The 72,089-nt window shown below is 38.5% G+C and overlaps 1 protein-coding gene and 1 non-coding gene across 2 annotated transcripts; one reads left to right on the forward strand and one right to left on the reverse strand.

Moving 5' to 3' along the window:
• Positions 1-31,995: 31,995 nt before the first annotated feature.
• On the reverse strand, positions 31,996-32,124 carry LOC118840592. Its single transcript, XR_005009767.1, has one exon. It is a non-coding gene; the product is annotated as a U6atac minor spliceosomal RNA (small nuclear RNA).
• Positions 32,125-43,499: 11,375 nt separating this feature from the next.
• MMP7 (matrix metallopeptidase 7) lies at positions 43,500-60,114 on the forward strand. Its single transcript, XM_036743959.1, has 6 exons — positions 43,500-43,694; positions 46,631-46,854; positions 46,940-47,088; positions 53,738-53,866; positions 54,973-55,139; positions 59,995-60,114. The coding sequence occupies exons 1-6, from the start codon at positions 43,500-43,502 to the stop codon at positions 60,112-60,114; spliced, it is 984 nt and encodes a 327-aa protein (XP_036599854.1).
• Positions 60,115-72,089: the final 11,975 nt, after the last annotated feature.

A 72,089-nucleotide genomic window follows, 5' to 3' on the forward strand; every position in this document is an offset into this window, starting at 1 on the left:
GTTAGGGGAATTTTATGGTTCCACACCCAGCATGACATGGAATCACAGATTCCATTTTTTGGATTGGCAATGGATCTACTTCCCAACCTTGCAATTTTTATAATAGTTCTAACTTGGTTGTTTAGTTCATCAGGGAGCATATGATATCTATGATGGGCACTGAAATACTCCACAAATAACTATATTTAGCGGGTTAGATTGATGAATGTGTGTAGACCTCTGTTCTGCTCCTGGCATTTCTCCTGGGGTTGCCAGGCAGCAAACACCATATTAACCATTTCTCAGGCCTTTCTGAATCCACACTGACTCTCAGGAATATGACCGTCTTCCTGGTGAAGGATCAGAGGAGTTTGGCAAGATAGCACAGGTTCTCTATCAGCCAGCAGCACCACCAACCATGGAACCATCAGTTACAGCAAATGGAGGTCTTGAATACTGTGGATAAGTTCCTTTACCATGGCAGTATACTTTGTAGGTATGTATACATTGATAATGAGGTTGACACATGCATTGCCAGAGCTAGCTCAGTGTTTGGGAGGCCCTGAAGGAAGATGTGGGAGAGAAGAGGTACTAGACTGCCTACCAAACTGAAGGTCTACAAAGTCGTTGTGCTGACCTCATTGTCATATGCCTATGAAACCTGAACAGTATACCAGTGCCATGCCAGGAAACTGAATTGCTTCCATTTGAATTGCCTTAGGAAGATTCTGATAGAATAAGGAGAAGGTACCAGACACTGAGGTCCTTTCTTAAACTAAACTGCCAAGCATCCAAATTCTACTGCAGAGCACAACTCCAATGGACTGGCCAGGTTATTTGAATACCAAGTGTACACTTGCCTAAAAGACTTTTTAATGGACAATTCACAAAAAGCAGACCCTCACATGGTGGTCAGAAGAAGCAATACAAACTCTCAAGATCTCTCTGAAGAACTTTGGAATTGATTGCATGACGTGGGAGATGCTAGCAAAGGACCGCCAAGCATGGAGTGCCCACATCGAAGGTGGCACTGTGCTCTATGAGCAGAGCAGAATTGCAATAGCTCAAAAGAAACATGAGCAAATTTAGAGACATCTCCACCCCAAATGTTCACATTGACTATTAGTGCCAGGCCTGTGGTAGAGCATTCCAAGCTCACATTGGTCTGATCAGACACAGTTGGACACACTGTAACTTGACTCCAACATGGGGACGTCATTTTAGTCCTCTTCCAGAATGAAGGACCAGCAAACATATTCAGTGGGAGGCACCAACAAAATTCCTCCATTGGCCCTGATTCCAAAGGGGTAAAGCCTCCAACTGTTTGCTCTGGTTTTGTTGTTGTTGTTCAGTCATCCAGTTGTGTCTGACTCTTCATGACCCCACATGGGGTTTTCTTGGCAAAGATACTGGAATGGCTTGCCATTTCCTTCTCCAGGGGATCAGACAGAGATTAAGTGACTTGTCCCAGGTCACATAGCTATAAGTTTCGGAGGTCAGATGTGAACTCAGTTCTTTCTGACTCCAGGCCAACCACTCAATTCACCGAGCCACCTGGCCTCCTGCTATTTTCATGCTCAGTGATAATAGAAACACCACATTTAGACCCTATGCCTCAATTTCTGATGTGCTATATAAGAAAGTAAAAATTTAAGAAGATATTAGGAAAAATGGATCTAATTCTATCCATCTTCCATTTCTTTTCTCCATGGCCAAGTAACAAATATCTCTTCGGAATTGTCATAGCATTACGTACTTTTTTTTTTATTTCACCTTCACATTCTACCTTATTTTAGTGAGAGTAAACATGAAATCAGGGACCATGTCTCATTCTTCTTTGTACTCCTTGACATGCCCACCACATAATAAGCATGAAACAAATAACTGTTAAATTGAACTTAATGTACTCTAAAGGTTAGAATTGAGTTAGATAATATCTGACTTATGCAGAGTACATGACGTTTTTATGGTATAGCATTCTCTCTTACCTTATGCAAAGGGAGATAGAACTCAGACTATGATATGATTCTCCAAGAAAAGGCTTCCATTTGAACTGTCATCCACATTTATTCACTTTGGAATTCTAGGAAAAAGACCTGGATAGAAGTGGCATATCAACTGAGCTGTTTATGCAGGTCACTTAACTGAAGAACTTAATTAAAATGACTGTGGTTTGACAGAAATGACTGACCACTCCAGTCAAAATCACTGAGCCAGCTGTAGGTGTAGACACAGCTACTAGAATAGAGGACAGGGAAGAATAAAGGTTCCCCTAAGTGAGAGGAGAAAACAAGTCAGAAGGGGTGCATAAAAGAGGAAAATTATTCTGAAGAAGTTAAAAATAGAAATTTTTATCCTTTTGAAACACAAGAATAATTTTATTTCATCTGAATTCAAACTTAAATGAAAGATTCTAATTACTGTAGGTCTCATTTTAGTAGGATAACCAGTCCAAACAGAATAAATAATTGATCTTTGAGAGGACAACTTTCATTACAAAAGGTAGATGTGACATAATTGCCAAAAATGTTAGAAAACAAGCAATCAATAATATTTTTGATTGATTATTGAGGGCTTACAGATAAAATACTTTATTTAAAGGACCTTAGAAATTCTATGAAAAATTAATCAAAATAATAGCTTAATTAAAGTATCAGCGATCATTTATTAAGAGTTTAGTAGATGACAAGCACTGTGATAAACATAGAGTTGTCAACATTATTGACAACATGGAGTTGTCAATAAAAAGCAACAGCAGTCCCTGGCCTCAAGGAAATAACATTTCAATGGAGGAGACAACATATACATAAATAAGTCCATAAAAGACACATATGAAGTAAATGGAAGGTAATCTGAAAGAAGGGATTTACAACTGGGAGGACCACAAACAGCTTCTTACAGAAGGTGGTGCATAAGTCAAATCTTGAAAGAAGCTAAGGATTCTAATAAGTGGAGGGGGGGAGGGAGAACATTCCAAGCATGAGGGACAGCTGTGCAAAGATAGGATATGAAGCTCATTGTGAGGAACAGCAAGGAAACCAGTGTCTTTGTTGATCCCTACTCTTGCTTACCACATATATCTAGTAAATTGCCAAAGCTTGTTTCCATTTTCACAGCATCTCTCCCATACGTTCCCTTTTCTCTACTCAAACAGCCATACCCTAGGGCAGGCCCATGTGACTTCTCACCTGGGCTGTTGCACTAACCCTTAATTAGCCTTCCTGCTTCAAGTCTTTCCCTTCTCCAACCAATCCTCCATTCATCTGCCAAAGTAATTTTTCTAAGGCATAGGTCTGCTCATGTGACACCCCATTCAACAAACTCCAATGGCTCCTGACTCTCTTAAGGATCAGCCAGTCAGTCAATCAATAACCATTTAAGAAGTGCTTACTACACCTTAAGCATTGTGCTAATTATTGGGGATACAAAGAAAAGCAAAAGGAGAGATGTTGCTGTGAAGGAGCACCCATTCTGATCGAGGATACAACATGCAAAAAAATGTATATTCAAGATATATACCATGTAATTGGAGACTAATCTCAGTGGGAAGGCAGAAGGATTCGGTGGAAAGAGGAAAGAAGAAAAAAGGACCTGGCAAGGTCTCCTATAAAAGGCAGAATTTGAGCTGAGTCTTGACGGAAGCCAGGAAAGTCAGGAGGTGAAGGGGATATGTGAAAGAATTCCAGGTATGGGGAACACCCAATGAAAAGACATGGAGTCCCCAAGATAGAGGGTCATGTGTGAGGAACAGCAAGAGGGTCAGTGTTGAGGGATCATAGGGGATTGAGGGATCATAGAGGGGAATAAAGTATAAGGAGACTAGAAATGAAGGAAAGGGCCAGATTGTGAAGGGCTTTAAATGCCCAACAGAGGGTTTAATATTTGATCCCAGAAGTAATAGGGAGTCGTTGAGTTTATTGATAAGTGAAGGAGAGGGGAGGACACATGGTCAGATCTTACTTTACAAAAATCACTGGCAGCTAATTGGAGGATGGATTGGAGCTGGGGAAAGATTAAAGGGAGGGAGGCCAACCAGAAGACTATGGCAATATGTAGGCCTCAGATTATGAGGGCCCAAATGGACATAGCAACGGTATGAGTGGAGAGAAGGGGACTTACAGGGGATATGAAGTCTAGTTTGGCATTCAAAGCTCTTCATACCTGGGCCCCACCCTACCTTTCCAGTATTTTTAATACTTTATTCACCACCTTACACTCTACCTACACCAGCCTACTTGCAGGCCCTCACATAAGACACTTCTGTCTCCTTGTTTCCATTCCGACTGCACCCCCCATACCTTGAAAACTCTCCTTTCTCACTTTCACCTCTTAACTTCCATGGCTTCCTTCAAGATTCAGTTCAAATCTCGCTTTCTGTGGAAGGTCTTTCTTGGGGACCCAGATACTAGGGCCTTCTCTTTTCAGATTACTTTCCATCTATTCAGTATATATTTTGTATTTATCTAGTTACTTACACATCTCCCCATATCCCCCCCTTTAGGGCAGGGTCTGTTTTGACCTTTCTTCGTTTCCCCAGCACTTAGCACGATGTCTGGTACCTCTTCAGTCCTTCAAGCTTTTAGACCTACTGAGAGAGAAAAATTCTAAAAATAAATAAATAAATAAGCAAGCTTTATCGATTTTTGCCTCAAATAAACTCCTGAGAACTTTGTCAGTTAAGGCCATTCATAGTTAGTTAGCTATACTCTTTGGCCTTAGTTACATAGCACAAATAAAATGGCAGGTAGTTGTTAGTGTTGATTTATAGAAGGTCAGTTTTTATTGATCTGCACCTATCTCCAGAGTAAGGTAAATGGTAAATAATATCTTTGCATTATAATATCTTCCAGCTATGATGCTGTATAGTAGCAAGTGGCCGTGCTTTCTTTTGGTTGTATTCTCAGTACATTAAATGGTGAAAACTTTGCCTTTAGTATTCAGAGCTGTTTTGAGAGAACTATATCAAGTAATTAAATCTTTTGCTATCTTCCTAAAAATACACAACATTTTGCATGAAGGGAGTTAAAGCGTTCTTAGACTGGATATAGTCACTCCTGTGATGTTGTGGAAGTGACACGGAGCAAAAGTACACCCTAAGTAATAATGGAAGAATGTTAGTCAATGTTTCAGATAGAAATAACACATTATAAGCCTGCCTTACTAATATAAAATATTTTGTATGTATTATATATAAATATATAATTATATACAATATAATAAGGTAAAATAAAAAATAAATTGGACTGAATACAGAGGAAAGAGAAGGCATACCAGGAAAAAAATCTATATGAAAAACAATCACAGACACAGAAAAAAATAGTCTGTGCAAAACCCAAACTAGGATGGTTATTTCGATCAATTTCTTTTATAAGCCCTACATATACTCTCATTTTAATTAGCAACATTCCCAAATGCATCCGTATGGTAGCTTATGTAGCACTTAGGAGCACATGCTAAAACCATACCCCATGAGCCCCACCAATGCAAACACATCTATTTGTCAACCAGAAGAGACAATCAGTTCACAGGAAAGACAGTTGAAGAGACACCATATCTCTTTGGCATTCAATTGTCAGATGCCATGCCAAGTAGTACAAGCTTTACTAGGTTGGCAAGAAAGGGCTCTTATAGGATTCTGAACAGCAAATTATGAAGACCAAAGATTTTAAAAATGAAAGTGAAGTAGGGCAGTCACACCCACAGAAAAAACTTGGGAAAAAACTTGAGGAGACTATAATAACTACAAGGTCCAACATTTGTTATCTTTTTGTTCTGGACAGTGGAGAATTATTTCCACAGCTGTATCTCAATCCATTATATCCCATCAGTGCCTGGTCACTGGGGGCCTATTTCCAGGCACGTATCTGTGTTTCCTTCTGTGATAGATTCTGTCCTAAGTTCTGGGGATATGGGTCGTCTTTTTGCATCCTTAGGAGATCTCCTTTACACATCTGTTCTTGCCTCTGTAACATCTATGTGGGGCTGGAAGGATTTAGAGAGAGAACCCAAGCTGGTCAAGTTACCAGAAATTAACAGTTACTGATGAAGGATTGCTTCAGCCTAGTATATATCTAGCAGTAGAGGAAATAACCGGAGAAAAAATAGTATTGATTCACAGACAAGCAGCTTTTGAACTGAACAATAAAAATCTTTAAACTTTTTAAATATAAGGTTCAAGTTTGTTTACCACTGAGTTCCATCCCCAGATTCTCCTTGCATCGGGCAATATTTACAGGTTAACCAGCCTGCTCAAACCATTTGAGTGCATTAACCAAATTCCTGTTTATTTGGAAGAATACTGAAAAGGTGTCATTGTTATGTTATTTGGACTTCAGCTCTTAAATAGTCTCTTCATCCTCTGGGTAAAGATCCTCTAAGGAATAGCATGCATATAACATACCAGGAATAGGAGCCATACAAGTGAATGAACCGGTCAGACTTCAGAGATAATCAGAGTAGTAGCTAAAATGCTGAATCAGATATCCATTGATAAAACATGGAGATGATCCAATCTTAGGAAATTACTGTTTCAGTTGTTTAAATAAAAAATTCACAAGATATCTGCTTTATAAATTTAATCGTATGAATGACATACAAATGTAGTTTTCATATGCAAAGACTTCTATTCCGAGTATTTATTAGCCTAGTTGTTATAATGACTAAACAAACGGGCTGCAGTAATTGGCTTGCCTTATTAATGCTCACATTTCATTATAGTTTATTGTTAGAGTGCCATATGAGTTTATAGAGGAAATTTGTTATATTACAAAGAACAATGCCTTGAAAATAGACCTTACATCTACAGATGTCTGTAATCTGTTTCATATCTGTAATCTATTTCCTATACAGCTCCACATATAAATAATCCCTAAAAACCCAGAAATGATCCTGTTACTTGCCTACTCAAAAATTTTCATTGGCTTTCTATTGACTATATTACAAAATATAAAATCTTCAGCCTTGTATTTAAAATATGACTTTTACCCACCTTTTTTAGTCTTTTCTCACATTACTTTTCTTCTCATACTCCATTCTGGTTAAATTGGCTAGCTAGCTTTTCCTCATACAAGATATTCTATCTTCCATCTTTGAACAGATGATCAATCATGCCTGAAATATACTCCATCATCTCCATTTCTTAGAATCTTTATCTTCCTTCTTTAGTTATGAGCCTAGTTGGGAACAGGCTTGAGGTAGGAGATAAAGCCAAAAGGGGAGCTCCCACTTTTGGAATTGAAAGTTGCTGCCCAGGTCCAGCCATTCCTTTTCTCCTCCCCAACCCCTATTCACAAACTAGGGGACTTCAATATACATATTGACTTTCCCTCTCCCTCAAGCACCCTAACCACTGTAACTTTCTCACTTCCCATCACTTCCCATGACCATTCCACCTCAGTCACACACAAAGATAGTCATACCCTCGATCTTGTCATTACCCGCAAATGTATCATCTCCATGTTCAAGAATCCCAAAATTTCTTTATCCAACTGTGATTCATTGGTTTTCTTCTCTCCCTCCATCTTCCCTTACAGAAGCCTATTTATTCTTCATCCATACCATGACTTCTAATGTCTTGACTCCTCCATTCTCTCTTAGACTATCTTCCTGCCCTAGTCTCTCTCTCCTCTTTTCCCCATCTTTATACCTTGGTCAACCAATTCAACTCTATACTATCCACTTCTCTGGAGTCCCTAGTTTTTTTATCATATCAACTATTGCACTCTGCCAAACCTCTGCCTTGGATCACTCCCACCATCAGCCATCTTCCCTCCTACAAAGGTGCTTCTAAGTGAAGATGAATGAAATCATGTAGCCATTCTAATCAGATCTACTATAAATTTGTGTTATACAATCTCAACTGGGCCCTCACTGCCATTAGTCAATTCTGCTTTTCTTCACTTATCAGCTCACTATCCCACTCACCACAGTAGTTCTTCCAAATCTTTTCCTCCCCCTTCAAATCCCTCAGGGTTCCCATTCCTTCTACACTCTCAGCTGACAATCTTGTCTCCCATTTTACAGGAAAAAAAATTATATTTACCATGAGCTTCTTCTTTACCTTAAAAAAGATAATTTCTCTCTTTTTACTCTCTTCTTTTAACCCCTTACTACCAGGCTTCCAACTTCATCATTCCACTAAACTGTTCTCTGAAAGGTTACCAACGATCTCCTAACTGCCAAATACAATGGCCTTTTTTTCTCAACCCTGATTCTCTTCAACCTCTTGGCAGTTACAGCTCCCAATCAGAAGCCTGCCAGGGAATAAACAGGGCATGAATCCCAGACCAAAGGGAGGGGACCCTGCAGTTCTGTCACTCTTAACCATTAGAGCTTTCCAGCTTTTCCAGATAGTGGCTGAATCCAAGAAGCAGTCTTCTAGAACTACAGCTAGGGTATGCCCACAAGTATGCTGCTCAGGCCCAAATTCAAGTCAAAAACTTGCAAAGCTCAAAACAGAAGAACAGTGATCAGACTTAGACCTTGATTAGACCACTGTGAGATTTCTAAAGTCTTGCAAATCTCCAACCTGAGCTGTCCATGAGTCCTAGAATAACACAAATCTCAAAACCTAAAAAAGCAGGACCATCCTAGACATTTCCTCCAAAAGCACATAGGACCTATCACTAACAAAGTCTAAAGCCAGAAAGCAGGCTGGAAGAATAAACCACCAATAAAAGCATCCCACCATTAAAAAGCTATTATGCTGATACTGACACTAAAAACAAACCCAGAAGAAATGAATGACTGCAAAATAATCTGTAAGCAAAGCCTCAAAGAAAAAAATACAGATTGGGCATAAATTCAACTAGAATTCCTGGAAGATATGAAGCAAGTGTTTTAAAAAGAATTTAAAATATTTTTATAAAAAAAACAAAAGTACTAGAAGAAAAATGGGGGGGAAGTGAGAGCTATACAAGAAAAATCAGAAATTGAATTATTATCTTGGCTCAAGAGGTACAAAAACCTTATCCAAGCAACACACTCACTGAAAATTATAGTAAACCAAATAGAAGTAAACAACTCCATGAGACAACAAGAAATATTAAAACAAAGTCAAAAGACTGAAAAAAATAATGTAAAGTCTCTCATAGCAAAAAAAATTATTAGAAAAAAATAAATCAAGGAGATATAATTTAAGAATCATTGAACTACCTGAAAATCAACATCAAAAAGAGCCTAGGAATCATATCCCAAGAAATCATAAAAGAAAACTTCCAGATCTCTTAGAACCAGAGAGCAAAGTAGAAATAGAGAGAATACACCAATCACCTGCTATAAAGAAACCCCAAAATGAAAACTCCCAGGAATATTAAAGCCTAAATCCAGAGACTCTATCTTAAAGAAAAAATATTGCAAACAGCCAGAAAGAAAAAAAAACTAAATAATGAGGTGCTGTAGTCAGGGTCACACATGATTTAGCAGCCACCATTATAAAGAAATGCAGAGTCTGAAATATGATATTTCAGAAGGAAGAATATTCAGGCTTATAACCAAGTATAACTTATAAAACTAAGTATAATCCCACACAGGGAAAAAATTAATCTTTAAAGAAGTAGAAGTCTTCCAAGCATCCCTGATGAAAAAAGCAGACCCGCATACAAATGTTGAAACACAAACATTGTAGTCAAGAAAAACATAAAAATTTTAACACAAGTTAGCAATAACAAGTGACTAAACACTGATAAGCTATTTATATTTTTATGGGGAGATGATACATCTGTCACCTCACAATACTATCATCATCATGAGACATAGCAGGAATCTAATGATACAGAGGGCTTGTAATGACAAGAAGGGTGGGACTTTTTGTTCTCTTGTTTTGGAGTGCTTCTCAGCACTTAAGGCAATCAAGTGCTTTTGAGTCTTGCCTTTGTTTGAATCAAGCAAGTAAAGTGGGACTTTTTGTTGTCTTTTGCTTTGGAGTGCTTCTCAGCACTACAGCAATTAAGTGCCGTTGATGAGTCTTGCCTTTGTTTGAATCAAGAGTCATTGACTGGAAACAATATATATGATGTGGTGCTAGTGATTAAAGATCTTTCCCACACCCTTTTGCTAAGTAAGCACTAAGCCCCAAGGCCCTAAACAGGGTATATATGCTGAGGTTGGCATTTTGTTTTGGGGGGCACACTCATTGGAAGAGTATTGGTGTGGAGACTCTGGGAGCTGTTAAGGACCCACACACACACTTTGAAAACCCAGATGTTGGTGCTTCTCTCTCTGGTAGCTATGCATGTATTTCTATGGTCAGACAAAAACCTGTCTGTTGATCTGTTTATATTGTCTCTGTTTGTAATTTCTGTTTTTATTTGCTCTGAAGTTCAGAGTGCTGACTTTTTCCCCTGAACTAAGTGAATTATATATGTATGTTTAGTTAAAGTGAGATTGTAAACCCCTTAAAGTTGCTTTCCTTAGAAAAGCAGATCAAAGAACCTGTGCTAACAGCCCTTCTATGTGCTGGTGTTATCGGCCTTATACAGCCACAGTAGCAGCAAGTAGCATTGTTGTTACAGGGTCTCAGGTGGTTTTATGTTTTGATGCTCTTGAAAAGAAGAATGGGAAGAGAAGGGAAGAAGAATAATTGGTGAAAGGATGAAAGAGTAAAGGTGAAGAAATTTATCTCACATAATTGTGGAGGCAAGGAGAAGTCTATTCAAAAAAAGAAAAATCAACAGGGGGAGCAGATGATATTTGAACCTCACTGTCATCTGAACTGGCCAAAAGAGGCAGGAATACATACACAAACACGCACATGTACATATGATGGGTATAGAAATACACTTCACAAAACAGAGAAACAAGAGTGAAAGGAGAGATGAGAAAAGGAGGAGTAATAGAAAGAGTAGGTTAATGGAGGGCTTATTCCTAAGCAAAACAAACTCTAACTGGCAAAGTTGATGCCCCCAAAAGAGGAAAATGGCAAATGCTGGAGGGGCAATGGGAAAACATTAATATACAGTTGGCAGACCTCTGAACTCCTCCAGCCATTTTGGAAAGCAATTTGGAACCATGCCCAAAAAGCTATTAAACTGTGTGTACCCTTTGAGCCAGCGATACTGCTACTAAGTTTATATATTGGGGAGATTTAGGATAGAATAAAATGACTTATTTATAGTGGTGCTTTTTTACAATGGCAAAGGATTGGAAATTGAGAGAGTTCTAGTCAATTGGGTAATAGCTGAACAAGTTATGGCATATGAATGACATGAAATACCATATTGAAGAGAATCATTTCAGAAAAACCTAGAAAGGTTTCGATGTAATACAGAGTGAATTGAACAGAGTCAGAAAAAAACAATTTAGACAAGGTTGATGATATTACAAAGACAAACAATGTTGAAAGATTTAAGAATGCTGTTCAGTTCAATGACCAACCATCATTCCAGACGACTGCTGATGAAACATGCTACCTATCACCCAACAGAGTAGAGAACAGATTAAGATATATTCATCTGGACATGGTTAGCATGATAGTTTGTTTTGTTTTACTACATATGTCTGTAGCAGGGGTGGGCAGAGGGATTCTTTCCTTCTCGATTGCAGTGCTGGGAGGAGGTGGGAAGGAGGGAAGGCTCATTTTTGTTAAATGAAAAAAATATATAATTGAATTTTTTAAATTATGGTGTCAAAGGCTTTGAGTTTAATTAATGTATTGTTAATGTATTTTTACTTAATGGGAAGATCTTTCCCATCCATTAATAGGCCCATGTGACCTGCCTGAGTCACATGGAAGCCTGAGTCACATGACTCTGTGGTAGGAGGAACTTGCTGAATGGGTGGAAAAGGAAGGGTGGAGCAGGAAGAGTGGAGGAAGTTGGTCAGAGCAGTTACAGCTGAGGGAGGAAGAGAAAGCAGCTAGGTGTTAGTATTTTTTGTGGGAAGGTGCTAGAAGGAAGAATGCTTGGGAATGGCAGTGCTCCCTGCCTTGTTATTGTGTATGGATTTCTTTGTTGCCATGATGGATTTGGTTTTCTGGTGTTGAGATTCAACTTTCTGGTGTTTGAATAAATGGTTTGGTTCTGTCTTCCATATAGAGAGTCTCTTATATTTTTCAGTTCAGAACTATGCCGGTATATTCATAGTTGCCATTGGCCCTGTGAATATTGTGTTGGCAATACAATTAATTTTGAAAGTCAAAAGCAGAATGAATAGAGCAGAAGCAGAAGAAAAATTTATACTCTAACAACAATATTGTAAAAAAAAACTATTCTGAATGATTAAAAACCTCTGAACAACTAAATGATCAGCCATGATTCTAGAGAACTGATGAAAAAGAATTCTGCTCACAACATGACAGACTATGTCAGAATAATATTCAGAATAAGAAATGCATTTTGGGATTTGGTCAGTGTGAGAATTTGTGTTATTTGACTATGTTTAAAATAGTAATAGATAGCATTTATATGATGCTTTAAAATACATCAAAACACTTTTAAAATATTATGTCACTTTATCCTCACAGTAACCCTAGGAGCTAGTTGCTATTATTATTGCCAATTTACAACTGAGGCAGACAGAGGTTAAATAACTTGCCCAGGGTCACACAACTAGCTAAGTGTCTGAGACCAGTGGGATTATTCATATCACCTATTATTAAAGTCCTCTGATTCCAGAACCTGTGTTCTTTCTTTTCCACTACGTATGCTGTCTCCAAGGCTACTGTTGGGGAGCTTTTTATTAGTGCAGGCAGGTAGTAATAAGAGCCTGTACATTTGCTGGAGGAATAGTGACAAAAAGTCATATGTGATGGAATCAACAGGATTTGGTAACTGAGTCAATAGAAAATACAAAGGTACAACATAGCAAGTAAAACAGGGCAATCATGGCATCGAGCCAGGGTGCTTAAGTTCAGAGGATACTGATAGCACTTGACAGTTCCTAAACAACTTAGAAACAATCGAGCTTAATGCCTGTTTAATAGGAACAATTCATTAAAATAAGAAGCTGCCAGATATCTTGTTGGTGGCCACAACCCAAATAAGCTCTTTCCTGGCCCACAACTATCCTGACCTCCCCCAAAAAGCTTGAGGGCTTATCTCATGGTACTTCCTCTCTCAGCTGAAGACCTCACCTCTTGTTTTACGAAGAAAACAGAGGCCATTTGACATGAGCTTGCTCTTTCCCCCTTCTCTTCATCTCAAAATCCCTTGGCATTATCTCCCACTCTCATTTCCTTCAGTCTTTGACAACGAAGTGGTACTTCACCCTGCTAAGACCAATCCCTTTACATCTGCCCTTGATCCTATTCCCTCCCATCTGCTCCACCAGATTACAACCTCAATCATCATCCCACCTCTAATCTTCAACATCTCCCCCATCTCCTGATTCCTTCTCTACTGTTTTAATACACCCATCTCTCCCATCCTTGAAATCCCTACTGCTGTGTGAATCAATATTCTTCTACAATTGGGTTCGCCACTGTGATAGATGAGAAGACAAAGGAGAATCTCTTCTATGTGAATCAATATTATATCCCTATTTATCCTTATAATTGACTCCACTTTATTAAATACTTTATTACCCATTTGTGTCTAATTGCACTTTGACCCTGACTCTGAACCACTGGACTGGCCCAAGTTAAACCTGACCAAGAACAAGTTATCTAAAATACTGGGAGAGAGTTCTAGAAGTTGATAGATGACTTGAGCATGGATGCGGTGAGGGAGAATATGAGTATTGCATGGACCTCAAAAGACAAAAAGTCGCTGAGGAATAATGGTAGAAAAATGGTCCAGTAACAGCAATGCGGAACAGGGAATATTCATATCTCTCAGTTCTGCATACTATCTTACCTTGTGAAGTAGAAAAATACATACAGGGAGTTGCCTCAAGTGGAGAGTATTGCAAGGGACATAGTATCTTCAAGGAATCCCTAAGTTTTGGTTAAGGTGAGGAGGTAGAAGGAACAGTGACTAAAAAGTTTTAGTACAGGGATTTGCTGAAATATATGTTGAATGAATAGATGGATGGACATGCATCTATTCAATCAATAAGCATTTACAGAGGACCTACTATTTGCAAGGCACTACAGGAAGATGAAGCATTGTAATGAGGCATAGTCCCTACTTTCAGGGCCCTCAAGATGGTGTAAGGAAGAGAAGGCACATGTATTAAATAAAGACCTGAATGTAAAGAAATTTTGGCATAACTGAGGTAACTAAAGGCAGGTGGAGTTACTTGAGGGAGATTTCACGAAGTGAGTTCAGGGTTTTGAAAAGGGGAAGTATATGGCATAGCCATGAACAGAGAGGAAATTCCACGTAAAGTCAAGGACTTTTACATATTCGAACCCAAACTGTTGTCTACCTTTGCAGCCCTAGGCATAGTTTCCATACTTAATTGTGCCAAGTTCTTCCCTTTAGAGAGGGCTTTCTTCCCGGTATAGTGGAGAATAATGAACTCTAAATGAAAGGATGTTTTTAACTAAAAAAAAAAAAGTTCACCTTTCCCAGAGAAGAAAATTACTTATTAACCTTTTCCTGGTACTAGTCCTTTGTTCTTTTGTTCTGTTTGTTTGTCTGATTTTTTTTCTTCTGTTCTTACTCAATCTTTCTGGCCCTGCCTGTCTCTTTATCACAATGAGGATGGGAGTCCCTTTAGAAGAAACCAAAAAGATTCATTGCCATTCAATTTTCTGATCTGCAAGATAAATTGGGCTCTATTTGGTCACAGCCTTTAGTCCATGACCCCACAGAGCAGTTTTGCCTACATTTACCTCTACAATCTCACATGTTTCTGATCCTTAAATTCATCTGGAAAACGAGGAGAGAGCCAAGCAATGTGTCATTCCAGTACACAGTGGCAGTGCACCTGATAGCTCGGGCCCCTGCTTCTCTAGCTGCTTTAAGAGCATCCTTTTTAAAAGTGCTGGAATCAGTTATTATTTCCTTCTCGTTTTCCCTCACAACTTTGTCAGGAGAGGTTTCAGAAAATGAATGTCGATCATTGGAAGGAGGAGGAATAGTAGGAATCAAGGCTATAATGAGCATAAGTGTGATGTTCGGCACTTTTACTAGTGATGAAGATGGTAGGTGGAATCATCTTTGCAGATGTTTTTATACATTTCTTGTGTGTTTCAACCACAGAGTGGGATTCCCCACCTGCCCTGGTAATCAGGCCAGGGTTGGGTAAGCAGAAAATTTTTAGGGTACCTTTTCTGGCCCCTTCCTCACACCAGGAGGTGAGCAGTGCAATCCTTAAAAGCCTGCTCAGACACTCAGGGGGCCTCCGAATCCCACGCTACTTCCAGTGAGAAACAACCCTATGGCCTGGGCTACCTGTGTGCAGGATTGTGACTGCAGCTCCCAGTACATCCGCACTGCTGCTTATCACTTGCCTGTCACCAAAGGACCCTGAGATAGATAAAATGGTAAAATGGTGTGGGTGATGTCTTTTGATTCGTGCGTAAATTGGATTTAAGTGAGGCAGAGTTGCACAAAGTCATCAGCCTCACTCTGCTCCAGAGTCATCACAGTCCAGTGAGTCATCAAGACAACCAGTGATGGCTCATGATGACCTTGGCATCTTCAGTGTCTAACCAAGCTCTAAGTGCTCCATAGCACCTGCTTCAGCTACCTTCATGGCCATTGGAACAAATTGTTCTCATCCACCCAGTCCACCACGAGAAGTCTTCACATGCTTGAGATAGATACCCCCCCAACTCACCAACAGTTTTGAGACCCCTCAGTTACCCTTAACCTGGTTTAGAACATCTGCCAAAATGGTTTACCAGGGTGTAGCCACTGGGCATGCTACACCTTCATGGAGCCATAGGTGAGAGTTAGGTGGAACAGGTGGACACCAAAGGTGGAAAGAAGACCTCAAAAGGGCTCAGCAGCCATTGTACCAGAGGTACTAGTCTTCCCTGAACATACCCTATACCCCAGTGTGTGTCAAAGCACCTGGCGCTGATTCTATTCCAGCCGAGATATACAAGGTAGGGGGTCTATTGTTCATGCAAAAGCTGACTGAAATTGTCCAGGTTATGCCTCCATTGTCCATCTCTATAACGGTAAAGGAAATAGATTCTCCTATGACAATCACGGGGCGGGATAGGGTTCTCTCTCTTGGTTATTGCTGGCAAGATTCTTGCCAGAGTCCTCCTGAATAGGCTGATCCTTCACCTGGAAGATGGTTATCTACCTGAGAGCCAATGTGGCTTCAGAAAGAGCCAAGGAATGGTCGATATGGTGTTTGCTGCCCGACAACTGCAGGAGAAATGCCAGGACCAGAACAGAGCTTTGTACATAATATATGTAGTTCTAACCAAGGCCTTTGATACTTTCAGTCATGAGGGCTTATGAAAAATGATGTTGAAATTTGGTTGCCCAGAGAAGTTCATCAGCATTGTGCATAAAATTAATGACAGCATGCTTGCCCAGTTCTGAATAATAGACAATGCTTTTGTTTTTTCCCAGTCACCAATGGAGTGAAACAAGGCTGTGTGCTTGCTCCCATGCTTTTTAGCATGATGTTTTCAGCCATGTTGTCAAATGCTTTCAATGAGGGTGAACACGGCATCGAGGTCAATTTCCATACTGATGAGAAGTTCTTCAATTTGAAAAGGCTACAAGCCAAAACCAAAGTGGAGGGAGTATTGGTGCATGATTTTCTGTTTGCAGATGATCGTGCACTCAACGCAGCCTGTGAAGCTGAGATGCAACAAAGTATGGATCAATTCTCAGCTGCTTGTGCTAATTTTGACCTAACAATTAACACCAAGAAAACACAGGTGCTCCATCAGTCACCACCACACCATCCATACGTAGAACCATGAGTTACAGAAAATGGAGAGGTTTTGAATGCTGTGGATAAGTTCACTTACCTTGGTAGTGTACTTTCCAGGGATGTACATGTTGATAGTGAGGTTGGTGCATGCATTGTCAGAGCTAGCTCAGTGTTTGAGAGACTCTGAAAGAAAGTATGGGAGAAAAGAGTTATTAGACTGACTACCAAACTGAAGGTCTGTGGAGCCATTGTGCTGACATCATTGTTGTATGCCTGTGAAACCTGGACAGTATACCAGTACCATGCCAGGAAACTGAATAGCTTCCATTTGAATTATCTTAGGAAGATTCTGAAGATCACCTGGCAGGATAAGGTACCAGACACTGAGGTCCTCACTCAAACTAAACTGCCAAACATTCAAACTCTGCTTCAGAGAACACAATTCAGATGGGCTGGCCATGTTATTCAAATGCAAAATGTACTCTTGCCAAAAAGGCTGTACAGGGCAAGCATTCACATGACGGTCAGAAGAAGCAATACAGGGACACTCTCAAGGTCTCTCTTAAGAACTTTGGAATTGATTGTGTGACTTGGGAAACACTGGTACAAGACCGCCCAGCATGGCATGCCCACATCAGAGAAGGTGCTGTACTCTATGAATAAAGCAGAATTGAAACATCTCAAAGGAAAAGCAGGATGCACAAATTTGGAGAATCCACCCCAAATGTTCACATGGGCTATTTGTGCCCAACCTATGGTAGAGCATTCCAAGCTTGTGTTGATCTGATCAGCCAGTCAGACACACTGAAACTTGACTCTAGCAGACTGATGTCATTTTGGTCCTCTTCAAGAACGAAGGACGACAAGCAATTAGTGATGTAGATAAAGTCTAGGTGGCATATTAATGAGATTTGAGAATGACACATATTTGGGAGGGATAGCTAACACCATCGGATTACAGAGACAAATCTAGAACAGGGATTTTTAGACTATTTTTTGTGTCATGGACCCCTTTGGCGGTCTAGTAAAGCTGATGGACCCTTTCTCAGGATAATATTTTAGAATGCATAAAATATACACATAAATAATTAGAAAGGAAACCAAGTACATTGAAATATAAGACTACTTGAAAAAATTTTATAGACCCCAGGTTAAGAAGCCTTGGTTTAAGGGCATCTAGGTGGCACAGTGGATTGCGTACCAGCTCTGCTCTCAAGAGGGCCTGAGTTCAAATCCAGCCTCAGACACTAGTTATGTAACCCTGGACAAGTGACTTAATCTCAATTACCTCCCCTTCCCAAAAAATAAATAAATGTAAATTTAGAAAAAAGCACCTGGTTTAGAGTGATAAGGTGGATTTTAAAAAAAAAAAAAGAAAGTAAATAGAAATTAAGGTAAAGCTCTCCACTTAATTTTTTAAAAGCCAGTCATATAAGTGTAGGATGTGATAACCATGGCCAAACAATAGCTAGTTGGTTTTTTTTTTTTAAACTCCATTGGAACTGTGATCTCATTATTGTGTATCTTGTTTTTACAGTCATCCCTTCCGTATTTCAACTTTCCCCGTCACAGCTTTGATATATCATGGGTCAGCATAAGAAATTAAATGGGAATTTGGGGGAGAGTTTTGTGGAAGACACAGACAACACTTGAAGGCCAGAAGATGACACAGAAAAAGTTTAGAAACTCAGAAATGCATGAAATATATGCATAGTATTATATAATCTCAACTCAAAGATACTGTAAACACTCCATAAAAGAAAAAAAATTCCAGACTTCTTCTCTGCTCCAAAGGGAGGCCCAAAAAATTCCATGCAGATTTTCCAGATGACGTGGAAGGGATAACTGTAATGGTACAGATCTGAAACCATCCATGTCTTCATATTCCATGCAAGTGATGCCCATATATTCTCCCGACAGTGTCAGCACATATTGACCTCTCCCTTCTAGATGACTTCAAGGTTCCCTTGCGATTCGAAATCCTACAATCCTATGAACTGGACATTAGTGTCATCCTAAAGATCCATATTTAAGTGAATATGGAAGTGTTCCATTCACCACAAATGAGGGCTAACTTCTGCAAAATAATGTCTTCCCCTGTAAACAATAATTGTCAGCTTAGAATTATGAGCGTGCATGCGTGCGCACGAGTGTCTGTGTGTGTGTGTGTGTGTAAATTACATTCAGCTTAGAATACACACACATTCACACATATGGGTAAGGCAAGCCTTAGAATTTTAGCTTACTACTTAAATGCCTACTATTTGGGGGGGTGGTAAATATTTAAGGACATTGAAATACTGGAGAGCATACAGAGGAGAGCAATCAGAATGGTAAAGGACATTGAGTCCATGCTATGTGGAGACTGGTTGAAGGAACTGGGACTGTTTAGCCTGAAGAAGCAAGGACTTGAGGGCACTTGATTGCTATCTGTAAATATCTGAAGGGCTGTCATGTGGAAGAGGAAGTGAACTAGTAATCCTTGTTCCCAGAAGGAGGAACCAGAAGGAATGAATTACCTTGGGAGGCAGTGGGTTGGCCCTCCCTGGAGGTCTTTAAGCAAGAGTTGAATGATGGCTTGTTGGACACGAGGTCAAGGATGTTCTTATTCAGGTAGGAGTTGGATGGACTAGATGACCACTGAGGTCACTCCAATCCCGACATTCTGTGATTTTGACTATATGGAAGACCAATTGGGAAGATGCAGCTCGTTCTGAGGAGTGAAGGAGAGGATCATTCACTAGCATGTTTCCTAATTTGGTTATGACTTAAATGAAGGGGAAATTTTAAGAATATATCTAGTGCTATCACTAAGTGACAGTTTTTGCTAGTAAATGAAAAAGAAAGGGGAATGTGAAGACTGTACCATTCTTCTTTCTTTGCCTCTAGCAAAACTCTGCCCCCCACCAAAAAATATTGCTGGCAACAATGGACTGGAACTACTAGGCATTTTTAGAGGCCTTGCAATGTCACCAGTAAAACTGTTTCTCAAGTAGCAAGGAAGACATTGCTATATTTTATATTCCTGTTTATACTGACTTAAGCATAAATGTGTACATATATGGATGTGTATATGCATATACATATACACATATATTGTATAATCTCACAGAATTCTTCAACCCCATGGAGAGCCAGTTGCTATAGAATGTTGCATTTCCTGTCAAAAATACGTGAATTTTATGCCAAGGGACACTCTATTTTAAAACTTAAGATATCAAAACATTGGTAATTTGCTCATAGAAGACAAGTCATCTACTTAGAAAACTGCTTTTATTTTGTTGAATTCTGGGTACTATTTTTTTCTTAACTGTTAAAAATAGTTGAATTTCCTAGCCCCTTCTTACAACACACACAAACACACACACATACACACATGCACACACCTTTTTGATATAAATTCTAAAAAATAATAATAGCTATTATTTATATAGTGCTTTATAGTTTTCAAAGCACTTTACAAATAGTATCTCATTTTCCTCACAACAACCCTGGGATGTGAGTGATATTATTATCCCCAATTTACAAATGAGGAAACTGAGGCTGAAAGAATTTAACTTATTTGTCTAGGATCACAAAGCTTTTAAGTGTGTGAAGCCAGATTTGAACTCAAGTCTTTCCTATTTCACGTCCAACACTCTACCCAGTGTAGCATCTAGCTATCCACAAGGAACATGGGAAACACAAGTTAGACAATCTTCAATACATTTTCACCAACCACTTTCTCACAAGTTCTGAAAACAAGATATAGTCATACATTCTGGTGCCTGGGACAAATATAATGAAGCACATTCAATTAAAGTGGGTGATAGATAAAGATTGAGAGAAAATGCTGAAAAAAATAGGTTTTACCTTTGGCAAATTCAAGAAACTTAGCAAAACTGCTGCTCAGTCATCTGCAGCAATAGACTCGAATGGTGTGATAGTAAAAGCACTGGACTGGAATAAGGAAACCCTAAGTTTGAGTTGTTGGCTCAATCATTTACTACCTTTCTAGCCTTGGGAATATCCCTTAACAGCAACGGTGCTCAAGGTCTGGTCCTTAGACCCCTAGGGATTCCCAAGACCTGATCTGCAAGGTCAAAACTATTTTAATAATAATACTAAGGTCTTGTTTGAATTTTTCACTCTCATTCTCTCATGAGTGTACAATGGGGTTTCCAGAGGCTAAATGACCTTTGAATTAAAGATTTCACTACAAACATGAACACTGAGTTAATCTGCAGAATTGTATTTTTGTTATACAAATAGGTGAATATACAAACATGGCTGGACTTGCTGTTTTGCTTGTATTCATCCAAAAAGATCTTCTTTTATATAAACGCTTGGCAGTTTACACATATGTTGCTGAAATATTCAAAGCATTGACTATCTTTATTGAATCTCATGGTTTGTCCAGGAAATACTGTGTTGACCTTTTACTGATGCAAAAGCATCAGTAAAACTGATAAACTGTTTGGCATCTTAGGACAGATCAAGGGAGTGACATCAAATTTACTAGTGTTTATTGTATTCTGAACCACCTTTCACTCACAGTAAAAAAAATGCCAGTTTCACTTATGGATGACCTTGAAGAAGCAGCAAAAAATAATAATTGTATTAAATTTTGCCCCTTGGGTGCACTTATTTTCAATATTCTGTATAACAAAATGGGAAGTACACACAAACTATTTCTACTGTACGCCAAAGTATGAAGGTTGTTTCAAGGAAAATCATTTGTGCAATTACCTGAACTAGCCATTTTTTCCCAAAGAACACAACTTTTACTTGAAAAAATGACCGACAAACTATGATTATTCAGACTTGAATTTGGCAGACATTTTCTCAAAAATGAATAAAATGAACTTGTTACTTCCAAGGAAACAAATAATAGTATTTGTTGCCAATGATAAATTTGAGCTTTCAAGAGAAAATTAGAATTTTGGAAAACTTGTATCGGCCACCCTGAACATGACAGTTTCCCAATCTTTAAAGACTTTTCTGATGAGATCAATGGTAATATAAATGAATGTGATTTTTTGATATTGTACATTAAAATGTGTCAACATTTGGAAGAACTGTATAACTGAGTGAAACAATATTTTCCAAGTGGCCAATGCATGATGTTGAAAAATCATGCATGGATAAAAGATCCATTCAAAACACAAGATAGACTAATAGATTTTAATTTTAACAGAGAACAAAAAATTCATTATCATAGTTTCAGATTCCATATTGCAAGTAACCATTAGAAAACTACCACTTGTCAAGTTTTGGTGTAGTATAAAAGAATATCCATAATTATCTAAAAAGCTATTAAAATACTCCTCCTTTTTCTACCTACATATCTGTGTGAGACCAGATTTTCTCCATGTACTTCAACCACTGCAGAAGCAGATATGAGATTCTAGCTGTCTTCTATTAAAGCGGACATTAAAAAATTTGCAAAAATGTAAAATGATGTCATTCTTCTCATTAATTTTTTGTTTTTTAAAAAAATTATTTTCATAAATATATTATTTATGTTAATATGTGATGGGTTTATTATTATTTTAAATGAATTAATATTTTTAATTTATCATTTTAATTTCTAATACGATAACATCCATAGATATAAGCTACACAAACAAAAACTCTTTGGGGTCATCAATAATTTTTGAGTGTAGTGCTAAGACTAAAAAGTTTGAGAATCACTATCTTATAGTGTGGTTATAATGTTCAAAAGAGATAAAGGACTATGAAAGTTCTAGCATGCTTTTTGTAAGAGAATGGGAGGATGGATTTTTAGACCCTTCATGTATGCTCTCCAACAATATTTAGTGTTACAAGATTTTGGTTGGAGTGCTCTCTCTCTCTCTCTCTCTCTCTCTCTCTTTCTCCCTCTCTCTCTCTCTCTCTCCCACCCCAAGCCAGAGCAGATAATATTTCTTATTTGTCTTTATCATAATTTCATCCTTTAAAAAGTGGAAGAACCAACAAGGAAAATTACATTCTGAATTTAATTCTCACTAATAGGGTGGAACTGGTTAGTGGGTAGAAAACAGAGAAACTGTGTAGGAAAATGATGACTTCTTTTAAGAAGTGGTGCTAAAGGGAAAGGAAGTTGAGAGACATCAGAGATTTGGGAAGAGTGGATTTCAGAGGTGTCAGAGAAAGGACAGTCAGAATTTAATTTTCTCAGGGACTGTTAGCCCAAGAGGAAGGGAAAGGTCTAAAAAATGAAATTTTTGAAGAATTCATTCTTGTGAGAATGGCTTCAAGTTGCCTAAAGAGATGTGTCAACACTGATGGAGACTAATCCATCAATTTAGATTTTAAGGACATGTCACCGAGATAGAGACAAGGTCAGTTAATGGAGAAAGAATACAAAAATATGGCACAGTGTAGTAAGACTAGTAAAGTAGCCTAGTAAAACTAAAGTTTAGTCCTGGGCAAGTCACTTAACCCTATTTGCTCCAGTTACTCATATCTAAAATCAGCTGGAGAAGGAAATGACAAAACTACTCTAGTAGTTGCCAAGAAAACCCCAAGCTCGGTCATGATAAGTGGGACGTGATTGAAAACAACTGAACAAAAAAGGAAAGTTAAAGACAAAAAGGTTTTGAGCTAGGTGGTACAATAGATAGAACATGGGGCCTGAAAGACCTGAGTTCAAATCTAGCCTCAGATATTCACTGTGTGACCATGAGGAAGTTACTTAACCTCGGTTTGCTTAGGTTACCTAAACTATATAATGGGATCATAACAGCACCTACCTCACTGGGTTGTTGTGTGGATCAAATGAGAATATAATTGTAAATTATAATTAGCATAGTGCCTGACATATAGTATGTGCTTAATAAATGCTTATTCTTTTCCCCTTCCCTAAGTTATCTTGTGGGAAAGAGGAATATCCTTAGAACAATTTTTATCAAAACAAAAGCTTTTCCTAATATTTATAATCCTGGCTTTATTAAATATTAATCTATCATTTATCCTTGATTCTAATTCCAAATTCTCCATTCTATTCCATTAATATAGTTTTCTATTTTATGTCCTATATGAAATGTTTTTGTAATAGCTGCTTAATGGTACATTTTGAGATCTGACAAGACACCAGAGCACTTCATCATCATCATCATCATCACCAGGCAATAATTTTTTCAGACATAGCAACTCATAAAAATTGTTAGCCAAGGCATAGAGGTGCTAGACACTGTATTGGTATAGGGATCCAATGAAATTACATATCTTGTATTTTTTTAATGAACTCCCTCTTCTGTTTCTGTTTGTATATTGCTATGATTTTCAATGTTGTTTTGTAATTGATTTATTCTAGTAGTAATTTTCCCAATAATGAAACATCATTGAATTTCTGGTGTAAATCTAACTTAATTACCTTGAGTTTTGTTTTTTTTAATATTTTGCCATATTATTTACTGTTATATGGCAACAAGACAAGGCAACATTTATTAAGTGTCTGATATTTTCCAGGCACTGTGCTAAATACTGGGGATACAAATACAAACAAGCAAAAAGACAGCCCCTGCCCTCAAGGAGCTCACATTCTAATAGGGAAGACAACACACAAAAAGCAGCTGAAAAGGGGAGAGAGAAGAAGGGAAGGTACCTCCAAAGGCCCAGAAAGTCACAAGTAGATCCTGTACCCCTTCCTAAAATGGAAGCCTTATAAGTAACTCATCAATGGGAAAAGAGGGCTGGCATGGCAGTGGATTATTCTAGGTTGAAAAGGCATCGGAACCTGAGGGGAGTTTCACAGTGAGATGGCAGATGAGACATGGTGACAAAGTCCAGAGAGTAAGAAGTAGATCTGAGAGTGTGTGAAATTTATATAATTTTTGCATAGCTATCCATGATGTTGGCTAGTGGTTTGGGTTTTTTCTACCTCATGTTTAGCAACTCTGTGGTTTAAACTCATATCTGCCTACTTGCAAGAACTAGATAAAATGCCATTTTCTTCTCTACATAAAACAGCTTCTGCAATGCAAAGATTATTTATTATTTGAAAGTTTGGAAAACTTCATTTGTGACTCCATCTGGTTCCGGTGATTTTTTACCTAGCATTTTTTCAATAGCTTATCTGATTCTTCCTCAAATGGGTCTGTATAGATCACCTAGTTCTGCTTTTGTCACATTGGATATTTTGTATTTTTATAAATCCTCATCCACTCTTTCCAATTCCCAATTTTGTTATCATAAAACAATGCTTAGTGTTTTCAGAATAATTTTCTTAATTTATTTTGGCTTTGTTGTAGTCTCTTCTTTCTCATTTCTAATTATAGTCACTTGAGTTATCTATCTGTCTATTTTGGAGGAATAATTCTTTGTTGGTTTTATTGTATTTTTTAAAAATAGTTCTTGCTTTTATTTATTCCTTCAATTGTTCTTCTATATTCCATCTCATTAATTTATGTTTGGAACCTGACCATTTTCCTTTCTCTTCCCTCTAAGTTCAGTAGCAACGTTATGATTTAAGTAAGATTTACACTAGGAATTCAAGTATGTGCAATGTTAGGAAATTTTTCAATCATTCAAACCATTTAAAGATTTTTTAAAAAAAAAAGTATAATGCAAGATTTGTTTGGTCTAGAAGGAATTGAAAGAATAAACTGAGACTCCAGCAGTGATGTCAGAATTTGGGGGTGGAATGCTATAACAATGTGCTGCGGCTAGTAGCTAACACTTTGCAAATAGTTATAGTTTGCATTTTATCCTCACAACAACCCTGCAAGGTAGGTGCTATCATTATCTCCATTTTACAGATGGGGAAACTGAGACAGACAGAAGGTAAGTGACTCAGAGTCACACAGCCAATATCTGAGGCTAGATTTGAAATCAAACACTCTGAATTCCAAGATCTGTGCTCTATACACTTCACCACATAATGGTTATTTTCACAGAATCAATACTTTTTTTTTATCTCTTTCCATCTTGGAGCAGTGGCAGGGACACACCTACCCAGCTCCTGTCCAGGTATCCTAGAGAGAGAGCTTCTCATACTTCCCAAAGAATCTATTTGTATTATAACTTTACCAGTTGCAAATGTCTGGTCAAACGACTGCCTTCCCACCTCCGCGAGTACTACAACTTCCTAGCCTACACATCCAGTTAACACCTTCTGCTGGTTTTGATTTCTCCTACCATGGAGAGCGATCTAGCATGAAAATGGATGATGTTAACTACTCGTCCTTAATAACCTAGAGCACCGAAATGGCAACAAAACAAAGGAGCAACAACATGGAGTGTAAAGGCTATTGGACTTGGAGTCACAGAATTTCAGATCAAGCCCCAGCCCCAACATTTACTATTTCTGTGATCCTGGCAAATCACCGCAGGTAACTGAGCTTCAGTTTCTTCATTTGTAAGATGGATTCTTGCACTATCTACACGACAAGAAATGCTAAATAAATGTGAAAGGATTTCTGAAAGGATTTCATATGTTTAAAGTGTCAAATGGAATAAAATGGAATATATGCATGTTGAGAGAATGCAAGTAGGGTTAGTTCAAAGTCAATCTAGGACAGAACAAACTGAGCTTTGCTATAGGACCCCAGAATTTAGAGGATTCTGACAGTGCTTGTTCTTCTTCCTGATTTCGAAACAAATGAGCTTAGCAAGAGGCCACAGACACCTCAGGTAATCTCTTTACCAGCCTTGTTCCACCTCTCTCCCCCAACTTCCAGGCAGCAACAGATTTCCACCAGCTCTAGCCACAATAAATAAATAAATTAATGAATGAGTGACAAATAAAAAAGTCAAAACAAAATGCTAGTTACATATCTGGTATGATTAATCCAATAAGGTTAAGGAGACATGATAAACTACCAAACTTTCATGTGTTGGTGGCATTTGGACACCAAAGTATATTTCATTCTATTCCTTTGAACTTCTGGGTTAAACCTTGTTTAACTAAGTGATTGATTGCTTTGAGCCTAAGATCTTCCCTTCCTCTTATTCTACCTACTTATGCATAGTTTCAACAGTCTCTCTCATCAATTTTTCCACCAGTCAATTAGGCTGAGATTAAACTAAAGCTGATTAAAAATTTTACTACTTGTTATAATAGGTGGGGGGGGGGGTTACAAACAAAAAAAAAATATGTATTGAGTAAAATGCAATTTTAGCAATTATCCATGAATTTCAATTCCTGTGATCTTTCTTGCTCTCATTATTACAGAAAATCGAGAATTAGAAATACTTTATTTAAAATAATTAGATTTGTCTTCCAAGGTCATTGGGATGTGGGAGAGGATGCATTTAAATATGATTGAGTGAATGACAGGCACAAGAGGTTTAATATTCTCTTCTTTACAGACATTTGAATCAAGTGAGAGTAAGAAGAAAACATTCTGACCTTATCTTGGGAAATGCAAATTATTAGCCAATGTGGTGCCCTGTAGTTGAAATTTTTTCTGAGTGTCAGGCTTATCTTTCACATCATTGTTTGAACTTTAGCTCTGCCCAGAATCAAGCAGATTAATCTTTTGGTAACTTTATAGTAGTTGAATGGGTCAGAAAGATGAGAGAAACCTGACTCTAAAATGATTGCTCTTGTCACCCTGCAAGTTCAGACAATGAGAATTTTTAAAGGAATAAAGCTGAGATCATTTCAATTGCTGGACATTTCCTTATTATAAGATTATGTTGTCCAATAGTGAATATCCACAAGGATACCATCAAACCAGTTTCATTCACTCAATATTTATTAAACACTGACTCTTCATGACCCCATTTGGGGTTTTCTCAGCAAAGATACTGGAATGGTTGGCCACTTCCTTCTCCAGCTCATTTTATAGATGGGAAAACTGAGGCAAACAGGGTTAAGTGACTTATCAAGGGTTTAAGTGTCTAAGGCCAGATTTGAACTCAAAAAGACAAGTCTTCCTGACCCTAAGCCTAGCACTCTACCCGCTGTGCCACTGTTTCAACAATCTGGCTAGCAGCTACTGTGGGGGGGTGTAAAATCAACAACAACCAGCTCATAGAACGCTGCAGAAGCCCAGGTTCTTTTGATCTGCTTTACTAAGGAAAGCAACGTGAGGGGGTTAACAAGCTTACTTTAATTCAGCATACAAATACCATTCACTTAGTTAAGGGGAAAAAGCCAGCACTCTGAACTTCAGAGCAAATACAAACAAATTACAAACATTAACAGGCCAAATACCATTCATACCAACATCTGAGTTCAGCCCAGGAGCTCATAACAAGGGTTGGCCCAGAGTTACTCAAGCCACCATGGCTGTGGGTCAGAGCTCCGAGAAAGAGAAAGCCAACCCCTGGTTTTATATCTTTTTCAGGGTCAAGGGTGATTCACACAGGCAACTCACCCACGTGACCTAAAATTGTCACAAAGAGGCAACTTAAACCTAAGTGGTCTAAAAGCCTCTGATGTCACAAACATGTCACTCAAACCCATGTAAGCTAGGCTTTCCCTTGAGGCAAGGAAGTCACCAAGGACTCCTAATTTAATTAAGGAAATAAAGGCCAAACTCTTCAAGGGCACTTGGTTGAACTAAGTGCTAAGAGCCCATTTTGATTGCCAACACAGCCACCTAGCTGCCCTTGTGATAATTAGTTAATAATAAATAATAAACTGAAAGAATAATATCTTATACTTATGGGGTGTTTTACTATTAATGGACCACTTTCCTTAAAATAAACCTGTAATGGTAGTACAGGCATCACTATTTTCATGTAGATGAGGAAACTGAGGCTCAGAAAAATGAAGTGATTTATGCATCTAGTAAGTAAGTGTTGGCTTAGGCGCTGGCTTTCTGACCTTACTTACCTTTAGTGACCTTCCTTCAGTACTTCCAAAAGGCAACTAAGTACAGTGGATAGAATGTTGCACCTGGAAAGAAAGAAAGGAAGGAAGGAAGGAAGGAAGGGAGGGAGGGAAAGAAGGAAGACCTGAGTTTGAATCCTGCCTCAGATTTACTTGTGTGACCCTGGGCAAGTTACTTAGCCTCTCTGTCTCCTTGCCATGTTGACAGTTTACAGAACATTTTCTTCACCACAACTATAAGAGGCAGGTAGTAAAAATATTAGTCACCATATCATAGATGAGGAAATTAAGGCCCAAAAATGTTAAGTGGCCATAGAGCTAGTTAATCCTAAATTCAGTAACCTTTCCACTATACCAAGCTGCCTCCGAATACAACTTCATTTGAGGAGGAAAACATTGTGGAACTATGTAAATTGAAACTAAATACACTTGTATGCAAATGTTTCATACCATTTCCCGTGGTATGCATTTGTAAATGTTTCACGAAATTCTATTTAGGAGAAGCAGTGCAGTTCACTGGAAATGAAACCAGACATTCCAACTTTAGCCCAAGTTATGCTCCTTCACACACTCTACTTTTGAACCAAACTTCCCCCCCCACCCCATTTCAATATTCCACCTCCTTTCTTTGTGTATTTCGAACAAATTATCCCCCAAACCTGGAATTCATTCCTTCTTCATCCCTGCCTTTCAAAATCTTCATCTTCCTCCAAGACTCAGCTCATATTCCAACTATTAGATCCCCCTCCCACAACTCTCTTCATCCCAGAGTTACTATGTATTTTGTTGATATGTATAGGTGTTATTACATCATATGCACATACACACACATATACCCAACCCAGAAAAATATAAGTCCTTAAAGGCAGGGATTATTTTTGTATCTCTAGTACCTACCTCCGAACTTTGACTTTGTATACAATAGCATCGTTTCATAAATTCAGAGTTGGAAAAGTGTTGGAGACAAGTCAGTTACCTCATTTTTCAGAAAAGGAAAGTGAGGGCCATAAAGGTTAAATGACTTGCCCAAGGCCACACAGCTAGGGCCAGGATTTGAGGTCAGGCTCTCTAACACTACATCTAGCACATTTTCCACTGTGCCACATTGCATCTGGTAGATACTTTAAAAATATTAATTGCATCGACTTGAAATGAATGGAATGGAATTGGAAATGATTTGATATTTACAGAATCCTTCAGCCTAATTCCTGCCTTTCCTTCCTCCCTCTAATTAGCACTAAGAGAAAAATGAGTTCATACAGACGTCATATGAAAGCCAGTTCTGTTTTGTGAGAAAGAGTAGTATGCAATTCATGCTCAAAACATGCTCAAACAAACACGTAGCTTGACTCAGTACAAGCGTATCTCTGGTCAAGATCCATCTAAGAGTGGCAGACTACTACAGTTGTGAGGGAATTTAGAGTATGTCTACCCCAACTTCCTCATTTTAGGGAAGAAACTGAGACCCAAAGGAGATGTAAAGTGATTTGCTTAGAGTTACATAGCTAGTTTGTAGCAAAGCAGGACTCAATCCCATTTGTGGACTCTGAATCCAGTTTTATTTCCTCCACATCATGCTCCCTCTCTTTGGCACATAGCCCTTTAAGGAGGTTGAGCTGTTCTCTGCTGGAATAGACCTCATAGGGGCCACTACCATATTCAAATGTCCCTAGGCAGAAATCTGGAAGGAAGGCAAACCATCCTTTGTACTGTTAATTGCACCTGACTCAGAGGCATTAAACAAATCTCTATTGAATCGGATCAGACATTCTCGGCTGAAGGAAAAGTTCAGATGAGTATTAAGAGGTAAAGAATCTCATCTCCCCTACCAGCATGCTCCTGGAGACACAGAGGACACAGTTGTGGGAAGGGATATTCAAATGCCTGTGGGAAATTATTGGATTTCAAGGACAACTTTGAAAGTTCATTTGGGATAAAAAAGTCTCTCTTTGAAATATTCCCCAAACTTGGATTGTAATAACCAAAGGATACTAAGATAGAGCAGTAGTACATATGCTATGGTAGACAGTACTCTGTTTTTATGTGATATCAGCAAAATATTAGCATAGGATTATATCAAACCACACAATCTCACAGGTGAAAGGGACTGTAGAACTCACATAGTTCAATCTGTGCATGAACAAGAACCTGATCTATGATATCCCAGGCAAGGGGTCATCAAACTATCACTTAAAGACCACTTCCCCTCAATGATGGAGCATTCACTAGCCCTATAGAAGAGAGCCCATCACATTTTGGGGCAGCTCTCATTGTTAGGGATTTTCCTTAGATTGGGCTAAAAGTTTGCATCTCTGTAACTTGTGTCCATTGCTCCTTGTTCTGCCTTGTAGGGTCAATCAAGCAAAGAATCTGAATAAATGACATGATGAATTTGCCATGTCAGACTATGTTGTTTAAGAGTACATCTTCCATGTCCACATATAGTCACAAATTTTGTACTGGATCAGAAAGATGCTGGCAGATAATTGCAAGAATACGTCAGAAGCAGTGCATTTATTTTTAAAAAAAAAAAAGGCCTGGCTAACTATAGGACAGCTATAGTGATAGAGCACAGGCCCTGAAGTCAGAAGTTCAAATCCGACCTCAGACACTTAGTAGCTGTGTGACCCTGGGCAAGTCACTTGACCCTGATTGCCTCCAATAATAGTAATAATAATACATAGTCAATTTCAGCTAACATGACCACCTGAACAGGAGGCAGGGCTTCTGCCTAGCTCCTATATACCTATTCTGGCAAAACCCTAAAGTTCATACCAAACCAAATAATGTCGATGCCAACTCAGTGCAACCTCTTAGTACAACCAAAGATGGACAGCAACATTCGCTAAAACTAAACTATAATAAACAGAAATCAATAACTCCATGAAACAGCAAGGAATAGCAAAATAAACTCAAGAGATTGTCATATTTTGATATAATTGATTATATTGAAATCTAATTGACATTAATTGACCATGTTGATATGTACTATTATTGATTAATTGGTGTATGATATAAAAAATGACTAATCTGGAAAACAGGTCAAAGAAAGATAATTCAAGAATCACTAGACTTCCTTAAAACTACAACTTTAAAAAATCTTACACCCTATATTTCAAGAAATCATAAATGAAAACTACTCCTAACTATTAGAGAGAGCAAAGTGGAGATAGAAATAATATATCAATCATGTCTTAAAAAAGAAAGAAAAAAAGAAAAGTTCTAGGAATGTCATAGCCAAAATCAGTGCTCTAACACCAAAGGGAAAAATTCTGTATACATTCAGAAAGAAGCAGTTCCTCAGGATCGCACAAGAATTGGCAGCTTCTATCAAAAAATAAAAGGAAAATCATGGAATATGGTACGTTGTTCCAAAAGGTAAATATATAATCTTCCTACAAAGAATGACTTACTCTGAAAAGCTTAACATAATCCTATAGGGAAGGAAACAGACCTTTAATGGAAAAGAAGATTTGCAAGCATTACTGATGAAAATGCCAGAGCTGAGTAGGAGCTTTGAAATATAGACATGTTACATGATTCGATGTCACAGAGTAGGGGGCAATAACTTAGCAGGATATGTGCTGTAAAGGGCACTAGGACCTCTTCCATCCTTCTCAAGGGGAGTGCTAATCTTCTCTCCTTTAATATAATACACATAAGAGTTAAGAGAAATTTAAAAAGATAAATTTGTTTGAGCAATCAGAAGGGCTTTTATGATGACACAATGCTAACACTCTAATAGGGGGGAGAAGAAACAAGTGTCTCTTTAGAACTTCAATGTCTTCAAAGGGTACTGAGATAGTTAAATAAGAAATTGGCTTAGTTCTGTTCTGCATGTTCGAAGAGGATAGAGAAAAGGGACTAGTACAGGAGGAATCCAGTAGTTCAGAAAGAAGAAAGAAGGGGATGAAACTTGCTAATTTTCATAATTTTATAATGAATGCATGAGAAGAGTATAGGCTCATAGAGGAAGGAGTAGGAGAAGAAGGCATCTTGCTCATCTGAAATGGACAAAGGTTTTACACAGAGAGAGAGAGACAGAGACAGAGAGAGGGACAGAGACAGAGAGAGACAGAGACAGCGACAGAGACAGAGATGAAGAGACAGAGAGAGAGGGAGCTTGGCATAGAAATACATCAGACTTAATCAGGAAACAAGAACGGATTGCAAGGGAAGACAAAAGGGAGGTTAACACTGGAAAGGGAATAGTCACAATCAAAGTAAACTTCCTTATCCTGAATAGGGAATTAAAAGACAAAAAAGGAAACTAGAATGGAAGTATCTTAGATTGCCTCTTAGATGACTAGAGAAAAGCTAAACAAATTCTGATATATGAATGTAATAAAATATTATTACATGGTACAAAATGATGAAAAAGACAGTTTCAGAGAATTCTGGGTAGAATAACCTGAAATAGTGAGCAGAATTATGAGACAAATTTATACAAGAACAATATTATAAAGACAAACAACTTCGAAAGGCTTAAGGACTCTGCTCAGAACAAAGGCCAACTGTCTCTCCAGAGGACCTATGATGAAGCATATTATTCACCTCCTGACAGAGAGGTAATAGACACAAGATACAGAAACATAAATTTTGGAACATAGCCATTGTACGGATTCATTTCTCTTGAATATGCTTATCTGTTACAAGGATTATTTTTTTCCCTTTCATATTCAAGATTTATGGGGTCATAGCTTTTAGTGGGAAAGGAGGATTAGTGATGCTCAAAAAAAGAAGGCCATTGTTATGTTTTTAAAATGCACACATGAGAACAAAAGGAAATTCAGAAAGAAGCACAGAAAAGCAGGACGGTCTTGAAATAAAATATTTTTTTAAAAATTTAAGCTGTTTGAAATGGAGATCCATGACTTTCCATAAAATCCCCTTTTTATTTTCTACTCTGTATATGGAAATAGTTATTTTTTGGTGTTTAAATTCAGAATAAAAAAATTAAAATTAAAAAACTGCATTCTAGAATTTTCTAAGGATCACATTCATTGACCTAAATTTTGCAGATTCTACTTTTCTTCTCCTTTTTTTGAAAATTGAGACATTTGTCTTTCTCCAACCTTGCAATTCTCCACTATCTTTCACTATGAGGAATTCAGCAATTATACCGCCAGATCTTTTGTGGGCAAATCATTTAACCAATCTGTGCCCTAGTTTCTTCATCTGTAAAATGGGGATAATAAAAATCCTTACTTAACAGGGCTGTTGTGAGGACCAAAAGAGATAAATATGTGCAGTGGTCTGCAAACTTTAAGGCACTATATTAATGCCAGTTATTATTATTAAACTAAATTTTTTCTTTTTATTTAACAAAAATCTATTTTCTCAGCCTCCCACTTTCCCACCCCCACCATGGGTGAGGGGAGCCCTTATAACAAGTATGCACTCAGTTAAAACAAAGTCCTACATTGGTCTTATGCCAGGGGTGGGGAACCTGTAGCCTCGAGGCCACATATAGCCTTCTAGGTCCTTGAGTGTGGCCTTTTGACTGAGTCCAAGTTTTACAGAACAAATCCTTTTATTAAAGGGATTTGTTCTGTGAAGTTTGGATTCAGCCAAAGGGCTGCATTTGAGGACCTAGAGGGCCACATGCAGCCTCGAGGCTGCAGGTTCCCCACCCCTGAAACTCTTATCCAACACATACATACACACACACACACACACACACACACACACACACACACCTTAAAATACACTGTGACTTGGGACAGCATGTCCACATTTGTGAAAGCGTAAAATCTATCATCAGTCCTTTAAAATTGTGATTGATCATAGCACTGGAGTTCTTAAGTCTTTCAGAGTTGTTTGTCTTCAATGTTGTTATTGTGCAAGTTGCACTGGTTCTACTTGCTTCATTCTACCTCAGTTCATACAGGTCTTCCCAAGTTTTTCATCATTTCTCATAGCAGAGTGATATTCCTTTACATTCATACAACCATTATTTTTTAGCCATTTTCCAGTTGATGAGCATCCCCATAGATTGTGGGGTTTTTCCACTTTGCAAAGGCTCTAAATATTAGGAAGTTTTTTCTGACATCAAACCTAAAGGTACTTTTTTTTGTTTTGCATTTCTACTCATTGTTCCTGGTTCTGTCTTCTGGGAACAAATATTTGCATTTTTAATGCTAAAGTTTGATCATTAACTACACAATATGTTACTAATTATAGTCATTCATCCGAGTTGTTACATCCCTATTTCAGTTCATGACAACTTTTCTAGGACTAAGCAGAACTCTGCCATTCACAGTGCTCATATGAAGATTTGTTTCTACAATCTGTGTTATCCTTCAGATTTCCAGAAGCATTCTAAAATCAATCATCAAGCTGCTTCTGAAATCCTCAGAATGAGAATAAGTGGCAATTCAATTAAGTTGAAATTTCACTCAAGAAGTATTTATTAAATGCCTTTTCTGCTCAGAGATCAACACTAGGAACAATATAACGATAACTGGTCAAGGAGCTATTTAAGAAATGAAAATGATTATGAAGTGCTAAAAATCGTGAATGTTTCCTTTGTTTAAAAAGTCAGTAGCTTTGAAGATTGACGGGGCCTTTGTGGATATTCCAGAAAATGACTTGTTCATTCGTTTCAGTCATGCCCTAGTCTTCGCAACCCCATTTGGGGTTTCTTGGCAAGGATATTGGAATGGTGTGCCATTTCCTTGTCCGGCTCATTTTACAGATGAGGAACTGGGGCAAACAGGGTTAAGTGACCTGCCCAGGTCACACAGCTAGTAAGAATCTAAGGTCAGATTTAAACTCAGAAATATGAATCTCCCGACCTGCTAATGAAAAATGTAGTTGCGTTAGTTGCTCCAACACTCAGTCAGAGAGGAAAGGCAATCGATGGCGTTGAAGAAATATTGAGTATCAAAAGCTGAGTTCTTCAGGATTAGGGTAAGATTTCAGCTGATCAGCTTCTCCTGGGTGAGGCACCAATGTTCCAGGAAGTTAAAACCAAGCAGAGCTAGTGAGGGAAAATTCATGCACATGTGCATGAAACAAACATTTATGAAGAAGTATTTGATACTTGCCAGGCACTGCCTTGGGTGTTGGGATACAGACAAAAAAAAAGTGAAACACTCCCTGCCCTCAAAGAGGTTCCGTTATATCATGGGAAAATAACATGTTAACAGAAAATTAAGTACAAAATATATGCAAAGTCAGTCTGTTAATTCTCAGCTGGAACAAGGAGAGTATATCAACTAGGGGAGTCAAGATAGGCTTCCAGTAGGAAGTTGTCCTTCAGCTGATTCTTGAAGGAAACCAGGGTTTCAATGCGGCAACCATGGAGAGGGAATGCATTCCGGACAGAAACAGGAAGGAACAGCCAGTAGGCCAGTGTGGCTGGAATATAGATTGGCAAAGAAGAATAATGTACAGCAAACCTGGAAAGTGAGCTGGAAGCAATTGTAAAGAGCTGTTTTAAAGCCCTTGTGAACCCCAAGAACCCCACAAACCCCAATTTGGAAACGGAGTTTGTTCTAAGAAAGAGACAAATGAAATTAGAGTACATGTGTCCGTGGTTTAATTTCTCTCAAGTTGGCTTGACATGCATTGCATGGGAGTTATAGTGCAAAACTGAGCCCTCCTAAGGGGGCCAGTTCAGAACTGGCTCAATTTGGAATTTGGGGGTACGTGGTTATATGCCCTTCAAACAGTAGGTATTCCCAAGAGGTGCCAATCAACTCTGATTGGTCCACACGCTGGGAAGGTGGGCTATATTAAAATGAGGTCTTGAGTACCTGACTTAGGCCACTTAATCCTGATCAGAGACATCAATTTCCATATCACCTGCCTTGACAATAGGGAGAAATCAACATTTTCCCAGACCTGTCTGGGCAACATAATGAACAGGAATAGACCCATTTAGATTAAGTCCTTCTGAAGTAGGACTGTACTTTGAAAGAAAGGGGGGATGGGGAAGTTCTGAGTTACCAAAATAATGATTACTAAGAAAAATTCTTTTTCACTCCCTACTACATTTTTCAAGTGTTACTTTCAAAGTCCATACAACACAATTGAAAAGGAAGGATTGATCCAATTCTCCTGTCCATATTAATTCCTACATTTAGTAGCAATTGCCCTCTAAATGAGTTATTTTGTTATAAACTGATCATCACACCCTGAGAGAAAAGAATCAGGCACTATACACAGAACTAATTTATCCTAATAGGGCTTATAAAAGAAGATTCTATAAAAGAAGAATGAGAAAATTCTGAAACTGGTAGAGATTTCGGGAGAACTATAGATGACAATAAATGCTCCTCAGGTCTGGGTTTCCATTTGGGTGTCCCAGAATTACCTGAACAACACAGAGCTCTGTGGTGTCCTTTCAACTAGTGGGCATAGAGGAATGATAAACTCTAGATGGCTCATGGGGGCTAAAGCACTAAAGATGAGCTGTCAACACCAAGGTAGGCTCACATGATTTTCCTTTCTTTACAGAAAAGATCCCATCCCTGACCCATCAGTAATGTTTTAATTTTCTAGTTCCTAGGACAGTGACTGTGTAGATAGGTTGCCAAATGTCGGTTCAAAAGGTAAATCTTTCTTATCTTCACCTAGGATGCAAAAATCTGCTTCTAGGGTTCCAGGAACTAGAGTGCTACCAAAAACAAAACAAACAAAAATCACTACTTCATTTGAGTTGAGAACAGCATTATTTTAATTTTGGAAATCTGAAGATATCTCCCCAGCAGTTTAGGGGCAAATAGCACCCGACAACAGATTGTAGAAGTAAAGAGAATAAATCATCACTAATAGGAACAGAATTCCAGAGTTTGTTGTTGTTGCTGTTTTCATCTCTAAATAGCTTGACTACTACCAACGGAAATGACCCTGAAGCTTGTTCCTTTAGTGAAAGGATAAATTAGCCTTTGCTTTAAGGAATTACAGTAGCTCCCCACCTCCCCCCTCCCCCTGCTATATTTCTAGTTACTCATTCACTAAAAGTGAGAATAGCATTTACAGACACAAAATCTGACGTAGCAAACATGTCTTTGTATGTATTATCAAAAAGGATGTAGGAATTACAAGCCAGACATTATGGAATGCATTGCAGCAGTCCAAGTTTTGTTGGCACCAATACAAGAGCTTTAAAAAACAAAGTTTTTTTGGTCCTAGGGAAAAGAGGGAGCCATTACGGCTTCCAGATCAAGAGAGTGATATGGCTAGACCTACACTTTTGAAATATCAATTTGGTAGATTGTGAAGGGAGTGCCTGAAGAAAGAGAGACTATTATAATATAGTCCAGGTGAAACATGATGAGAGACTGAACCAGGGTGATGTCTATGTGAATAGAGAAGGTGATAGATTTGATATATGAAAACAAAATCAGTAATATTTGGCAAATAATAGATTATGAAGGGTGAGGTAGAGTACAGAGATGAGTGCTACTCAAAGGTTGCAAGCTTAGATGAATGAAAAAAATGGTAGTGTCCTCCACAAAAATAGGGAACTTGGGAAGATGCAGAAGGTTTAGAAGAATGGATAATTAGCTTTATTTTGGACATACTGATTTTGAGAATCCTCCAGAATATCCAGTTGTAGACTTCCAATAGGCAGCTGGTGGTATGGGAATAGAGGGTTTAGAAGAGAGTGAAAGGGGAGAAAGTAGAGAAACTAACTGTAAACAGTTTTTTCAAGGATTTAGCCAAGAACTGGGGAAGAATATAGAATGAGAGTGGAAAGAATGGTAGGATCCAATGAGACTTTTTTTTTAAGATGGGGGAAACTTAGAATATTTAGGATTCTAAATATAGAAAATGGAAAGATAAAAGATTATGATCAGATAAAGGAAATACAAAATTCTTAAACCTGGAAACAGAATACTTGTGGATGATGGCAAGATCAAGAGTATGACTACCCTCAGGTATAGCTGAAATGAAGTGGAGGAGCAGGTCATAGGAGCTGAGTAAAGTGATAAAATGGGAAGTTAGGGTAATTGAAGATATACATATAGATATAGAAATCCCCCAGAATGATAAGAGTTCTGGTAAAAAGGAAGACTAAGCCAGTCACTGAATTCGTGGAAAAAGTTCAGAGAATGTCCTGGAGCTTGGTAGATACGCACTGAGTATAAATTTAGATTAAACGGTCATTGAAAGAATGAGACTTTTATGAATGGTGGCAGTAGAAGGATAGTCTGGAATTGGCAATTGAGAGGAAAGAGTAGTCTGACTCTACCACCATGACCATTGAGTCAGGGTAGGGGGGGAATGAATGGAAGTACAAGTCTTGGAAAGCATGAAAAAGTGGTATAGAAAGTAGTGCCATCAGGAGGGAACAAGGCCTCAGTGAGTGCCCAAAGATGGAAGAAATAAAAAAAGAGGTTTAAAATAAATGCAATATTGTTAACTATGGAACAGGCATTCCATATGGCACTGTAGGAGAAAGCAAATCTAGAGTGGGACATCTGGGAGGTAGGATTGAGGAGGTTGGAAGTGAAGGACTATGCAGCTAAAGTTGCAGAAGGGAGGTTGTTCTTCAGCAGCTAAGAATTCAGTTTCACAAAGATGGGAAGAGTAGGAGGTGGTGGGAATATTCTAACTATCTGGGAATAAGTAGACAAAGTAACAGTGAAGTTGGCTGATGAAAACATTTGTGTTGGCACAACCTTGGTGTACCCAACTTGGCATGCAACTGTGAACTGGGGTAAGCCTAGAGATGTTGTAGCCCTAGTTTTGTGGTCCAGTTGAGAAACCTAACAAGAAGCAAGAAGCAGTTTTTCCCAGTCAAGAAGCCCCAGCAAGTTGGCAATGATAATTAAGTAGATAATTAACTTTAGAAGGGCTATAGAAAGACACTAATGGGGTCCTAGGGGGTACAGTGGATAGAACACTGGCTTTGGAGTCAGGAGGACCTGAGTTCAAATCTGACCTTAGACACACAACACTTACGAGCTATGTGATCCCGGGCAAGTCATTTAACGGGAAGGAAGGAAGGAAGGAAGGAAGGAAGGAAGGAAGGAAGGAAGGAAAGAAGGAAGACATGTACATTAATATTCTGCTGGTGGAGCTGTGAATTGGTCCTACTGTTTTGCATAGCAATTTGGAATTATGCAAAGAAAGTGTCCAAAATATCCATACCCTTCCAAATGCTAAATATATTCCCCAAGGAGGTCAAAGATAGAAATAAAGATCCCTTATACATTTTTAAAAATTATAGTAGCATTGTTTGTGGTAGCAAAGAACTAGAAAGGAAATAGATGACTGTCAACTGGGAAGCGGATTAATAAATTGTGGTAAGTGAATGCAATGGAACATTATTGCTTCCTTAGAGAGAAATATCAACCGATGCAGAGTAAGTAGAGAGCAGAGATAAGTAGCACTAGGAGAATGTTTGTGGGCATAAGAAGAGAGTTTGGAAGTGACAGTGAGGAGGGCAAAAAAACATACTGACTCCTTGGCCCAGCGAAATGAATGAAGATAAATCCAGTGTTGGAGAGAGTGGACAAGTTCACATCATTGGTCCTGACTCTTCCTTCTCCATCACGCTCGATATTCGACCATTGCCTAGTGGTATGGTTTCGTCCTCTACAAAAATCTTGGTCATCCATTTCTCTCACCTGGACTATTATAATAGCTTTTTAATTAGCCTTTCTGCTTTTATTCTCCATGCTTCTTCCACTCCAGACATCATCTTCAACTTCTCCCCACAGGGACTATGAATTCTGACCCAAAGAACCATCCTGAGCTCTAATTAGAGGCAACTAGAGAGCACAACTGATAGAGCACTGGACCTAGGATCAAGAAGACCTGAGTTCAAATTCAGCCTCAAATACCTACTAGCTGTGTTACCTTGGGCAAGTCACTTGACCCCTCTCTGCCTCAGCTGCAAAATGGGAATAATAGCACCTACTACTAAGGATGGTTGCGAGGACCAAATGAGATGGTATTTATAAAGCACCTAGCACAGTGCCTGGCATAGAGTAAGCACTATATAAATGTTAACTATTATTACGACAGGCTTCCACCTCCATTACTGGCCACCAGTTCCAAACCATGCTGCCTCCATTCCAGTTCTTCCCATATCCTCCCTTTTTCTTGACTCCTATTTTTGTGTGTATTTGACAGAAGGTATGGTCCTACTTGATTACTTATATTATTTGTACTCCAAGCACAGTTCCTGGCACATGGTCTTTAACAAATGCTTATCAGTCATGTATCTATCTATCTGTCTATTTTTCTAATCATCCTCACCCAATCCATTCACCATAGAGATAACAAAATAGTCTTCTTAAGACATAGGTCTCATCATGCCACTCCCTTGTTCAAGAATCTTCAGTGGCTACCTATTGCCTCAAATATAGACTCCTTAACCTGACATAGTTAAGCTACTGTACAATCCAACTCCGGCCTTCTTTTCTAGAGTTATTTTACATATTTTCTTTTGTGAAACTGGATTACTAAGTGTTCTCTGAACTTGGCATTTAATTTCCCCTCTCCATACTATCTCCCAGGCCTGGAATGCACTCTATTCTCCTGACTGCCTCTTAAAACCTTAGTTGTCTTCAAGATTTAGCCTAAGTAATGATTTTTTTTTCTGAAACTTTACCTGATCCTCCCAGTTGGTAATGGTGTCTTCCTTCTTGAATTAACATATCTTTGTGTTGTATTCTGACAACATAATGTGAGTTCCTTGGAGACTGTTTTGCTTTTGTCTGTATCTCCAGCACCTGGCACAAGATTTTCTACTTAGGAAACTTTGTTAAATTAAATTGATTTTTTTGCATCAGTGTAGTGAGAGTCTCCCTCAAAGTCAGCCAGACCTGGGTTTCTGGTCCCACATCTGATACAGTCAGTCAATGGGACCCTGGACAAGTCACTTAACAGCTCTTTAAGACTATAAAGTACAGAAAAGGCACCCACCTGCTTTAGGAGAGGGAGTTTCCTCTCCCAGGAATGCCCTATACCAATGAAATCACAGGTCCACTTCCAGCTCTAATCTCCATCTCTACCATTTATACCAATTCACTAAGGAAAAACTAGAATTTCAGAAAGAAAGTAAATATTTATATTAAATCTGCAGGGCATCCCTCAATAAATGTTTGTTGAATTGAATAGCAACTTATATTTATTTACCTAGTGCTTTATGGTTATAAACTTTGCAAAGGAGGACTTTGAGCCAAAAAAAACTTTAGAGTTATCCAGTTCAACCCCTCCTATTTAGCTGAGGCAATGAGTTGACTCTGGCTAGAGTGCTGAGACTGAAGCCGGATAGATCTGAGTTCAAAACCAGCCTCAGACACTCACTAACTGTGTGACTCTGGGCAAGTCACTTAACTTCAGTCTCCCCAATTCTAAGGTGGGAACGATAATAGCACCTCTCACCAAAGGTTGTAAAGATCAAATGAGGTAACATTCATAAAGGGCTTAAGACAGTGCCTGGCACATAGTCGTCATTTAATAAATTCTCGTTTCCTTCTTTCCTTTCTTCATACATGAAAAAAAGTTGCTCAAAGAGATAGCTTGCCCAGGGCTTACAGAGTAGCAAAGCCAAGATTTAAAGGCAGGTGCTCTGACCGCAGAGCAAATGCTGCTTCCAGAACATACATATCCTTGGAACAGCTCTATATAACATAAAAGCCACGTCAGTATTATCCCAGGTTGACTGCTAAGGAAGCCAAAAGATGAAACGGCTTATCCAAGTTATGCGGCTCTAAGCAGTAGAGCTGGGACTCATGCCTAGGTCTTCTGGTGGCACCAAGGCAGCACAATACATAGAATACTGAGTCTAGAGTCAGGAAGACCTGAGTTCAAATCCAGCCGCAGACACTTACTAGATGTGTGACTCCGGTTCAAGTAACTTAATCTATGTCTGCCTCCATTTTCTCAATTATAAAATGGAGATTATAATAGCGCCTCCCTCAAATGGTTGTTGTGAGAATCAAATGAGTTAATATTTATAAAGCACTTAGCACAGAGCCTAGCACACAGTAAAAGCTGTATAAATGTTTATCCCCTTCTCCTTCCTCCCCCTTCTAATGTTAAGTTCAGTCACTGTATTGTGCTGCTACTCCTATGAAAAGATCATATCCATCTAATCAACTCTATGACAAGGACCAACATCCTGATATTCGGAGGCATATAAATGATGTGACATTTCCATTTTGCTGTATTTTAGTGGATTGTAGCTTTCCACAGTCATAGATGCTACAGGAACTTACAGACCAAGGAAGAAGGGTAAAATCTATAGACCAGAGAAGAAGAGAGGAATTTACAGACCAGGGGAGGAGAGAAGACAAACAGAACATGATCCAAATACTGTACAACAAGGGATGTAACCAGGTACCACAGTCCATAGGACCTGGAGGAATTAAACTGACTCAAGCTAGACAGAAAGTGTCCATTGAGAAGCAAAGCTTCCAAAACAGATTTGAAAGAGAGGAATATACATGTTTTGGCAATGAGATGGAGGAAGATTATGCCAGGTAAGAGGAAGAGTTTTAGGAAGTCTTGGTGTTCTAGAAGAGGTCTGTCAGGTAAAGGGGGACCAGTTGGAAAAGGATATTCACATTCATGAATGTGAGTGTTCATTTAATTCCAGAGACACCTGGGAGCCATTGTAGGCTTCTCAGAAAGGGAATAGCATAATCACAGTGACACTTGAGGGAAACAGTTTTCTTTGCTTTGGATAAGGAAACCCAAAATGGATAAACATATTAACTCACAATAAATAATTCTTCAGTGACTAAAGGAATCAATTCATACTATTCCAATTTCCCCAACCTAACCTTCTCTTTCTAAATGTATATGAGTGGGAGGGGAGAAGATTGTCCTAAAGTTGGTACCTGTTTATTTAATTAGGAAAAACAAACCTGAGCCAATATAATTGGCTGACGCTATAAAGCTGACAGGGAGGAAAGGGGAGAAAAAAAAACTTTTGAAAAACAAATATAGACTAAACCTAACGCTTCCTCATTTCCATTAGAAAAAAAAATTGAGAAATCTAAAGAAACAGATGAGCAAGAGAAAGCATTTTAAAAATGAGTCACCTATTGACACATTCAGGATGAGAAACTATATAAACATCCCAGGCTGGATCAGCAATTACTGCACCAACCATAGGACTGCGAACGGTAGTTTCCTCAGAGCAATCATGCACTACTCCGCATTGTGCACTCTGAGTCTCTTGACGTGCTGCCTCGCTTTTCCACTGCCCCGGGAAGCTGGAAAAATGAATGACCAACAATGGGGAAAAGCACGGGTAGGTGCCTGCATTTTCTTTCCTGAGCCTTTATTAACTCAAAGGAGATACTACTAAGAATATTTGTGCCAAGATGCTCTGGGTCCATTTAGCAGTACTGTTTGTCCTGTTACATTTCTTTGCATAGAACACAGTGTGTGATCTGTTGGGCATTGTTTCCTTTAATACTACAATCCGTGAAACTGTAATTTAATGATAAATAGGCCAGAACTTATTTTATTATCGCTTTCTACTTGGAAAATAGATTGGCACAGCTTGTCCAAAATGGATTGAAAGTTATTCAGGCCCATCTTTGAACCTTCCTGTGCCTCAGGGTTGGGTTGTCATAGAACTATTAAGGGAAGCTGGAGAGTAAAACTATATTAATTTAAGGAAACTTTTGATGTCAAAGAAAAAGTATGCATTAGAGGGCCAGCATAATATAGTGAGTAAAGAACCAGCCTCAGAACCATGGAGATCTTGGCTCAAGTCTCATATCCAATACACGATGATTGTGTGACCTCTGGCAAGTTAATTAACTTCTCAATGTTCTAAGCCATTCTAAGCAAGACTACAGACTGCAGAGAAGGTACCAACTTGTTTTGATAAAGGGAATTTTCTTACACGTGAGTTCTTTCCCAATACCGGTGAAATCATAGGTCCAGACCATATCTTATTCAATAATAATTAAATTCCCTTCCCTTTACTATGAGATCCAGTGGCAGTGGTCTCCTTGTTATTCCTCAAACACAACACTCCATCCTCTGACTCCAAGCATTTTTATTGCCTGTCCCCCATGCCCAGAACCAATTCATTCTTTCTCTCTCTCTCTCTCTCTCTCTCTCTCTCTCTCTCTCTCTCTCTCTCTCTCTCTCTTTCCCTTCCCCCCCCCATCTCTGATTCTTGGCTTCCCTTACTTCCTTCAAGTCCCAGATAAAATCTTACTTCTACAAGAAGTCTTTGCCAATCCCTCTTAATACTAGTGCCTTCCCTCTGCTAATTATTTCTAATATATCATGTATATACATAAAATGTATGTGCATATATACATATATAATGTATGTGTATGTATACATATATAACATATGTATATATATACATATATATATATAAAATGTATGTGTACATATATTTGTTTGTATGCAGTTGTTTGCATGTTGTCTCTCTCCTTGAGAGTGCTTAGCACAATGCCTGGCATAAAGTAGGTATTTTATCTTAATAAATGCTTATTGACTGCCTTACTGACTAACAAGTGTCTGAGGCCAGATCTGAATTCCAGTCTTCCTAACTCCAAGCTGAGTGCATTAGCACCTGGCTACTAATAAACTATTAGCCTCTGATTTAATGAAAAAAAACTATCATCCCTCATTTTCCTTATAGCATAGAAAGAGTACTGGGTCTGGAGTCAGAAGATCTGGGTTCAAGTCCTGGCCCTATCATGTATTTGCTGTATGGTCTTGAGAAAGTAATGTCACTTTTGAGATTTAATGGAGACAATTAAACTTTCCTTATTTCATAGGATTGTGGTGAGGATCTAATGAGATCATATATGGGATAATATTTTTAATATTTTTATAATATTTTTAATAGTAAATTGCTATGTAAATGTAAGGTATGATTACCAATGCATAGCAGCATGTAAGATTTTCTAAAACACTGATAACACTGCAAATGCTCCTGGTGGGGGAAGAGATGGGGAGGAGGAAATCCTGGGGGGCTCCCAGTTTAGATCCAACAAAATATGTTCTCAGTGATCTAGAACTTGCAGAGAAACCCTGGAATCAATGTATTCCCTTAAAGGCACTCTGGAAACCTAGTGCCAGTTGGGTGTCAGGGCCAATCTCATCATAAGGGATCTGTGGGCTATAGCAAGTGTTTCTTAACCCCCCAGTTAAGGAAGGTTAAAGTTCACTTTGGTTTTTTGTGAGGGGGGAAGGCAGGGTAATTGAGGTCAAGTGACTCGCCCAAGGTCACACAGCTAGTAAGTGTGTCAAGTGTCTGAGGTCAGATTTGAACTCAGGTCCTCCTGACTCCAGGGCTCCACTCACTGTGCCACCTAGCTGTTAAGGAATACTTTGGAGCAGTCACACCTCAATACCTTTGGGGTGGTTCTGAAGGCTTGAGAGATATGTGGGTAAGAAGCCCAGCACAGAATCATAAAATCTCAGAAGGGCCCTCAGAATCCTCTGATCCAGCATGCACCCTCTATGATTGATTGAAGACCTCTAGCTAAGTACAACCTCTTACCTCCCTAAGAAGCCAATTCCTTTTTTAGGTCATTCTAATAATTAGGAAGTTTTTTCTTACGTCAACCCTAAATCTGCCTTCCAACAGTTTCCACCATTCTTCTTAGTTCTACTCTTTGAGGCAAAGCAGAATAAATCTAATCCCTCTTAAAAAAGTCAAAGGTGCTAAATAAATGCAAGTTTTATTGTTATTATTATTATTATTCTTAACTACAAAGTAGCCAATTTTCAGCCACTTGTAAAACAGAGAAATGAATCAAAAATGTATTCTGCAAATATATATTTATCTAAATATACAAATGTAGCTATGTAAGTAGTATTTTTTTAAATCGATGTAGCTTTAGAAAATAAATGAATAAATCTCAAGAGGGATTGGGGAAAAGTTTTTACGTTTTTGGTTTTTTGTTGTTTTGTTGTTTGGGGTCTTTTTTGTGGAGGCCATCTAATGATTATGTCCTGTGGCTACCAAAGGGGTGAAACAAACTATTTTGTTGGTTGGTTTTTTAGTCGATGATTTATTCTTTGGCTAATAGGCAACTCCCAATACGAAGGAAAAACATAACAACTGTGATCAAATCCTGGATTTTTAAAGCAAATAGCTTTTCCTTGCTCCTCTTAGTGAACTAAGATTTGGGGGCAATGCCAGCTGGGCAGCTCAGCTTAAAATGGACAAGAAATAGTAAAAGAAATTACTTTCATTCCCCATAACAGGAATATCTCAAAAACTTCTATTCATATGATCCTGAAGCACGAATAAACAGTTTAGAAGACAAAATAAAAGAAATGCAAAAATTCTTTGGCCTTCCACAAACAGGAATTTTAAACACCAATACCATGGAAATAATTCAGAAACCTAGATGTGGAGTACCTGATATTGCAGAATTCCGTTTGTTTCCTGGGAGACCCAAATGGCTTTCCAAAGTGGTGACCTACAGGTTAGTTTTACTTTAGTTCACTTTGGCAAAGCAATAAAAAACATTTTATAAGCTATCAAATATTGCTTTCTTATCTGGCTACCAGGGTTGTCTCTTATACTCAAGACCTGCTGCCATCAACAGTGGATCATTTAGTAGAGAAGGCTCTTGACATGTGGAGCAAAGTTTCAACACTGACCTTCAGGAAAGTGAGGAGAGGAAATGCAGATATTATTATTGGTTTTGCCAGAGGAGGTAAGGCTGATCCTTTTAAGCACATCCATTTTTTTCCATTTTTATAATGAACTTAATAGACATCAATAAATACAATCATTTCCACATATGAAGAACAGAAGAGATTTGCATGTGAAATTATGTGTCTCAAATACATTCGGCTATTTTTAACAAATTAATTTAACACTAATTAAAATATTGCTATGCTGGTCTGTGATTTTTTCCTGAACTTCCCTTTTTTCTACTGTGTATATTTTCTCAATGTTTCATTAAGATTTTAAAATTTATTTCCTTTTTTTGTCATCACTCTCATAATTCTCCTACCATCCTAAAGCAGACAACAAATCAGTATTTTAAACATTTTCCTAAATGCTGTTATAACATTGAGAAACCACTGCTGGTTCAACACAGGCTAGGGTCAAAGCCTACTCTACCTATCTAAGGAAGTCCTATGCCCTAAAACCCAGGAACATAGTCAAAACCAATTTCAGTCTTGGAGGAGTCTGATTTCAAAGGAGAGTCTATGCTCCCTTTTTTTCACAATCTTTGGTGTGTTTTTTTTTAACCATAACCCTGGGGTCCTGGAGATAATTTACATATGGCTTAGGGTTAACCTCAGATCTAGGGTTTCCCACGACAGGAAAGTAGGAAGGTATTGAATGTACAATAAGAATCAGATATTTGATAGGTGTTCATTTCCTTCATACAAAAGTAATGCTAAGACAAGTGCACATTGACAGTAAGACTTGAATTAGACAAAAAGCAGTGCTAACTACCATATTTAGCCAAAAAGTTGATACTCAAAACCATCTAAAACTAAAGCAGTTTGTGGGACTACTGATTAAGGCTTTTACATTTCATTTCACCTTGGATCCGCACTGTCCACACAACTCTCAGTATATGACTTCTGACAAAAAAGGACAAGCTTAGACTGATCCTCTTGTTGATGGTCTTCTTCTCCAAGAACTAAACACTAAAGCAATTGCTGAGAACTCCTCCTCTTACCACCATTCAGTTCCAACCAAAAGGACTCAAATCCCTCAGACTAACAAGGTCTCCTATAAACCTGGACACGGTCATCTAAGGGTTAGATATTCCTTCATTAAAACCAGGAAAGAACAAAACAACAAACACAGAAGTGGAAAAAAACAGACAAGAGCCCAGGCACAAGTTCACTTAGTTGAGTCCCCAGCATTAGTTACCATGTGGTTGAGGTCACCATGAGGCTATAATAAAGAAGGGCTCATCCTTCCTCACTCCTGACTGGAAGTCTCAGGATTATATGATGCTATATGGAGCGTCAAAGAGAAAGGGGGAAGAAAGAAAGAGAGAAGACAAAAGAAGGGAAACTGGAAGAGGAAGACAGAGGGGGAGAGAGGGGAGAGAAAGCATCTCCTCTCTTAACTCTCAGTAGCCCATCACTCCCCAGTCCCTGTCACAGCCAGGAAGGGGAATGAAGGTGACACTCAGGGTTTGTAATGTTATACCAAAATGCCAAGTCCTTTCAGGATTGGATACATGACATGACCAGCAGCATCCAGGTCTCATCATATTCAGTGCACCCAAATACTAAGTCACACACAGCTAGCCAAAAGCAAGCTAGGAATAGACATGTGTATATGTATTTCTACAACCCACATTACAGTCATAACTTTTCTGTTTTATTAAATTACAATAACAGCCCTTCTGATCAACAGTTGTTATATTTCAACAGGCCACAAGGAAAGAAAGTACATTGTTTGGCTAATGCACCAACATTCTCTTTCATTAGTGTGGTAGTTTAATTAACTTATGGAGTATAACTTTATAACTTACAGTTATAACATTTACAAACTTGCAGTTATAAACTAACTTACAATTATAAAATTTAACAGAGTTGACTGAGGCTAATAAATATTAAGTGACTTGCCCAGGGTCATACAGATAGGAGAGGCAGGATTTGAATCCAGATCTTTGTGACTTCAATTCCAGCATTCTATCAAATGAGATTAGGTAAAACATTTTATTTACCACAATATGCTATGTAAATGTCAATTATTATTATATTATCCACTATACCATGCTATCTCTTTATCAGTTCCAGGCTGTTTAGTATCAACATTAAATGTGATTACTAACAAGAATTTTTAACATGAACAGGATAGAAAGATGCCACCCATACACATGAATTGCCAATATTTGTTGGTCTCAAATGATGCGACTTGATCTAGATTCTTCAAGATTGAATGGTCAAGTAAATAAAGTTAATGTGTATATTGAGAGAGAGCATGGAATAGTGGCTGGAGACACAGTCACTTAGCCAAGGAGAGCTGGATTTCAATCTTATCTCTCCCACCTACCACTGGTGTGACCCTGGGAAAGTCACTTAACCTCTGTGTTCTGGAGGTAGTTTTCCATGCCTACGGGTAAAGAGAAAGTGCCGATCTGAATTGATAGAAGTTCTTCAACAGGAATTCCCTATATCACAAAATTGCAAAGCTATCCAAAAAAATTATTTTTTTAATATGTATTAGCTGACATTAACTAGTTCACTTTGAACTTTAGCTACAGTATCATAAAGACAAAGAAAGCCATTAATGATGTAATATTTGTGATGTTCAATAACCAAAATTTAATTCAGCATATATTTACTAATTACCTACTGTTTGCAGAGAACTATACTAGAAAATGGAGAAGATAATAAAGTTTAGCTAAGACAAGGGTTCTTTTCTCATACAGCTTAATAACACAAGACTATAATAAGAAATAATATGTGATAAGTACCAGATGGAGAGAGTGCTAATCCTGGAGTCAGGAAGTCAAGAAGACTCATCTTCCTGAGTTCAAATCTGGCCTCAGATGCTTACTAGCTGTGCGACCCTTAACCCTGTTTGCCTCAGTTCCTCATCTATAAAATAAGCTAGAGAAGGAAATGGCAAACCATTCCAGTATCTTTGCCAAGAAAACCCCAATGGGGTCAGGAAGAGTCCGACCTGACTGAAGAGGTGACTGAACAACAGCAATAACACGTAAGAGAGATGCATAATAATTACATATTATTAAACATTAAAAGTATATAATAATAGCTAGCATTTATGTGTGCCAGGTGCTGTGTTAAGTACTTTTCAAACATGTCATAAGATCCTCACAACAACCCTGGGAGGCAGATTCTATTATCATCTTCATTTTACAGTTGAGGAGACGGTTTGCGTGACTTGCCTGAGTATTGGAGCCTAAGTTTAAACTCAAGTCTGCCTGACTCCCCCCAACGCTCTAACCACCAAGATCGCCTTGCCTCCTTGATTTTTTAAATGATTTGTTAAGGTCAAAAGGGGAGGAAAAGTTGTCTCTGAATGAAGGAATCAGGCAAAGACTTCATAGATGAGGTGGCATTTAAATTGAACTTTAAAGGAATGATAGAAATCTGCTTAAGTTCAGATGAAAGTCCCTGACCCAATTCTAAATAATAGCTAAAATTTATATAGCACTTTTATATTTGGCAAAGCATGTTTCATAGATAAACACATTTGACCTTGACAATAACCCTAGGAGGTAGGTTCTATTTTATCCTCATTTTATAGATAAGGAAATTGAGATAAACCAAAATTGAGTCCTTTAATCAGAGTCACACAGCTAGTAAATGTCTGAAGCTGGACATGACCTCAAGTCTTCTGGCTCCAAGGCTAGCATTCTACCCACCTGCCAGTCTCTAAAAATACTTACCTCCAGGAATATAAATGCAGATAAATATCAAAAATCCTCCCCTCCAGATATTCACCATAAGTCACCAATTACCTAATGTTTCCAGTCAATATTAGTAATAATTTATAGTCCTTTTAACCCCCAATGAGCTTGGGAAATAGATTAGCAACTAAGGCATTTCAGGAGCATTGGACTGAGAAACAACACCTGTGCTCGAATCCCAACTCTAGTACTCATGCCATGTGTCTTTAAGCAAGTCATTTCCCCAATCTTAGTATTCTTAACCATAAGATTAGAAGGTTAGATTAGATAATCTCTAAAATTTTGTGATGTTATGAACTTTGTGCCAAATGATGCCTTAGTAATGTAAAAGTATCAATACACTTTCCAAAGAACCCAACTGCTCTAAGGAAAGTTCATGTGTTTGGCCCTCATTCTTGAAGAGGACCGTGACATCAGGGAAATGATGACATGACTTGCAGTTGACTTTGATTTGAGTGAGGGAGGTCTGTGCAAGGTCACAGCCTCACTTTCTCCTCCAGAGCCATCTGGGTCCAGTGGCCTGATATTCACCAGGACAACTGGAGATGGCCAAGGATGAATTGGGAGACCCTGGCCCTTTTAGGCTAAGGCTTTTTCAGGTTCTCACTTTTAGTGAATAGGTCTCTTAAAGAAGTGAGTCAAGGGATGACCCATTTAATTTAAAAAAATCAAACTGGGAGGGGAAGACTCTCAGGGTTGCTGGTGAAAAGAGAAACAGTTACTATTGACATTGACTCTGAGCCAGGAGGGCCTAAAATATAGTCATTAAGTGGAATTTGGGCAGCGACCTGTTGTGGTCCAATCCATGAACTCCAGAGTGAACTGGGTTTAAAGTTAGGTCTTTGAGAAGAAAGAAAGTATTAGTCTACTTGGAGCACCAAGTTCATACATGACATGTACAAAAAGGGACATATAACAACATACAAGACCATGTTGTATTTTCTTTCTGAGGAAAAAAAAGCATAGCCCAATAACCTTGCTCTCACATTCCATTATTCCTTCCGCATCTCTAGCACTGTTCTACACATGCAAATATCTTAATAAAACAAAGTTCCTATATTCTATGTTGATCTGCTTGATGAGAAAACTATCACCGAATGAGTTAGATGGCACAGGGGATAGAACATTCAACCTGGAGTGAAGAAGACCTGAAATCAAAACTAGCCTCAGACACTTACCAGGCGTATGACCCTGGGCAAGTCACTCAACCTCTCTCTGCCTCAGTTTCCTCAACTGTAAAATGGGCAGGATAATAGCACCTACCTCATAAGGCTGGATCAAATGAGATACTATTTGTAAAGTATTTAGTATAATGCTTGGCACATAGTAGATGCTTAATAAATGTTTATTCCTTCCATCCCTCCCTGATAACACATATGGTTTGTTGTAAAACCTAGTATGTGCAACCGACTGCTTGTGGGTAATCCTAATTGCTTAAGACAAGACACATTTTTCTACCCCTGGAATACCAATGGCAATAACTGCTTACTTTTACCTAACTATACACACATACATATGTGTGCATGCCAGCTAGCTGCCTCATATGTATATATATATATATATATATATATATATATATATATATGTAGGTATGTGTGTGTGTGTGTGTATATATATATATATGTATACACATACACAGAGGTATCATGTATCCTGTTTTCATATATATGTATATACACACATAGAGATAACTTGCATCCTATTCATATATATCTATGTACATATACACACAAGTGTGTGTATGTGTAAGTGTGTGTATGTGTGTGTGCATGGCAGCTAGGTGGCATAGTGGATAGAGTGCTTAGACTGGAATCAGAAAAACCTGAGTTCAAATCCTGCCTCAAACACTTGGCTCACTCTGTAACCTTAGACAAGTGTCTTAACTTTTGTTCGCCTCAGTTTCTTCATCAGGAAAATGGAAATAATAAAAGCACCTGCTTCCCAGGGTTGCTATGAGTAGCAAGTGAGTTAATAATCATAAGGCACTTAGCATATTGCCTAGAACATAGTAAGCACTATATAGATGTTAGATATTATAATTATTATTGAACATATGAATATACATCTATACAGTGATGTGGCTATAGATACAGAGAAAGAGAGATAATGATTATAGATCTAGACATGGATATGGATAGATATGGAGACAGATACCGATAAAGATATGGACAGATAGAGATACAAATATATTTAATCCATGAAGAGGCAGCATGATATAGTGGGTTGAGAGTTGGCCTCAGAGTCAGGAAGACCTGGGATCAAGTTCTATCTTGCTTTTTCTGTCTTGCTAACACTTAGCACAGTGCCTGGCCCGTAATAAATGCTTACTGAAGGTCTGTTAATTAGCTCATTAATTGATTAATTGATTGACACATACCGGCCTTGCGAACTAGGCAAACCACTTAACCTCTAGAGAGTGCCCAAAGCAGCTCTAATTACAAAGTAGCTACTGGTCTGTATGGGGAAGGAATTCCCTGCCTAATACAATCACATGTCTGGAGCAAAAACATAAAGATTATCCTTGGAAAGAGCTAGGGTAGGTAGATAGTATTCTGACTTCACAGATGAGAAGATAGAGGCTTCCAGATTTGAGATGGTTTGCTCAGGGTATTATAACTAGTAAGTGATAGAGCCAAGGAATCCTATTCAGACCATAGAATTGGGAAATCATAGATTTAGAGCTGGAAGGGGCCCTAAAAGTGATCTGATTTAGCTGCCTTATTTTACAGATGAAGGAACTGAGGCTCAAATCTAGGGATCATCCAGTTCTACCAGGCTGCCTCCAGTCTTCAGGCTTTAAGCTCAATGCCCACTCCACTATACCATGTTTGAGTCTCTAGCTACATAGATTCAATCAATGGAATATTTCCATAGGTCAAAAAAGTAGTTTAATACTAATTCCTGTCTTCTTAAGCAGGCCAATGACTGTTGTTTTTTTTTTCCTTAGTTCATGGGGACTACAATCCATTTGATGGACCAGGAGGAACCCTGGCTCATGCATTTGCACCAGGAGCAGGATTAGGAGGAGATGCTCACTTTGATAAGGATGAACAATGGAGTGATGGCAGTACATTAGGTAATGGTTTTCCATGTTCCTTCCTACCTAAAGTAGAAAACCTGAAGGCAAAATGTCTCACTGGGTACCTAGAATGTGCCATTTAAATCAGAAAATGGGAAAGTTATGATACCAAGGGGATGGGAGAGAGGGATTATACATCCTATTCAATTCTACAGTCATCTAAGTACCTACAACGTGTCAGGAACTGGGCAAGGTACTGGGTGATACAAAGAAAAAAAATGGTACAGTCTCTTGTCCTCAAAGTGCTTACCCTCTCCTAGATGGGGTGGGATAGGCTCTAACGTAACAAATAAGAAGGGAGCTTAGTAGCAGGAGCTTTGGGTTTGACATGTTCTAGAAAGTCGTAGCACTTCAAAGTAGGGAAAAAAGCCAGTGAAACTTCACCATATTAACCCAGATCAGAAGAAAATGCAGAGCTGCTATTCACATTCCCCAACCTGGCTCCCTGTTCAGGTGTCCCTGTATATCAAGTAGTCAACGGTCAGACAAATGCAAAGCAGTCCCAGTCTCTGATGTCTCCCTTTAACCTTGCAATCTAACCGGCTCACATCTTACCATGAGGTGAAACTTAGGAAGTAATTTGTTATTTTTATTTAAATGTCTTTCTCAGAAGCTGACTGGAGTTTATTCAGTTACCAAACTGAATGTCCTGGATTACTCAATCTACTTAATTAAACTTTGTATTTCTAGCTTCCTGAAACAGGGCTATATGAGAAATAAATCCATTTGTTGTTTTTCCTTAGTCATATTTCAGTCATTTCAGACTCTTCGTGATCCTTTTTGGGATTTTCTTGTCAAAGATACTGACATGGTTTGCCATTTCCTTCTCCAGCTCATTTTACAGATAAGGAAAGTGAGACAAACAGGGTTAGTGACAAAAGGCAAAAAACCTAAACAATGTTTGCTGCAGCTCCCACTCCACCCCACTCTTCCTCCAATTCCACCCTCAAACTCTGTTTTAAAAATTTTAAAATATGTATCGATACTGCAAATAACTGAGAATTATATTCTGAGAAGTTCTTGAATTGTAATAATTTAACATAGTGTAGTACTTGTAACAATAATGGTTTTGTAATAATTTGATGTCCCTTATTTTATTGTAGGAATTAACTTTTTATTTGTTGCTACTCATGAACTTGGCCATTCCTTGGGACTAGGTCATTCTTCTGACCCTGACGCTGTGATGTACCCTACCTATATCTCCAAAGACCCAGAGGACTTCAGTCTGTCACCGGATGACATCAGAGGGATTCAGAAACTTTATGGTGAGGTTCAGGATTTTCAATACAAAATTTCACATTTGTCAGGATTTTAGAGCAATTTTCATGACAGGCTTGAAGAGGAAAAGCTGAGAAATGGGCATCCACTTGGAAAGTAAGCACTGCAACCTGGGATTTTTTTTCTTTTAGTCATTGAGACCGCGGATATATATAACCTAACAAAGTCATTTTTTTTTACCTCAAGTGATTGATTCAGAATGCTTAATAAATGAATGTTTTGATCATTTAATGAAATTAAAACATCTTACTGATGAAATCAATAATAGCTCACCTTTACATAGAATTTTGCTCACAACACTGTAGGTAATGTAATTTTCACAGAAACTCAGGGAAACTTCCTACCTTCCCAGTCCTCTTACACCATGTTTTCCTCTTTGTGCTCTGTGATCCAAGAACAAGGCCTCCTTGTTCTTCTTCACACACAACCCTCCTTTACAGACTCCAGGCATTTTCATTGGCTCTTCTCCATCCCTAGAATGCTCTTCTTCCTCATCTCCATCTCCTAGCTTTCCTGGCTTATTCAAATCTCAGCCAGAGTCCCACCTTCTTTCTCCACCCTCTTTAATCTGAATGCCATCCTTTGCAGGTTATTTCTAATTTATCCTTTGTATAAGTTGCTTATACATAGTTGTTTGCATGTTGTCTCCCCTATTAAACTGTGGGGTCTTTGAGCTCAGGCAGTTTTTTGCCTTTCTTTGTATCCCCTGCATTTAGCACAGTGCCACATAGTAGGCATTTAATAAATGGTAGCTGACCAACTGACTGACAGTTCAAAGTTACCTGGAATAATACCACCCATACATGCATAAGGAATCCCCAAAAAGTGCTCTTCCAGCCTCCACCTTCTTAGGCCTCTCATTGCAGTTATGGATGGCTCTAACTGTTAGGAAGCTTTTTATTCCATGAAACTTAAACCTGCCTCTCTATAATCTTTTACCATTATTCCTGGTCTTTGGCCCTCTGAAACCAAGCTAAACAAGCCTTGACAGTCCTCCAAATATAACTATCAATTCTTCTCTCCTCCATGCTAAATATCCCCAGTTCCTTCCACCAATCCTCGCATGGCATGGTCTGGAGGTCACTCACCATCCTGATCACCCTCTTCTGGATATGTTTCAACATGTCAATGCTCTCCCTAAAATGTAGCATCCAAAACTAAATATAATTTCAATATGTCCTAATCAAAGTAGAATATAGCCCAATTCAATCTCCCCTGTTCTACTCACCATGCCTAAAATCGCATTATCTCTTTGGACACCTATATTGCCCCATTGAATCATACTGACCTTATTGTTGTTGGTAGCGTTGCTCAGCTGTGCCCAACACTTCATGACTCCATTTGAGGTTTTCTTGGCAGAGATACTGGAGTCATTTGTCATTGCTTTCTCCAGCTGATTTTATATATGAGGAAACTGAGGCAAACAAGGTTAAGTTAATTGCCCAGGGTCACACTGCTAGTAAGTATCTGAGGCCAGATTTGAACTCAGGAAGATGAATCTTCCTGCCTCCAGACCCAACATTCTCTCCACTACTTGACTTAGCTGCCCCTATTGACTTTATAGTAGCCCACTAAATCTCCCAGATCTTTTCCACACAAACTATTGCTTAGCCTTGCCTCATCCACCTTATTTACGCTTTTGAAACCACTTCTTTGGTGTCAATTTAACTAGATGTAATTCTCCATAATAAGACTTGCATCTCCACTGATTAAGACCAATGTCCTCTTTTCTCTCCGTGCACATGTTCCCACATTCAGAATGCCCAGAATTTATACAGCAACTGAAGTATAGTTGGTTAGCTGCCATCACAACCAGCCTTGGCTCCAAACCTGGATCCACTGAGTTCATGACAAGCTTTTGGAATGCTCCCTTTCTTCTGGGACATCTAGTTAACCTCCTCAATAGTGAATCCAGAAGGCAGAGACTGATTTTTTTAACCAAATGAAGAGCTCTACTTGTACCTCCATTAAATCTCATCCTAGGAGATTCAACGTCATTGCCTATCAAGAGCCTTCTAATCCTGGTACTATTGTCCAAAGTATTAGTTATCCCTGCCTGCTTGGTGACATTAGCAACTTGAAAAGCATGCCACCTAGGCTTCATCTCCAAGTCACTGATAGACAGTTCAAACACAATAAGAAAAGATGCCTGAGATGCATGCCCACTAGACAGCTGCCTTCAAGTTGACATCCATCCGTCATTGGGGCCAATGATTCAAACATCTACAAATCTACCAGACTACACTATCTCCTTCCCCACGCCTCTTCATATGTTTTGCTGAAATATTATTATACCACATCTACAACATTCCTCTGATGTAATAATAATAACATAAGAATAACTAGCACTTACATAAGACTTTAAAGTTTATAAAGCACTTTACTAATGTGATTCCGTTTGATCTTCTCAATAACCCTGGGAGGTAGGTGGTATTATTATTTGTATTTTACAGATGAGAAAACTGAGGCAAACAGAGGTTAAGAGACTTTCCCAGTTCCAACCATCCCCTGGAACATTTGCTTGCTAACTGGTTTAACCTGGGAACTTTTTTTTGTTATTGTTATCTGGAAACAAAAACCATCTTAGTCTGAGCCCTTCCCCAAAACACAATTCTTCTGCCCTTGTCTCTCCTTGTGAAATTAGGGGTGGTTTGATTTCTGTCAAGGGAACAACTAACCAGGTAGTCCTGAGTGTGGTGGTTTTGATTTTCCAGCCAAGATTACTAGAGGCAGTTCAGTCACAAGGGCATGATCATCCACTCTTGAAGACCAACCCACTTTTCCCAGCTGTAGCCAACTGTGACATTCCCCACTCACCCAGAACTCTGCCTTTCCTGCCTCTCAACTGAGGGATCCAGTCTGACCCACTTGGTAACAGCTATACACATCACTGCTAATAAACTATTATCTTGCTTGGAAAAAAAAAAAGAGACTTTCCCAGGCCCATATAGCTAGCACACCTATGAATCACGATTTGAACTCAGGTCTTCCTGGCTTCAGATCCAACTCTCTATCCACTGAGTCACGTAGCTGCCTCTTTAGATGTGCCAGTCTGATTATGCTGTCAAGAAAAGAGACTGGGGTTAGTCTAGATAAAACTATTCTGGCTCTTAATGATCAGCCCTTCCCTTTCCAGATGCTAATGATAATAACAGCAAAAGCAACAGAAGCAGCAAAAAAAACACACATTCTAGAATTTTGCTAGGAAATGAAGGCAGGCAACCTCACTTCGCAAAGGAAGAAATTATTACTTAGGTTAAGCAATTATCCAAGGTCATACAACTAGCAACTCTTAGTGCTGTGACTTGAACTCAGACCTTCTGACTCTTCATCCAAGTCTCTTCCCATTATAACACATTGCTTCAGCTCGTATCGTGCTTACAGCAACCTATATTCTTCTACTAGCCTGTGAGGCAGCTGATGGACAAGAAAGCAACAAATACTAAGTGCCTTCTATGCCCCAGGAATTGTGCCAAGAGCTGGGGATACAAAGAAAGCCAAAAAAACAGTTCATGAGCTCAAGGAGCTCACAGGAGGTTAAGGAGACAACTTGCATACAACTATGTACAGACAGGATAGAGAGAGAATAAATTGGGGTAGTCTCACAGGGAAGGCATTAAGATTAAAGAAGACAGAGAAAGGCTTCTAGCAGAAGGTGAGACTCTAGCTGAGACTTGAAGGAAGCCTAGGAAGTGAAGAGGCAGAAATGAGGAGGAAGAGAGTCCCAGCATAGGGGACAGCCAGTGAAAATGTCTATAGTTAGGAGATGGAGTGTCATAGTGGAGAACAATGAGGAGGTCAATGTTCTTGGACTGCAGAATATGTAGAAGGGTACCGGTAAGATACAGGAGACTGAAAAGGGAAGGTAGGAAGGGAACAGGTTATACAGGGTTTTAATAGTCAGACAGAAAGTTTTATAATTGTTCCTGGAAACAATAAGGAGCCACTGGATTTTACTGAATAGAAGTGTGACACATTCAAACAAAGGGTGGTTGGGTGGCACACTGGATAAAACACTAGGCCTGCAGTCAGGAACTCTTCCTGAGTTCAAATCTGGCCTCAGACTAACTATGTGACCTTGGGCAAGTCACTTAACCCTGTTTGCCTCAGGTTCCTCATCTGTAAAATGAGCTGGAGAAGGAAACGGCCAACCACTCCAGTATCTTCGCCAAGAAAACCACAAATGGGGTCAAGAAGGGTCAGACACAACTAAACAACAAATGTTCAAACAGCTTTTTAGAAAGATCAATTTGAGAGCTAAGTAGAAAATAGACTAGAGTAGGAAGAGACATGAAACAGCAGGTGAAAATAACTGTGCCTAGCTATACCCTGTGCCCTGTTCTCCTCTGTCCAGCTACTAAAGAAAATTCAGCAAGAGTGGTTCCTCCAGCACATTGGGTGGATACCCTATTGTGAATGTACAGGCTATGGACAAGAGTCATGTAGGATGGACAAGCATGGATAATTTGCAATCAAAACCATTGGAAAGAGCATCTAAAGTAGTGAAATCATAAATCCAATTAAGTTGGAATTTAAGAATTTCAAGCCAGGACCTTTCTCTGTACTACCTACTCCCAAGGATTCTGTTCTACATTGTTAGGCCAAATTGCCAATTTTCTGGTGGAACATAAGTGCGTAGGAATAGGATGACTGACCATGTTGAGACTGGTGACTGGGTAGATAGGTCTTTCAAGAAGCATGTGTTTATGCTGTTGCCAGATTCATAGCACTGGGCTGGATGAACCACAGGCCTACCTGGTCTGACAGACCCTGAGTTTTTATCTTTGTGATTTTTTTTTCTCTGTGTTTTACACAATGTTGTAATGTTCTCTTTGTTTTCTCGACAGGAAAGAGAAGATAATTTCAGAACAGTTACAAACTTAATAGAAAAATACACATTCAACAGACTCTACATTCCTGCTCTACCAAAGCGTTTTTATTTTATCATGAAATCCTATGACAATTGAAATGCTTTTAAATGAATAGCTTTATATGGAAATCAAGAACTCAGACATGAAAGCACAATGTTGTATTTAGTAACTCATTGATTTTATTCAGCAAACATTTATTAAGGGCATACTAGGAACAAAGTGCACTAAGAACCTGAGCCATAGCCTGCCCACATTATCAGGAATGACTGGTCTCATTCTTTTTATTCACGTTCACATAGTCCTGTCATTGATAACACCATCAGAGCTGCAGATCCTCAGATCCTTGTCACATCCAAAGCGGAAGCAACACAACCACAACTGACTTGGCTTGAGCCCAGAAGAAGGGCAGGTTTGTCTTAGAACAGAATCCTACAACTGAGGCCCTGGCTGGATAAGTGACTTGCTCCAAATCACACAGCAGTCTGGTTGCAGAACTAGAAACAGACTTTGGGTGTCCCAAATCCCAGCTTAAATGTTCTTTCTACCACACTACTCCCCGACCTCATTTTCTTGAATGCACAGGGGCACCCAATTCTCTACCACATATGCATCTACCAATTGGTGATAATGAACTCTGCCTTGGCAAGAATTCCACATTTTTCTTCTACTTCTCTCAGAAAAATCTAGATCCTCCTTGGAAGTGGTCATCAACTCGCCATGGGCATATAATAGCTTTTGAAAAGAAAAGTCAGTAGTAGTAGAAAAGAAAGTCAGTTCCTTTCATTTTATAGCCATTGTCCCTGGAAACCTGACAAAAGTATTATGCAGACTGACCAGTTTGGGAAGTTCTTTGTTAGTTTGTCACAGAAGCATGCCAGATATGGATTAGATAATCTCTAAGGTCCTTTTGTGCTTCTAATGCCATGGTCCTAGGAAGTATGATTGGAAGCCCCTAGAGTACCAAGACAATAGTAAGTGGGGGTGTCACAGTGGGCATCTACTACACTAAAAGTAACCCAATTCTAAGTGCTACATAAAAGTTAAGTTATTTAATTTGTATAAAAAACAGACATGAAAAAGAGGGGAAGGAGCAGGCCGAATTTATTCGTGGACTAGACGGTCACATTCTTGTTTCTGGTATACTCCCCTAATATCAATCACCAGGGATTAATATTTCAATATCATTTGTCAGTGCCAGTTACTATCACTCTAGTATCATTTAATCAGTTGATAGCTCTTCAATAAGCAAATACATTAGCTTTTTAAAATTTTTTTATTCATTTTGAACTTAAATACAAAAAGACAAAAAAAATTCCATTACACAGAACAACACAAAAAAAGAACCATGAATCTCTGTTTCACAGTGTTCACTTTAAAAAAAAAAACCTATGTAATAAATACTTTATGTTGTTTTTAAAACTACCCTGCTTTTCTGTGCTTCCTTCTGAGTCTTCTTTTGTTCTTTACAAAGCACTTCTTATTTTTTTCTCCCTGCCTTCCCACCTCACACTAGAGGAGGCCATCATTTGGCACAGACATGCATATAAATATATATGTATGTATGTATATATACACACATACATATTGTATATACATATATGTGTGTAGATGGATATGTATGTGTGTATATATACATATATATGTAAAAAATCACGTGGTACATACTCTATTTATCAGTTCTTTCTCTGGAGGTAGATAGCATCTTCCTTCATAGGGTCCTTTGTAGTTGATTTGAGGATTTATGATACTCAAAATAATTTAGTTGTTTACAGTTCTTTGAACAATATTGCTGTTACTACATACAGCATTCTCTCTGTTCTATTCATTTTACTCTTCATTATTTCATGCAAGTCTTTCCATGTTTTTTTTAAATCAACCAGTTCAACACTTCTTATAGCATAGTAGTAGTATTCCATCACAATTGTAATACCACAACTTGTTTAACCATTCCCCATCTGTTAGACATACCAGTTATTTGCTACCACAAAGAGAATCACTATAAATATTCTAGAACATACAGGTTCTTTCCCTTTTTCCCTGATCACATTGAGAAACAGACCTAATAGTACTATTGCTGGGTCAAAGGGTATGCATAGTCTTATAACTTTCTGGGTGTAACTCCAGATTGCTCTCCAAAATGGTTGGATCAGTTCACAGTTCCACCAACAGTGTCCCAATTTTTCCAAATCCCCCTTTCTATCATTCTAGTCAACTTGATGGGGTGATACCTCAGAGTTGTTTTAATTTGCATTTCTCTAATCAATAATGATTTAGAGCGTCTTTTCATATGACTATAGATAATTTTTATTTCTTCATTGAAAAACTTCCTGTTCACATCCTTTGACCATTTATCAATTGGGGAATGACTCATATTCTTATAAATTTGACAAAGTTCTCTATATATTTGAGATATGAGACCCCTATCTGAGACACTGCCTATAAAATTTTTTTCCCAATTTTCTGCTTTCTTTCTGATCTTGGCTACATTCGTTTTTTTAGCTTTTACAAAGGGATATTGACGAGAAGATATAACAAGAACAGAAATGCAAACACATCCCCAAGAACAGAAATGCAAATACGTCCCCATAAAATGGAGGCACATTCTCTCCTCTACCACCCCAGTCCCTATGGCTACAAATATTCCTCTCACCACCAAGTTCACTTTCAGATTTGGCACAGCTGAGATAAAAGTTATTTCCTACCTTGCAGGGGAAGATATGTCAACCACCAGGTTGATCCACTGCAGAACTAACTACTAACAAGTGGTTAGCACCTCCTTTCTGATTTCTCACTAAGCTTGGCTACTGGCAAACTCATCTGGCTTTCCCAAACTTTCAAAGCTCACAAAGTCATTTCATCTCCACTACTCCTTAATTTACAACTAGGGAAAAAATAATAAACATAATAGGTATAGATGAAACAGTAGGGCCATGCACTCCCGGCCACATGGCAGCTTGGATGAGGAGACATGACAGCCAACTGCTCGTCCCATCTACCCAAGGGCTTATTTATAGCTGTTCTAATTCACTCAAAAGCTGCCAGGGAGAGATACAGCTCAAGTTTCTCCACTGGAGCCTTTGTAGGCCTATATTAGGAAGGCAGAATTTATGATTTCAAAGAGAATCTCATATGTGCCTAAAAGGTCCGGAACCGCAGGATATAAGGAATTCTCTAGGCAGAAGGCAGGAGAACTAAAGCATGTATTTACACTCCACAATAACAAGCCCACAAACCAGCGTCCCCATTTTGATATTTTCATCAAAAGCTTCCAGGCCCAATAAGTCCGCCTTACAAGGGTAACCAGGAGGCCACAGAGAAGCGAGATGGTATAAGGCAAAATCGTATACATGCTTCCCCTCTACGGTAAGAAGATTACCCACTAGCCTCTAGTCAGCTCTGCTACCGGCAGCTCAGCTTCGGCTGTAGGCGTCTCTGGCTCCAACCGGAAAAGGAAAGGAGGATCTTCAAGCTGTCCTCTCCCCTCTTATAGAGTTTTTGACATCATCAAGTGCCGCCTGAACGACCAGGGCCGATTGGTTCTTGACTTGGCCCCTCCCCCTAGCGTAGACCATGTTAACACACCTCCCCTCAGCCAGCCCCATGACTCATCACACAGGAAGCTCTCCAATCCCTGGCATGGTCGCTGGGCCTCCTGCCCTGGAAGAGCAAGCCCCAGCATCCAGGGAAGCTCAACGAGGCAAGCTGAGTCATCCAAAGAAAACAAAGTCCATTCTGGCTACAAGGCCCCTCTCCATTCTGGCCAAGAGCCATTGAAAAGCTGCTCTTCATCACACGGTAAAAATACAGGAAGCAGTCACCAAATACTAATGTATACCTGGAATGGAGGCTGGGCCTCCATTACTTACCATAATGCATTTCTGAAATCAGGCACCCAAGCATCAAAGTTGGTTGGCATCAGGCACAGCAAGCTGCACTTTTGATTAAAAGACTGGGCCCCTACTGGTCAGGCCCCACTTACCCTCACATTAACTCATTTGAACCTTGCAACAACTCTGTGAGGTTCAAATACATACATAGGCATTTTATTCCCATTTTACAGAGAAGAATATGCATGCACTCATGAACACTCACCTTACAAATGACACACAATTGCTGAACTGCTACCCCCTTGCTACCAGAGCCTTACTGTGCTTCTATTAATGAAGGTTCAGAGTTTGGCTTTAAATTAGCATTATTAATTAGCTATAATTTAGACTAAATACATTTTTGTGGGCTAGTCTGGGAACCTATCATTACGTATAACATTGTTTCAATGAGAAACTGAGTTCTAACTTCCAAATAACGTATATCCATAGATTAAGGATCCATGATTATGTTTGTATGGATGCTCCTACCACCAGCACATATCATAAACCCCCTACAACTTGGTTGGCAGTTGTAGAGTTGTCACAGAGAAAAAAAAAATTTGTCACGCTGCAGCCGACATAGTGCTGTACCATTTTGAATTTAGCAGGGCTGGCACTTAGATGGAACATAGACTGTTTATCCCACATCCCGGATTCAAAACTTTTCATTTGGTGGAATTTCCAAGGTTTACACTCCTTTGAGCACCCTGAGCTCCCTAGATTTTACCATCAAGCTTTGGCAAAGGAGTAGTGTTGTTAGTAGAAATAAACTTCTGAAACGGAGTTCTTTCTTACACTGGGCATGCACATAAAATATTAGTGTTTTATTGAAAATAGAATTTATACTTTTCAATGCCTCTACTAAAGTCCTATTTTAATGCCTTATGGTATGGAGGCAACTCTGCATTCAAATCATACATGCATACCCGCATAAATATATATGTATATGTGTGTATTATATATACATGTAATATATGTATATAATATATGTATATTACATTACTGATGGGAGTTTTGAGAGTATCACTATTAAGTGATGATATTATCATTTCTCAACAAACTCCTCCACAGACCTTTCCCTTATAACAAAGAAATATAGTTAAGTAAAACAAAATAGGTCTGAAGCATATGAAACTGACTCTGTACCTATAGTTCATCACCTCTCTGATGAAAGGAAGGAAGCCCGCTCCTCTCTGAACCCAGAGCTTCCAGACTTCAGAATTTCTCCCTTTAGCTTCCAGACATCAAAACCATGTCTTTGCTGCTGTCTCATCCTGGAACTTCTCTCACTACCTGGAGCCTCCTTGCCCTGGAACATCCAACCACAACTGTGGCCTTCTCAACCTGGAATATTCCTCTGGAAGGCCTGCTCCCCTTCTCCAGTTGGTGGGTTCCTCCTGGAGCCTCGATTTTACGGAGGGACCCAGGCCATCCTTCATTCCCCTCCCAGCCCTATCCTTGGCCTCCAGACTTTGAAATCATGTTCCCCCCTCCACCCACATCAGTTCCCTTTTGTGCGTTGTCTTCCTGTTAGAATTAAGCTCCTTGAGGTCAGAAACTATATTTCCTTTTGCTTGTATTTATGTTCCCAAGCACTTAGAATAGTGGCTAGAAGAGAGAAAGTGATTTAAAAAATGTTCATTTCCTCTTTTCTTCCCTCCTCAGTCTTTTGGAATCATGACTGTGGCCCTGTATTCCCATGGGCTACATCTATAAAATTTAAGCTCTAGAACAGAGATTTTTAACCTGGACCAAGAAAAGCTTTCTGCAGAAAGGGAAGTTTAATCTGGGTCTTGAAAGAATCCAGAAGGCTCTGGAGGCAGATGTGAGGGGAGTGGAATATTCCAGGCATGGGCAAGATCTAAGGAAAAGCTGGGTCACAGACGCCATGTGCTAGGGACAGCAAGATCACTATCATTGGATCATCGTGTATATAAAGGAGAGTAAAGTTTAAGAAGACTGGAAATATAGGAAGGGGCCAAGTAGAGAAGGCTTTCAATGCCAAACAGGGGATTTTATATTTGATCTCGGTGACAATACCGTCACAGGGAAATATAGAACAAAAAATGGTTAGTAGGAAATTGAAACCCAAGAAATGTGGAAAAAAATAGTACGAAATTACTTCAATGAACAGAATGAGTTCAAATTACTAGTCTCTAACAAGACACATCCCAGGGTACTGAAAGAAACTGCCGGTGGTATTGCAAAACTACTGCTGGTTTTCTCTAAAAATCATGGACAATAGGAAGGGTACTAATGGGCTGCAGAGTGGTAATTGTTGTCCTGATTTTTCAAAAGGTAAAGAAAGTGAATTCTTCCAACTGTAACCCAGTAAGCTTTATCTGATTCCTGATAAAATCCCAGAATGTATTTTTGAAGTAATAGTTTGCAAAAGCTTTAAATATGAAGTAGTCATCACTACAAGATAGTACAGGGTTTATTTTTCATGTAATAGAGGTAATATTCTCAGATTTGCCCTTTCTGATGGGCTACATCAGACCAGTTATAGGTTGGTTCCTATTTGCCAGAGATGGATGACAGCATAAGTCAGTTATAAATTTAGCATAAATTACTAGTTTGGGAAAAGAGATACAGGTATAGATATATTTGGTCCAGAAAGTCTCATGACAATGATGCTATGGCTATTCTTGCAGAGGGAGTGAAATCTATATATAAAACGCAAAGGATTAGATTACAAACAGATTGAAGTACAGTTGAAAGTTTAGGATTTTCACCTGATCACATACCAGCAGCACATGTGAATTTCACTTCATTAAACCAACTTTCTTTGCCTAAGTTGTCTTGTTAACGACTGGAGAATAAAATGGTTGCCATTGAAGACAAGCCAAAAGGCAAGTTGCCAATGCCCCAGTTGATTCAGGTCCCAATGCCCTAAAAACATTTTACTGTTGATGCAATGGCAGAAGATGAGACCGTGCACCAGATTGTGCATCAGACTGTCACTGACCCCATACGTGATCCCATATATCCCCTACAATAGGAGGTAGTTGTTGCTACCCACAATATGTCATTCTAGGGCCGTGAAAGCTCTACATGATAACTTTGGCCTTGAGAGTTAGGAAAGGATCCTGGGGCTAATAAGAAATAGATTTTATTGGCCAAAGAAGTGTGTAACACAAGTTCATTGTGTGCAAAGAAATGTACTACAAATTTGTATTACTTATTTGGTGAATATAAGTACCAGCAAACTTTGGGAACTTGTGGGCATTGAATTTTTATCTCTGGAAGGAGACAGCAAAAACATATCATATATATATATATACATACATAAATGCATACACACATAAAATATGCATATATAACATATTTTATCATATGACATATACATATTCTGACTTCTATGACTTATCTATGCATATTAGCGGTGTATACATACATAGACTGGTGGTAACTGACCACTTCACAGGTATACATAGGCATACTTAACCAGGAACCAAAAAGTTTCCACAGTTACTAAAGTATTGTGAAGGAAGTATTTCTTAGTGTATAAACTACCTGCCATGATCTATTCCAGACAGTTAGGTAGTATAGTAGATAGAGCATTTGGCCTGGAATCAGGAAAACCTGAGCTCAAATCTAGTCTTAGACATTTACTCACCATGTGACTCTCTGGCTGGGGCAGCAGCATCCTTGCTGTGGTATAGCACTACTCAACCAGATAACTAAGGAGTAGATGGCACTGGGGCAGGGTGCCTCAGTGGGGATGGGGGAAGATGCCTAACCAGGCCTCAAGGAAATGGGACTGCCATTCCTCCAAGGCCAGTTCCATCACCCTAGAAATCATTTGGGCCAAAGACTTAGGCCAGTGGAAATTGCGGGAGGAAGATCAGAAATTTTGGGGGGAGACTTCAAAGGACTCAGTAGAATAAGAACAAGATTCAATTAGAGAAAAGAAAAATCTAGACTATCAAAGGGGCAAATGAAAAGAGGTAGGGAAAAAGTGGAACTACCACATTCAAACCTCAAACTATATTATAAAGCAGCAGTCATCAAAACCTTCTGGAAGTGGCTAAAGAATAGAAAGATATATCAATGGAACAGAATAAGAGAAAATGAAACTCAATAACCCAGTGTTTAAAAAATTTAAAATCATAAATTATTTAGACAAGAACTTTCTATGCAGTCTGATAGAATTTAGGCTTAGAACAACACTTTACATCATATTCCACCATAAATTCTAAATGGATATGTGACCTTAATATTAAAAATTAAAAATGTTATAAAAAAAATTAGAAGAAAGGCAAATTATATAACTTTCACATCTACGGATAAGAGATATATTTTTAACCAAGCAAGTGATAGAGGAAATACAAAAGATAAAATAGATAACTTAGATTACGTGAAACTTAAAAGCTTATGCACAAACAAAATTAATGCACCTAGGATAAGAAGAAAAGCAGTCACATGTAGAGGGAAATCTTTGTTTCAAATTTCCCTGAAAAGAGTTTAGCATCCAAGTCATATAAAATATATAAATATGTATGCATACATATATGTTACCAAAAGCTATTCCCCAATAGATAATTGGCCAAAGGATAGAAAAATTATCAAAAGAGTCACAAACAATTCACAATCAAATGAAAGAATGCCCCAAATTACTAATAAGAGAAATGTAAATCAAGATGTGAACAGTCAATGTTGGAGAGGTTGTGGGAAGATAGGCACATTTAAGCATTGTTGTTTGACATATGGGTTGTTACAACTATTTTTAAAAGCAATTTGGAATTGTGCAAATAAAGTGACTAAAATGTGCACGTCCTTTAACCTAGTGATGCCACTAATAGGTTCATTCCTCTAGAAGACCATTGATAAGATGAAAGCCCCCATATACATCAACAGATTCATAGCAGCACATTTTGTGATAACGAAGAATTGGAAACAAGTAGATGCTCATCAATTGTGGAATGGTTAAACAAGTTGTGGTACATAAATGTAATGGAATATTACTATACTGTAAGAAATTATCTGTATGATGAATACAGGGAAGCATGGAAAGATTTTTATAATATGATGCAGAATGAAGTACGAAGAGCCAAGAAAAAATATGTACAAAATGACTATAACAATACACAAAATAACCAAAATTTAATGTTTCAAACTCACAAAGAACAAACAAAAGAGATGTGAGAAAAACTCCCATCCCATTCCTTTGCAGAAGTGGAAGATGCATGGCTGTGGTACATTGTACATATTTTCACACTTTTTCAATATATTGCTCAGTTTTGAATAATTTTCCTTTTTTCTTTGAAAAATATTATTTGTTATATGGGATGACTATGGAGAGCAAGAAGAACTAGGAGAAATTTGGGTGACTAAAAAAACTAATAAAAAATTTTAAATGAAAGTGGAAAGTGGAAAAATATCACAAGAACGCAAATAATTAAAGCATAGGGAAGAATCTGACAAAAGATCACAAGATCATAGTCATGGATTTGTAGCTGAATGGGACCTCAGGAGACTTTATCCAGCCCCTCATTTTACAGACGAGGAAACTTATACCCAGATAAGTTAAATGAGTTGTCCAAGGTCCCACAAATATAAAATGGCAAAGACAGGATTTGAACCCAGCTCTTCTAATTCCATATCCAGTACCCTTTTCACTATACCACTCCAAAAAAAGTGTTCTAAGAAAATTTGGCAGACATTTTTATAACACTGGAAGGTTTTCAAAGCATTTATATATGCATTATCTCATTGAATCTGTACAACTGCTCTCTAAGGTACAGTATATACTTTTATTATATTATTATATACCTTCTATGGATAAAGAAACCAAGGCTCAAAAGGGTGAAGGTACTTGTCCGTGGCTAAACAACTAATAAGTGTTAGAGTTGAGATTCAAACCCAAGTCTTTGCTATCTCCAGATCCAATGGTCTTTCTACTCTATGTCACAATGACTTTCAGGGAGACCAGAATTCAAATCTCTCCTTAGACACTTACTTACTGTGTGACCTGAGAAAGTCACTTAACCTCTGTCTGCCTGTGGTGTCAATGTGACTAAAGATCTCCCCCAACCATTAATCCCCTTAATAGGCCTCTGATGGAGCTAGTTTAAGGGAAGTTGATTAGGGTAGACTTGCTTGTAGGAAGGCCCACACCCTTTTGCTAATTAGGTCACAAGAGGTGTGAAGCCCTCAGGCCCTAAAAAAGGTATATATACTCTGAGTTAAGCTCTCAGAACGACAAGAGCTCTCAGAATTACAAGCTCTCAGAACTTCGGGAGGAGAAGATGAAGGCAATCAGACAGCTGGGATTTAGGAGTGAGTGTTGTCAGGAAGGCCCCAGCAGAGGGGAAGATTATAGGATGGCTTGGCTTCTTGCTATTATATTGTGTTTTAAGTTCCTTGCTGTTATAATGAAGTGGACTTACTGGTTTGGGGATACAATTGCTGCTATGTCAAATTGGAGTTATTGGTTTTGGGATTTGATCCTCTGGTGTCTGAATAAATGTTTTACTTTTGCTTTCTATATGGAGAGTCTCTTATATTCTTTGATACAGAACTATACAGGCATATTCATGGTCACTACCGATATTGTGACATTTGTCTTACAGTTACAGCTTCTTCAAGTATAAAATAGGGATAATAATAGTAAGGCTCAAATGGGATAATATTTGCAAAGCACAGCGCCTGGAAGACTAGGTGCTATCTAAATGCTAGCTATTGTTATTATTACAATTCTACATACCACAGAGAGTGTGAATACAAGTAATGTGAAAGCTGGAGCCAAAATATGGAGGGTAATGTAAACGCCAGACTAAGAATTTTGTGTCTTGTCCTCTAAAAAGTGGAGAATCATTATTTTTGAGCAAAAGAAAGAGGAAAAAAGCAACTCTGTAAAAACACATTGAGTCTGATAGGTGATATATGCAATATTTACACCAGTTCCTGAGACCATTTAGTTTGTCTAGATAAAAGAAATCATATGCTTAATTTTCTTTAATACATAAAATTCTGTCCAATCTTTCAGATATATTTGAATCTCTTTTAATATAGCAAAAGTTTGGACTAGACAGACTTGAGGTCCTGTTGAGTTATAAATTCCATTCAAAATTTAACCATTCCTTATCAAACCCCAACCCTAGTTTATGCCCATCTTCTTCCTCCTTCATTCATGTGGAATAGTCACATTACCATATTGCTGGGTCCGCTGCAATGCAAACCAACATATATTTATTAAATGTCTACTATGTGCCTCTGCTAGGCACTGAAAATATAAAAACAAAAACAAAAGAGTCTTCATCTTCAAAGAATTCACATTCTACTGGGGAGGAGCAACATACTTTACTGGGGAAGTGCTTAGATAAGTGTTACCTTTCACCCAGAGCCTCCCATGTCACCAGTGACTTTGGGTTCAGATGGACCATCCTGGGAAACTAACCCAAATGGGTCATTATCCCATTATCTCCATATCAGTTTTAAATCTCTCAAATAAAACTTAGGTATAGCTCACATACAGATTTCCCCAAATGTGACCCACAAGTGTTCTCAAATCCTATATACACACTAGATATAAAATACGGGTATAGAGTGCAGAATAGTCTTTATTTCAGTCACCACTGAAAAAATGAAATGCAAAGGGATCACAGGAACCTATGAACCAATATAGATGCAGAATACAGTGTTCAAATAACTCTTTAGACTCCTGGTAGGTGAAGACACTTTGGGTAACTGCTGGGCAATAGCAAGGTTGGCAAGGTCCTCTACTCACCTTACACTCATGGCAAGACTTTAGTCCTTCAGTAATCTTCTGTTTAGGTCTCCAAGAGAGCATATTGTTAAGGAAATCTTCTGGAGGTTGGTGCCTGAACATTAGGTGATAGCCCATTCTTACTTGTACATTTTTACTTACTGAAAGGAAAAGGAAAAAAGCACATTTATTCATATGAGAAATTCTGAAAAGAGACACTTCTCAGTCTTTGGTTAGAAATATAGACCATGGTGACAAGATCTGAGAGAAATCAGCCACTCAGAGACAAAGAACTTGCTGAAGGTAAAGATGGCCAAAGTGTCTTTTTCCCAGCATTTGTATATGTATATGCGTTCATTTGTATATGACTGTCATGCAGAATTTAAGGATGATAGCTGAGAAAGCCTAATAACTAGAACTCTTTGGCAACTGTGGGACAATTGTATATTGATTATCTGTGGCAGGTCTGACAGATATAGGAATTCTGATTTCTC

The sequence above is a fragment of the Trichosurus vulpecula genome, chromosome 2, assembly GCF_011100635.1.
Source record: "Trichosurus vulpecula isolate mTriVul1 chromosome 2, mTriVul1.pri, whole genome shotgun sequence".
Classification (NCBI taxonomy): Eukaryota; Metazoa; Chordata; class Mammalia; order Diprotodontia; family Phalangeridae; genus Trichosurus; species Trichosurus vulpecula.

What these genes read in the sequence shown, in the direction of transcription:
- MMP7 (XM_036743959.1), top strand. Translation starts at nt 43,500, where the DNA reads ATGAGAAACTATATAAACATCCCAGGCTGGATCAGCAATTACTGCACC. An exon ending in TCCAAAGTGGTGACCTACAG is followed by an intron (nt 46,855 to 46,939) that starts GTTAGTTTTACT and finishes TCTGGCTACCAG; the next exon opens with GGTTGTCTCTTATACTCAAG. An exon ending in TATTGGTTTTGCCAGAGGAG is followed by an intron (nt 47,089 to 53,737) that starts GTAAGGCTGATC and finishes TTTTTTCCTTAG; the next exon opens with TTCATGGGGACTACAATCCA.